The following is a 72089-nucleotide window of genomic DNA, read 5'->3' as shown; positions in this document are numbered from 1 at the left end:
CAGCTCTTTGTGACCCCATGGACTGTAGCCTCCTAGGCTCCTCTGTCTATGGGATTTCCTAAGCAAGAGTACAGGAGCAGCTTGTCATTTCCTTCTCCAGGGGATCTTCCCAACCCAGGGATCGAACCCACATCTCTTGCATCTCCTGAACTGGCAGGCAGATTCTGCCACTGAGCATTTTGTCCTTTTATTGTCTGTAGCAAACCCCCTCTTTCATTCCTAATGTTAGTCATTTGTGCTTCTCTCCTTTTCTTTGTCAGTCATGCTAGAGGTTAATCAATTTTATGATGCTTAAAAGAATCAGCTTTTGGTTTCATTGATTTTTCTCTACTGATTTTCTGTTTTCAATTTTATCAGTCTCTGCACCCTATTCTTTCCTTGGGTTTAATTTGCTCTTCTTTTTCTAGTTTCTTAAGGTAGAAGCTGAGATCACTGATTTATTTTCATTTTTCTATTTTCAGCATTTAGTGCTGAGTTACCTTTGAAGCACTGCCTTCGATGCATGCCATACAATTTAACATGTTGTATTTTAATTTTCATTCAGTTGAAAATAATTTCTAATAATCAAGGTGAAAAGACAGCCTTCAGAATGGGAGAAAATAATAGCAAATGAAGCAACTGACAAACAACTAATCTCAAAAACATACAAGCAACTCCTGCAGCTCAACTCCAGAAAAATAAATGACCCAATCAAAAATGGGCCAAAGAACTAAATAGACATTTCTCCAAAGAAGACATACAGATGGCTAACAAACACATGAAAAGATACTCAACATCACTCATTATCAGAGAAATGCAAATCAAATCCACAATGAGGTACCATTTCATGCCAGTCAAAATGGCTGAGATCCAAAAGTCTATAAGCAATAAATGCTGGAGAGGGTGTGGAGAAAAGGGAACCCTCCTACACTGTTGGTGGGAATGCAAACTAGTACAGCCACTATGGAGAACAGTGTGGAGAATCCTTAAAAAACTGGAAATAGAATTGCCTTATGACCCAGCAATCCCACTGCTGGGCATACACACCGAGGAAACCAGAATTGAAAGAGACACGTGTACCCCAATGTTCATCGCAGCACTGTTTATAATAGCCAGGACATGGAAGCAACCTAGATGTCCATCAGCAGATGAATGGATAAGAAAGCTGTGGTACATATACACAATGGAGTATTAGCCATTAAAAAGAATACATTTGAATCAGTTCTAATGAGGTGGATGAAACTGGAGCCTATTATACAGAGTGAAGTAAGCCAGAAAGAAAAACACCAATACAGTATACTAATGCATATATATGGAATTTAGAAAGATGGTAATGATAACCCTGTATGCGAGACAGCAAAGGAGACACAGATGTATAGAACGGACTTTTGGACTCTGAGGGAGAGGGAGAGGGTGGGATGATTCAGGAGAATGGCATTGAAACATGTATAATAACATATATGAAATGAATCACCAGTCCAGGTTCGATGCATGATACTGGATGCTTGGGGCTGGTGCACTGAGACGACCCAGAGGGATGCTACGGGGAGGGAGGAAGGAGGGGGGTTCAGGATGGGAAACACATGTATACCTGTGGCAGATTCATGTTGATGTATGGCAAAACCAATACAATATTGTAAAGTAATTAGCCTCCAATTAAAATAAATAAATTTATATTTTAAAAAATTTCCATGATATTTCTGCTTTGACTTACAGGTTATTTAGGAATATGTTACTTAACTTCTGAATGATTAGAGATTTCCTTGCTATATTTCTGTTATTGATCTCATTTAATTTCATTATAGTCAGATAGTATATTTCATGTAATTTAAATTAATTTGCCAAGATGTGTTTTTATGGCCCAGCATATGCCTTATCTTTGTGACTGTTGATCTCAAAGTGCTTTTCAGTTTATGGATTCCAGAGTCTTGCAGAGACTGCAAAGCAGTGGCTCTACTAAGATAGGGTCAGGAGAAGGGAAATTTGAGAATCTGGACAAAATGTAACCAAGGAGAGAACCTCTTCCTTAATACAAAAGTAAAGTCATTGGAGCCATATCTGTGAAAACTTATCAGACACACCTCAAAAATCCCTTTAGAAGACAACTGAAACACTTTGTATGAATGTTATATAACCTATGTTACCACAACTAAGCAATGTTGTACTCTTATTTCATATGAAAGTGAAAGTGAAGTCGCTCCGTTGTGTCCGACTCTTTGTGACCCCGTGGACTGTAGCCTTCCAGGCTCCTCCGTCCATGGGATTCTCCAGGCAAGAGTACTGGAGTGGGGTGCCACTGCCTTCTCCAGGGGATCTTCCCGACCCAGGGATCGAACTCGGGTCTCCCTCACTCCAGGCAGACTCTTTAACCTCTGAGCCACCAGGGAAGCCCTATATATGGTTCCAAATTGCATAGAGTTTTGTGTAATTTTGAGTCAAAAGTCCTAGTTACCAAGGTCCAAAGAAAATTGATTACAAAGAGACCCCAAAAGAAAATCTGACAATTTATGCCAACCTCATAGAAACCTTCTAGGTCACCTTTGGCTCATGGTGGTAAATAGAAAGATATGTTAAATTCTGTCTCCTGTGTGTGTGTCTCTACCTTTGGAATGAAACAGTTACACCTTGTATCCAAAGCTTTCTAGGGAGACAGAGGAGCATAGTGACCAAAAGCAAAGACTCAAGCAGAAGACCCGAGTTCAAATTCTGGCTTTATCCTTTACTGACTCAGTGAAATTGAGCAAGTTCCTCAGCCATTCCAAGTCTCCACTTCTCCTATAAAATGGGAAAATAGCTGCACCTATATCATAAAATTTTGTGAGGAGTAAATAAGATCAAACATAAAAGTCCTGTCAGCTACATGCAAAAGGATAAAACTGGATCACTTTCTTATACCATATAAAAAAGGAAACTCAAAATGGATTAAAGGCTTAAATATAAGACCCAAAACCACAAAGATTCCTAGAAGAAAAATTGGGGGGAGATCACCTCAGACAAGGGCTACAAATGCAAAATAAACAAATGGGACTATATCAAATGAAAAAGCTTTTGCACAGTGAAGGAAACCATCAACAAAATGAAAAGGCAACCTACTGAATGGAGAATATATTTGCAAATTATATATCTGATAAGGGGTTCATAGCCAAAATACATAAAGAACACATACAACTTGATAACAAAAAACAAACAATCCAATATAAAAATGAGCAGAGGATCTGAATAGACATATTTCCATGGAATACATATGGATGACCAACAGACACATGGAAATATGCTCAATATCACTCATCATCAGAGAACTGCAAATCAAAACCACAGTAAGATATCACCTCACATCTGTGAGAATGTCTATCATCCAAAAGAAACAAGAAGAGTAGGCAAAGATGTAGAGAAAAGGGAACCCTCATGCACTGTTGGTGGGAATGTAAATTGGTGCAGCCCCTATAAAAAAACAATATGGAGATTCCTCAAAAAATCAAGAATACAACTACCATGATTCAGCTATTCCACTTCTGGGTATTTCTCCAAAGAATTTGAAAAATTAATTTGAAGAAAACATATACAACCCCTATGTTCACTGCAGCATTATTTACAATAGTCAAGATATGGAAACAATCTACATGTCCATCAATAAATGAGTAAAGAAGATATGGTATGACTAACACAACATTGTTAATCAACTATGTTGTTGTTGTTCAGTTACCCAGTTGTGTTCGACTCTTTGTGACCCCATGGACTATAGCATGCCAGGCCTCCCTGTCCCTCATACTCTTTTGGAGTTTGCCCAAGTTCACATCCATTACATTGGTGATGCCATCCAGCCATCTCATTCCTGATGCACTGTTCTTCTGCCCTCGATCTTTCCCAACATCAGGGACTTTTCCAATGAGTTGGCCGTTCGCATCAGATGACCAAACTACTGGAGCTTCAGCTTCAGCGTCAGTCCTTCCAACAAGTATTCAGGATTGATTTCCCTTAAGATTGACTGGTTTGATCTCCTTGCTGTCCAAGGGACTCTCAGGAGTCTTCTCCAGCACCACAGTTTGAAGGCATCAATTCTTTGGTGCTCTGCCTTCTTTACAGTCTAGCTATTACAATCGTACATGACCACCGGGAAGACCATAGCCTTGACTATATGGATCTTTGTCAGCAGAGTAATGTCTCTGCTCTTCAACACACTGTCTAGGTTTGTCATCGCTTTCCTGCCAAGAAGCAAATGTCTTCTGATTTCATGGCTGCAGTCACCATCCACAGTGATTTTAGAGCCCAAGAAGAGGAAATTTGTCACTACTTCCACCTTTTCCCCTTCCATTTGCCATGAAGTAATGGCCCCAGATGCCATGATCTTAGTTTTTTAATATTTAGTTTTAAGCCAGCTCTTTCACTCTCCTCATCCATCCTCATCAAGAGGCTCTTTAGTTCCTCTTCACTTTCTGCCATTAGAGTGGTATCATCCACATATATGAGGTTTTTGAAGTTTCTCCCGCCTATCTTGATTCCAGTTTGTAACTCATCCAGCCTGGCCTTTCTCATGATGTGCTCAGTTAAACAAACAGGATGACAGTAAACAGCCCTGTCGTACTCCTTTCTCAGTCTTGAATCCATCCGTTGTTGGTTAAGAAGCAACTGTTAGAACCACTTCTTGACCCACATACAGTTTTCTCATGAGACAGGTAAGATGGTCTGGTATTCCCATCTCTTTAAGTGCTTTTTACAGTTTGTTATGACTCATACAAACATAAAATAAAAAATTATTTTAAAGATATGGCATGTATTTATGCATGTGTGTGCATGCTCAGTCATGTCTGATTCTCTGTGACTCCACAGACTCTAGCTCACCAGGTCCTCTATCCATGGAATTTTCTAGGCAAAAATACTGGAGTGGGTTGCCATTTCCTCTTCCAGGGGATCTTCCCAACCCAGGGATCCAATCCAGGACTCCTGTGTTTCCTGCATTGGCAGGCATATTCTTTACCACTGAGCCACCTGGGAAGCCCATGTATGTATGTATGTGTGTTGTGTGGATATACACACAGAATGGAATATTAGTCATAAAAAAGAATGAAGGAATTTCTCTGATGGTCCAGTGGCTGAGACTCCTGCACTCAATGCAGGGGGCCCAGATTCTATCCCTGGTAAGGGAACTAAATACCACATGCCGCAACTAAGAGTTCACCTGCTACAACTAAAGATCCCGTGTGCAGCAACTAAAGACCTGGCATGCGGCAACTAACACTTGTAGCAGCCAAATGAATATTTTTTCAAAAAAAAGAATGAAATCTTGCCATTTGCAACAAAATGGATGAACCTAGACAATACTATGCCAAATGAAATAAGCAGACAGCGGTCCCAAGGTAGCAGAGGAATAGGACAGGGAGACCACTTTCTCCCCCACAAATTCATCAAAAGATCATTCGAATGCTGAACAACTTCCACAAAACAACTTCTGAATGCTGAGGGAGGACACCAGGCACCCAGAAAGGCAGCCCATTCTCTTTGAAAGGAGGTAGGACAAAATATAAATGACCAAAAGAGAGACAAAAGAGTTAGGGACAGAGACCCATCCTGAGGAGGGAGTCGTGGAGGAGAAGTTTCCAAACAACAGGAAACCCTCTCACCAGCAGGTCTGTGGGGAGTTTTGGAAACTCAGAGGGCAACATAATTAGGAGGAAAAAAAAAAAAACCACACAGAATATGTGCCTAACAGCAACTCCCAGCAGAGAAGTAGCCCAGATGCTCGCATCTGCCGCCAGCAAGTGGGGGCTGGACAGGGAGGCAGGGCTGCATGCTTAGGGTAAGGATCGGGCCTGAATGCCCTGAGGACAATCTGAGGGAGCTAGTGTGAGATAGCAACCAAAATTGTGGGATAGCCAGAGAGAGAGAAAAAAAGAGAGAACTTTCCCGCTAAAAGCTCTAACCTAATGCACAACCTGGTCCCTCACAGAACAAAGGATTGAGCGAATACCAAAGGAGAGCTGGCCAGCTATGTACAGGCCCCTTCCCCCTCACCCTGCCAGAGGCAGAAAGGCACATGGGCAACAGCCAGAGCCGGCAGGCAAGGGGCAATCTCAGCCCCAGAGACTGGCATCCTCCACCAAACTGTGAGCAGGCTCCCAGTTGCTAACCAAGTCTTCCTGGGATCCTGGACAGTTGACATCCACCAGGAGGGTCAGAGCCTGAGATCAGCTCCCCAGAAGAGACACACGGCACACCTGAGATGGTACTCTCGTGGCACACCTGGGAAACCAAGCGGCCGGGACCAGGGAGGTGATTAAGATGCACAGGCCACCTGGGACAGTGCGTTCGCCAACCATGTGATCACCTGAGCTGCTTGGACCTGAGAAGGGCAAAAAACACATGCCAAACTGAGTCTGTGCATTTGTGAAGTACTCAAGAACCTGAACCTGAGCAGCTTTAGATCTGGGAAGTGCACAAAACTTAGGGTCCACTTTGGACAGTACCCCTGCAGAGCAACCTGGAGCCTGAGCACTGTAGACCCAGAAAGCACACACCGCCATGAGCTGGGGCAAAACCAGTGTGGTCCATACCCTGTGAGCACTCTCCACACACACCAGTGATATTTGATATTTCTTTGCAGTGATCCTCCCTCCCCACAATGCAACTGAACAAGTGCGTCTAAATAAATGACCACCTTTGCTCCCTTGTGTCAGGGCAGAAATTAGACAATGAAGAGACTTGCAAACAGAGGAAGCAAAAAAAAAAAAAAAAAACCCAAAGAAGAGGGAACAGCTCTGGAAGTGACTGGGGCAACAAATTAAAACCCTGTAACTAAACTTGACTAAGCATTGGAAGGGGCCTATAGACCTTGAGAAGAAGTACAAGTTGGAACAAGGAGCTAGCTGAAACTGAACTGACCCCACACTGCACACAACAGCTCCAGAGAAATTCATAGCTACATTTTTACCATTATGATTTTTCAAACTTTTTAAACTTTTAAGTTCTCTCAGTTCAGTTCAGTTCAGTCGCTCAGTCATATCTGACTCTTTGTAACCCCATGGACTGCAGCACACCAGGCCTCTCTGTCCATCACCAACTCCCAGAGTTTACTCAAACTCATGTCCATTGAGACAATGATGCCATCCATCTCATCCTCTGTCATACTTTTCTCTCCCACCTTCAATCTTTCACAGCATCAGGGTCTTTTCAAATGAGTCAGTTCTTCATATCAGGTGGCCAAAGTATTGGAGTTTCAGCTTTAGCATCAGTCCTTCCAATGAATATTCAGGACTGATCTCCTTTAGGATGGACTGGTTGGATCTCCTTGCAGTCCAAGGGACTCTCAAGAGTCTTCTCCAACACCACAGTTCAAAAGCATCAATTCTTCAGCACTCAACTTTCTTTATAGTCCAACTCTCAAATCCATACATGACAACTGGAAAAACTATAGCTTTGACTAGACAGAACTTTGTCAGCAAAGTAATGTCTCTGCTTTTTAATATGCTATCTAGGTTTGTCATAACTTTTCTTCCAAGAAGCAAGCGTATTTTAATTTCATGGCTGCACTCACCATCTGCAGTGATTTTGGAGCCCCCCAAAATAAAGTCTGACACTGTTTCTCTATCTATTTGCCATGAAGTGATGGGACCAGATGCCATGATCTTAGTTTTCTGTATGTTGAGCTTTAAGCCAACTTTTCACTCTCCTCTTTCAATACACCCTTTCTGCCATAAGGGTGGTGTCATCTGCATATCTGAGGTTATTGATATTCCTCCCAGCAATCTTGATTCCAGCTTGTGCTTCATCCACCCAGTATTTTTAATGATGTACTCTGCATATAAGTTAAATACACAGGGTGACAATGTATAACCTTGACATACTCCTTTCCCAATTTGGAACCAATCTGTTGTTCCATGTCCAGTTCTAACTGTTGCTTCCTGATCTGCATACAGATTTCTCAAGGAGCAGGACAGGTAGTCTGGTATTTTCATTTCTTTCAGAATTTTCCACAGTTTGTTGTGATCCACACAGTCAAAGGCTTTGGCATAGTCAATAAAGCAGAAATAGATGTTTTCTGGAACTCTCTTGCTTTTTCCATGATACAACGGAAGTTGGCAATTTGATCTCTGGTTCCTCTGCCTTTTCTAAATCCAGCTTGAACATCTGGAATTTCACAGTTCATGCACTGTTGAAGCCTGACTTGGAGAACTTTGAGCATTACTTTACTTAAGTTCTTTATTATTCTTTTAATGTTCATTTTTATAACCTACTATTACCTTGCAAAAAAAGACCCTATTTTTAAAGCAAATTTCATATATGTATTTTTTTTAATTTTTCTGATTGATTTTGTTTTGTATTTTTAATATTGTATTTTTGAGAGTCTAACCTCTACTCCAGATTTTTAATCTTTGCTTTTTGGTATTTGTTATCAATTTTGTACCTTGAAGAATCTAGCCTTCAGTATCCATTTTTACTAAGGGGTGTGATTACTGGCTTGATTGCTCTCTCCCCTTTCGACACTCCCTTTTCTTCCCCAGGTCACCTCTATCTCCTCCCTCCCCCTTCTCTTCTCTACTTAACTCTGTGAATCTCTCTGGGTGTTCTGGGCTGTGGAGAACACTTAAGGAACTGATTATTGGCTAGACTGCTCTTTCCCCTTTTGATTCCCTCTCTTCTCCTGGTCACCTCTATCTCCCTCCTCCCTCTTCTCTTCTCCATGTAACTCTGTGAACTTCTCTGGGTGTCCCTCACTGTGGAGAATTTTTTCAACATTACCCTAGTTGTTTTATCATCTGTGCTGTATGGATGGAGAAGTCTTGAGGCTACTGTAAAAATAACACTTAAAGCCACTGGGAGGAGGCTTAAATCCAAAATTTGAGAACACCAGAGAAATCCTGATTCCAGGGAACATTAAGACAAGAGCTCATCCAAAAGCCTCCAAACCTACACTGAAACCAAGCTCCACCCAAGAGCCAACAAGTTCCAGAGCAAGACATACCACGCTAATTCTCCAGGAGCACAGGAATGCAGCCCTGAGCATTAAAATACAGACTATTCAAAGCCATGCCAAACCCATAGACACCCCAAAAGTCACTACTGGGCACTTCATTGCAGTCCAGAGAGAAGAGATACCAGCTCCACCCATCAGAACACAGACACAAGCTTCCCTAACCAGGAAACCTTGTTAAGCCACCCGTCCAATCCCACCTACAGGGAGCAAGCTCCACAATAAAAAGGAACCACAAACTTCCAGCATACAGAAAGGACACCCCAAACACAGCAATGTAAACAAAATGAAAAGGCAGAGAAATATTCAGCAGGTAAAGGAAGATGATAAATGCCCACCAAATCAAACAAAGGAGGAGATAAGCAGTCTACCTGAAAAAGAATTCAGAATAATGACAGTAAAAAATGATCCAAAATCTTGAAACAAAATGGAGTTTCAGATAAGTAGACTAGAGACAAGGATTGAGAAGATGCAAGAAATGTTTAACAAGGACCTAGAAGAAATAAAAAAGAGTCAATCAATAATGAATAATGCAATAACTGAGAACAAAAGCACTCTGGAGGGAACCAACATTAGAATAACTGAAGCAGAAGAGAGGATAAGTGAGGTGGAAGATAGAATGGTGGAAATAAATGAAGCAGTGAGGAAAAAAGAAAAAAGAATTAAAAGAAATGAGGACAACTTCAGAGACCTCTGAGACAATGTTAAACATCCCAACATTCAAATCATAGGAGTCCCAGACGACAAAGACGAAAAGAAGGCCATGAGAAAACACTTGAGGAGATAATAGTTGAAAACTTCCCTAAAATGGGGAAGGAAATAATCACCCAAGTCCAAGAAATCCAGAGAGTCCCAAATAGGATGAACCCAAGGTGAAACACCCCAAGACACATATTAATCAAATTAACGAAGATCAAACACAAAGAGCAAATATTAAAAGCAGCAAGGGAAAAGCAACAAATAACACACAAAGGGATTCCCATAAGGATAACAGCTGATCTTTCAATAGAAACTCTTCAGGCCAGAAGGAATGGCAGGAAATGCTTAAAGTGATGAAAGAGAAAAATGTACAACCCAGATTACTATACACAGCAAGGATATCATTCAAATATGAAGGAGAAATCAAAAGCTTTACAGACAAGCAAAAGCTGAGAGAATTCAGCACCACCAAACCAGCTCTCCAACAAATGCTAAAGGATCTTCTCTAGACAGGAAACACAGAAAAGATGTATAAACTCGAACCCAAAACAACAAAGTAAATGGCAATGGGATCATACTTATCAATAATGACCTTAAATGTAAATGGGTTGAATGCCCCAACCAAAAGACAAGGACTGGCTGATGGATACAAAAACAAGACCCCTATATATGCTGTCTACAAGAGACCCACTTCAAGGGACACATACTGACTGAAGGTGAAGGGCTGGAAAAAGATATTTCATGCAAATGAAGACCAGAAGAAATCAGGAGTAGCAATATTCATATCAGATAAAATAGACTTTTAAATAAAGGCCATGAAAAGAGACAAAGAAGGACACTACATAATGATCAAAGGATCAATCTAAGAAGAAGATATAACAATTATAAATATATATGCACCCAACATAGGAGCACTGCAATATGTAAGACAAATGCTAAAAAGTATGAAAGGTGAAATTAACAGTAACACAGTAATAGTGGGAGACTTTAATACCCCACTCACACCTATGGATAGATCAACTAAACAGAAAATTAACAAGGAAACACAAACTTTAAATGATACAATGTACCAGTTAGACCTAATTGATATCTATAGGCCATTTCACCCCAAAACAATGAATTTCATCTTTTTCTCAAGTACACATGGGACATTTTCCAGGATAGATCACATCCTGGCAATAAATCTAGCTTTGGTAAATTCAAAAATATTGAAATTATTTCAAGCATCTTTTCTGATCACAATGCAATAAGATTAGATGTCAACTACAGGAAAAAAATTATTAAAAACATATGGAGGCTAAACAACATGCTTTTGAATAACCAACAAATCAGAGAAGAATTAAAAAAAGAAATCAAACTATGCATAGAAAGAAATGAAAATAAAACACAACAACCCCAAACCTATGGGATTAGTGCTAAGGAGAAAGTTCATAGCAATACAAGCTTACCTCAAGAAACAAGAGAAAAATCAAATAAATAACCTAACTTTACACTTAAAGCAGCTAGAAAAAGAAGAAATGAAGAACACCAGGGTTAGTAGAAGGAAAGAAATCTTAAAATTGGGAACTTTTGTACACCCATGACTGATTCATGTCAATGTATGGCAATACCAATACAGTATTGTAAAGCAAAATAAAGTAAAAATAAAAATCCTAAAAATTATTAAAAAAAAAAAATTAGGGCAGAAATAAATGAAAAAGAAACAAAGGAGACTAGAGCAAAAATCACCAAAACTAAAAGCTGGTTAGAAGATAAATAAAATAGATAAACCATTAGCCAGATTCATCAAGAAAAAAAGGAAGAAAAATCAAATCAACAAAATTAGAAATGAAAATGGAGAAATCACAACAGATAACACAGGAATACAAAAGATCATAAGAGATGACTATCAGCAACCATATGCCAATAAAATGGACAACTTGGAAGAAATGGACAAATTCTTAGAAAAGTATAACCTTCCAAAACTGAACCAGGAAGAAATAGACCCATCACAAGCATAGAAATGGAAACTGTACTCAAAAATCTCCCAACAAACAAAAGCCCAGGACCAGATGGATTCACAGGTGAATTCTACCAAAAATTTAGAGAAGAGCTAACACCTATCCTACTCAAACTCTTCCAGAAAATTGCAGAGGAAGGTCAACTGTCAAACTCATTCTATGAGGCCACCATCACCCTAATACCAAAACCTGACAAAGATGCCACAAAAAAAAGAAAACTACAGGCCAATATCACTGATGAACATAGATGCAAAAATTCTTAACAAAATTCTAGCAAACAGAATCCAACAGCATATTTAAAGGATCATACATGATGACCAAGTGGGCTTTATTCCAGGGATGCAAAGGTTCTTCAATATTCACAAATCAATCAATGTGATACGCCACATTAAAAAATTGAAAGATAAAAGCCATATGATTATCTCAATAGATGCAGAGAAAGCCTTTGAAAAAATTCAACATCAATTTATGATTTAAAAAACCCTCCAGAAAGCAGGCATAGAAGGAACATACCTCAACATAATAAAAGCCATATATGATAAACTCACAACAAATAGTATCCTCAATGGTGAAAAACTGAAAGCATTTCCCCTAAAGTCAGGAATAAGACAAGGGTGCCCACTCTCACCGCTACTATTCAACATAGTTTTGGAAGTTTTAGCCACAGAAATCAGAGAAGAAAAAGAAATAAAAAGAATCCAAATTGGAAAAGAAGAAATAAAACTTTCACTGTTTGCAGATGACATGATCCTTTACATAGAAAACCCTAAAGACTCCACCAGGAAGTTACTAGAGCTAATCAATGAATATAGTAGAGTTGAAGGATATAAAATTAATACCCAGAAATCCTTTGCATTCCTATACACCAACAATGAGAAAACAGGAAAAGAAATTAAAGAAACAATTCCATTCACCATTGCAAAGAAAATAATAAAACACTTAGGAATAAATCTACCTAAAGAAACAAAAGACCTATATATAGAAAGCTATGAAACACTAATGAAAGAAATCAAAGATGGCACAAATAGATGGAGAAATATACCACGTTCATGGATCAGAAGAATCAATAGAGTGAAAATGAGTATACTATCCAAAGTAATCTATAGAGTCAATGCAATCCCTATCAAGCTATCAACGGTATTTTTCAGAGAACTAGAACAAATAATTTCACAATTTGTATGGAAATGCAAAACACCCCCGAATAGCCAAAGCAATCTTGAGAAAGAAGAATGGAACTGGAGGAATCAACCTGCCTGACTTCAGACTGTACTACAAAGCTACAGTCATCAAGAGAGTATGGTTCCACCACAAAGACAGAAATATAGATCAATGAAACAAAATAGGAAGCCCAGAGATAAATCCACGCACCCACGGACACCTTATCTTTGACAGAGGAGGCAAGAATATACAATGGAGAAAAGACAATCTCTTTAACAAGTGGTGCTGGGAAAACTGGTCAACCACTTGTAAAAGAATGAAACTAGAACACTTTCTAACACCATACACAAAAATAAACTCAAAATGGATTAAAGATCTAAACATAAGACCAGAAACTATAAAACTCTTAGAGGAAACCATAGCCAAAACACTCTCTGACATAAATCACTTCAGGATCCTCTATGACCCATCTCCCAGAGTAATGGAAATAAAAGCAAAAATAAACAAATGGGACCTAATTAAACTTTAAAGCTTTTGCACAATGAAGGAAACGATAAGCAAGCTGAAAAGACAGCCTTCAGAATGGGAGAAAATAATAGCAAATGAAGCAACTGACAAAGAATTAGTCTCAAAACTATACAAGTAGCTCCTGCAGCTCAATTCCAAAAAAAAATAAATGACCCAATCAAAAGTGGGCCAAAGAACTAAACAGACATTTCTCCAAAGAAGACATACAGATGGCTAACAAACACATGAAAAGATGCTCAGCATCACTCATTATCAGAGAAATGCAAATCAAAATGACAATGAGGTACCATCTCACACCAGTCAGAATGGCTGCTATCAAAAAGTCTACAAACAATAAATGCTAGAGAGGGTGCAGAGAAAAAGAAACCCTCTTATACTGTTGGTGGGAATGCAAACTAGTACAGCCACTATAAATTAAAAGACACTTACTCCTTGGAAGAAAAGTTATGACCAACCTAGACAGCATATTAAAAACCATAGATATAACTTTGCCAACAAAGGTCCATCTAGTCAAGGCTATGGTTTTTCCAGTAGTCATGTGCAGATGTGAGAGTTGGACTATAAAAAGAGCTGAGTGCTGAAGAACTGATGCTATTGAAATGTGGTGTTGGAGAAGACTCTTGAGAGTCCCTTGGACTGCAAGGAGATCCAACCAGTCCATCCTAAAGGAAATCAGTCCTAAATATTCATTGGAAGGACTGATGCTGAAGCTGAAACTCCAATACTCTGGCCACCTGTTGTGAAGAACTGACTCATTTGAAAAGACCCTGATGCTGGGAAAGATTGAAGGTGGGAGGAGAAGGGGACAACAGAGGATGAGATAGTTGGATGGCATCACTGACTCAATGGACATGAGTTTGAGTAAACTGTGGAGTTGGTGATGGACAGGGAGGCCTGGTGTGCTGCAGTCCATGGGGTCGCAAAGTATCAGACATGACTGAGCAACTGAACTGAATAGCCACTATGAAGCAGTGTGGAGATTCCTTAAAAAACTGGAAATAGAACTGCCATATTACCCAGCAATCCCACTGCTAGGCATACATACTGAGGAAACCAGAATTGAAAGAGACACGTGTACCCCAATGTTCATCGCAGCACTGTTTACAAGAGCCAGGACATGGAAGCAACCTAGATGTCCACTGGCAGATGAATGGATAAGAAAGCTATGGTACATGTACACAATGGAATATTACTCAGCCATTAAAAAGAATACATTTGAATCAGTTCTAATGAGGTGGATGAAACTGAAGCCTATTATACACAGCAAAGTCAGTCAGAAAGAAAAACACCAATACAGTATATTAACACATATATGTAGAATTTAGAAAGATGGTAACAATGACCCTATATGCAAGGCAGCAAAAGAGACACAGATGTAAAGAACAGACTGTTGAACTCTGTGGGAGAAGGCGAGTGTGGGATGATTTGAGAGAATAGCATTGAAACATGTATATAATCATATGTGAAATAGATTGCCAGTCCAGATTCGATGCATGAGACAGGGTGCTCAGGGCTGGTGCACTGGGATGACCCTGAGGGATGGGATGAGGAGGGAGATGGTAGGGAGAGTCATGATGGGGAACACATGTACACCCATGGCTGATTCATGTGAATGTATGGCAAAAACCACCAAAATATTGTAAAGTAATTAGCCTCCAATTAAAATAAATTAATTAATTTAAAGAAAGAAATAAGCCTGACAGAGAAATACAAATGCCAAATGATTTCATTTAAATGTGGAATCTAAAAAACCCAACAAACAGAAAACAAGAACAGTATCATAGATACAGAGAGTAAACTGATAGTCACAAGAGTGGAGGAGGTAGGAGGATGTCGAGTGAAATGCATGCAGGGGATCAAGAGGTACAAAATTCCAGTTATTAAATAACTAAGTTATAAGGATGTAATATACAGCATAGGAAATATAGTACTATTACAATAAATTTGTATGGCGACAGATGGTTACTAGAGTTACTGTGGTGATCACTTCATAATGTATATAAATGTCAAATCACTATGTTGTACACCTGAAAACTAATATAATATTGTACATCAACTATATTTCAATAAAAAAATTAGAAGTAAATAAATAAACATAATGGTCCTGGAACAGTGCCTAGTACATTATAATGAAGTGAAAGTCGTTCAGTCGTGTCCAACTCTTTGCAACTCCATGGACTATAAAGTCTGTGGAATTCTCCAGGCCAGAACACTGGAGTGGGTAGCCTTTCCCTTCTCCAGGGGATCTTTCCATCCCAGGGATCAAACCCAAGTCTCCCATATCGCAGGCAGATTCTTTACCAGCTGAGCCACCAGGGAAGCCCATGATAAGTGCTCAATAAATATTGTGATAATGCTATTCATTTTCTTATCCTTGTTACACAAGACCTGAAGCTGTAACAAGTGCACCTAGGCTTTGGTATGTGGATTCATGCACATTTGAAACATGCCTCCAGGGTTCAAGGGGCAGGGACAAGACTGGAAATAGAAGTAAAAGATGAAGGTCAGGATCCAAAAGAATAGAAACCTGAGAGATTGCTGAGGTGTCTACAGCTCATAGTGCATGGGAAGCTCAGAACAATTTCAAAGTTTAATGCCAAGGCATACAAGACTCACACATACATCACTGTCTAGGAGGATGAGAGCAAAGGCCTCTTAATCCTCTTTTTATAAGAAAATTTGTGGTTGGACATGAGGGAGAACATCTTGACTGTGGCGACAGAATGTGTCTAAACTATCAAAACAATCTTGAAGAGATGAAATAACTACTTAATTGCACTCATCTCACACGCTAGTAAAGTAATGCTCAAAATTCTCCAAGCCAGGCTTCAGCAATACGTGAACTGTGAACTTCCTGATGTTCAAACTGGTTTTTGAAAAGGCAGAGGAACCAGAGATCAAATTGCCAACATCCACTAGATCATGGAAAAAGCAAGAGAGTTCCAGAAAAACATCTATTTCTGCTTTATTGACTATGCCAAAGCCTTTGACTGTGTGGATCACAACAAACTGTGGAAAATTCTGAAAGAGATGGGAATACCAGACCACCTAACCTGCCCCTTGAGAAATCTGTATGCAGGTCAGGAAGCAACAGTTAGAAATGGACATGGAACAGACTGGTTCCAAATAGGAAAAGAAGTACATCAAGGCTGTATATTGTCACCCTGCTTATTTAACTTCTATGCAGAGTACATCATGAGAAACGCTGGGCTGGAAGAAACACAAGCTGGAATCAAGATTGCCAGGAGAAATATCAATAACCTCAGATATGCAGATGATAGCACCCTTATGGCAGAAAGTAAAGAGGAACTAAAAAGCCTCTTGATGAAAGTAAAAGAGGAGAGTGAAAAAGTTGGCTTAAAGCTCAACATTCAGAAAATGAAGATCATGGCATCCGGTCCCATCACTTCATGGGAAATAGATGGGAAACAGTGGAAACAGTGTCAGACTTTATTTTGGGGGGCTCCAAAATCACTGCAGATGGTGACTGCAGCCATGAAATTAAAAGACGCTTACTCCCTGGAAGAAAAGTTATGAGCAACCTAGATAGCATATTCAAAAGCAGAGACATTACTTTGCCGACTAAGGTCCGTCTAGTCAAGGCTATGGTTTTTCCAGTGGTTATGTATGGATGTGAGAGTTGGACTGTGAAGAAGGCTGAGCGCCGAAGAATTGATGCTTTTGAACTGCGGTGTTGGAGAAGACTCTTGAGAGTCCCTTGGACTGCAAGGAGATCCAACCAGTCCATTCTGAAGGAGATCAGCCCTGGGATTTCTTTGGAAGGAATGATGCTAAAGCTGAAACTCCAATACTTTGGCCACCTCATGCGAAGAGTTGACTCATTGGAAAAGACTCTGATGCTGGGAGGGATTGGGGGCAGGAGGAGAAGGGGACGACCAAGGGTGAGATGGCTGGATGGCATCACGGACTCGATGGACATGAGTCTGAGTGAACTCTGGGAGTTGGTGATGGACAGGGAGGCCTAGCGTGCTGCAATTCATGGGGTCCCAAAGAGTCGGACATGACTAAGCGACTGAACTGAACTGAACTGAACTGAACTGAGTAGATTAAATGTTTACCTGCCTGAATGTAGGGAATGTGTCAGAGGATATCTTTTAGGTTCCATCAGCTTCACGACTCCATAATTTTTATTAAGGTGCAATTGTCATAGATCATTATATTAGTTTCAGGTGTACAACATAATGATTTAATATTTTACATACTGAAAAATGATGGCCACCTTAAATTTAGTTAACATCATCCATCACCATACATATTTGCAAAAAAATTGTTTTCCTGTGACGAAGACTCTTAATATCTACTCTCTTAGCAACTTCCAGAACACAATACTCTGGTCACCATGCTGTATGTAACATGCCCAGGATTTATTTATTTTATAACAAGAAGCTTATAATGACTCCATTTTAATGCCATACTAATTTTCTACAACCAAGAAAATCTTTAAAAGAAAGAACAAGGAAAGTAAAGAAGTTGACTCTAAAGGAGAGGATAAACAGACAGAGAAACACATAAAGTTGGATGTTTTACCTCAAGTCATATGGATGCTATACAAACAGAGCTTATGAACACATTTTGGTCTGAAAGGGACACAGAACTTACAAAAAAAAAAACGGAAGGTGTGAAGCGGTATAATCTTGGTAGCAGGAGGAAGATATTATTTTGACAAAAGAACTATTAAAAGGCTCATGGGGAAAAACACTGTTTAGTCAGAATTTTCAATGCTGGGGAAAAAAGTGAAAGAACACATTAAAAAAAAAATCATGGGTGTTACACAATATTTTACCCTTAACCCACATTCTAGATCAAAGTATTTGAGCCAACCTTTTCCTTTCCTCAAAACTGTACTATATTAACATAATCTTGAATGTGACCCTAAAAGGGCAAAGGGGTTGAATGATACTATTGTAAAACAGGCCATTCTCCACCAACTTCTCAAATTGCTATTACTTCAAAATAAAGAGGGAAGGATACAGGAACATTATGAGAATCACAGGCTGCTGTGATTCAACAGGATTTTAATTTCCAATTTCCAAAGGCTCCATTAACCATCCATCTAAGTCTAAGGGATAAGGAAATGGAGAGCTTTGAATATGAATTCTCTGCCCTCACCTATTGTTCTGGTCACAGAGGAGACAGAAATAAACACTCTCTCAGAAGACCCAAAAGAAACTCTTAATGCCCAGAGAATAGAAATGGGTAAAGAGGAGAATTTATACCAGGGCGGTAATATGAATGTGAGATCTCTCTGAATCAAGGCTGTAGTGCTCAAGTGTCTGCTTTTTGTGTTGTAAGAATAGTAATATTAGACTGTGTCCTCTGCATTCCATTTGTAAAATCTCTTGCCCACAGATCCCCTTGGTCTCCAAGTAATCATTTGTATGCCTGATATATTTGCTTATAAAATTCAAAATTGATGACTTAGCTACAATTTATCCCTCTTATTTATGGTCTGGCTGAGCTTAGTGACCACATGCTGACCTCTCAGAAGTGTTTATACTAAGCAAACACCAAGTGCCTAGGGCTGAACAGTTAGAGCCACCTGACTAGAGCTTTGCCCCAGGTGGCTATGCTTAAAATGGACATGAATGGTCCAACATTCTCAAGGAAGAAAGGCAATAGTGCGGGGATTGTTCAAAGCGTAATCCCAGACAATCTGTAGAATCAGATTCTATAGGTTGGAGCCCAGGAGCCTCTGTGTTATTAAGCTCCCTGGGGTCATTTTGAAGCTCAACATTTGGGAATCACTAGCTTTTTTGCAAACTCAACCCCACAACTAGATCTCAAGTAATCAATCAAAAAAGTATTTCACTGCCCAGACCAGATCCTTTCAGTAAGCCTCTGTTTTCTTTCTCTAAAATAGAGGTACTAATAGTACCTACCTCTTACAGGCTATGAAGGAAATTAAAAGGTATATATGTACAAAGCTTCACACAATGCCTAGCACATGGCAAACTGTTCAGTAAATGTTAGTAATTATAATAAGAAAAAGTCCAAGCTTGTTATGGAAGCCCTTCCAATCCTTGTATCTCTGTATTTCCTCATCTCCAACCATTCCCCCTGCCCCACCTGAGAATGTATACTCAAGACAAACAAAACCAACTGGAGTTCCTCATACACTATTCAGGCTTCCCAGGTAGCACTAGTGGTAAAGAACCCACCTGCCAATGCAGGAGACTTAAGAGGCACAGTTTCGATCCTTGGGTTGGGAAGATTCCCTGGAGGAAGGCACAGGAAACCATTCCAGTATTCTTGCCTGAAGAATACCAAGGACAGAGGAGCCTGTTGGGCTACAGTCCATGGGGTCGCAAAGAGCTGGACACGACTGAAGCGACTCAGCAGGCATGCATGCATGCATACATTATGCTGCTTTGTATCTCCATTCCATTGCTTATACTCTTTCTTTGGCCTGGAAAGCCACAGAACACAGCTCCTTGACTTACAAAGCTGATGACTGATTCTTCAAGGCCTAAACCATTGGCTTCTTGGGGAATCTTTCGTTGAACTCCTAGGTCTCAGTTAGGAGTCTCTCCTCTGTTCTCTTAGTACCCTGAACTCTACCTGTTTATATGTTTGTTTACCTGTCTGTCTTCCCCACTGGAGAGCAACTTCTTTGAAGTGATGGACAGTGGAATTTTGTGGTTGTTTCTCTAGTTGTTGGTGATCATTTTAAAACATCAAAAAAAAGGACAAAAAATAATACAATGATCATCTATCTTTTATAACATCCACAAGTAACCATTATTGACATTTGGGCTCTTTAGCTTCTAATATTTTTCTGTTTATTTCCTTTAAAAATATTGGGTTGGCCAAAATGATCATTCAAGTTTTTCCATAACATGTTACAGAAAATCCCAAAGAAAATTTTTACCAATACAATAATTTATGAAAATATAGTCTACTTTTCAGAAAAAAAAGTATTATAGGTCAAGCCAAATGTTCTCTTGACCTCCACTCCCACTGCTGTTCACCCCCTGCCTTTCCAAAGGTAACCAAATATTAACATGAGTTTGATATGCATTCTCCCAGTCTTTTTATACATTTACAGATGTATCTGTATCCATATAAAATACATAGTATTGGTTTACACATCATATTTCAAATGTCATGTGACTGTATGCATCATTCTATCATTTCCTTCTTTCATTCCAAAATGGTTTTGAAATATATTCATGTTGATGCATACATCTGGTTAATTCCTTTTAATTTATGTATAATAACCTGCTATATAGGTGTACCTCATTTTATTTAACCATTCCCCTATTGACAAATATTTAGTTTGTTTCCAAGATTTTACTAGTAGAAAAAGTCACAACAAATATGCTTTATTACATATCCCTTGGTGTGTATGTTTGTTACTTTAAAAAGAGAGCTAGGAGATTTCCTTGGTGGTCCAGTGGGTAAGACTCCATGCTCCCAGTGCAAGGGACCTGGATTCGATCCCTCATCTGGGACTAGATCCCATATGAATGCCACAACAAAGATCCTGTGAGCCACAAGTAAGACCCAACATAGCCAAAATGAATAAACATTTAAAATACAGAGAGAAAGACCTAGGAATATCCCTGTTGTCTAGTAGTTAAGACTTTGCCTTCCAATGCAGGGGGTGCAGGTTTGATTCCTGGCCTGGAAGCTAAGATCCCATGTGACTCATGGCAAAAATAAATAAATAAATAAATAAATAAAAAGCCAGAAACAACATTGTAACAAATTCAATAAAGACTTTAAAATCAGTCTACACAAAAAAATTCTAAAAAGAGAGAGAGACCTAATAGAACTGCTGGATTGTAGGGTATGGGAATTTTTAGCTGTACCAATGTTTATGCCCAAAAGTTCTGTTCAAGAGTTGTCACTTCCCTACATCCTTACCAACACTTGCTGTGGTCAACCTTTTACATTTTGCCAATATTATCAAAGAAAAAGGATGTCTCATTGCTGTTTTTGACCATCTTATTTATCTCTATATCCCTGGCTACTGGCAAGTCCTTGGCACATGTTAATGGCTTGGTAAATATTTCTGATAATGTCACTTATAGGTCCTGGCTGTGGTTGCTAATACTTCAGAACACAACTAGGTGACTCCTTTCAGCAAGAACCTGAGAGAGATCCCAGTTTCCTCACCTCTAGGCAAACCAGTGATGAAAAGGTAAAGGGAAAACTGGAGGTGGCATAATTTCCTTTAGAGATTTATCATTCCCTAAGATGGCATGTGGTGAACGATTCTTGACTTCTGGGTCAATAATCTTTTATAATCAGTCAGGTTGGGGTCTAGCTCCTTCTACCTGAGAGCTAAGGGCACATCTCAGAAGATGACAGAAGTGAGAAACAACATATCTGCTCCTCAGTGACTCTGTTCCACCAGTGAGGAAGTCATGTATGGAAGGAATGGTTTAGCTTTCCAGTGGCCTGGCTGGAGGTATGTGTTGTAAATATTATGCGCTCATGAAAATACACTTCCTTTTATTCCTGGGCATACATCTAGACTATGTTTGCCATAAAGACTTATACAGCCCATGGAATTCTCCAGGCCAGAATTCTGGAGTGGGTAGCCTTTGATCTTCCCAACCCAGGGATTAAACCCAGGTCTCCCTCATTGCAGGCCGATTCTTTACCAGCTGAGCCAGAAAGGAAGCCCGTATCTTCTATAGGTAGTTGTATTCTTATGATTGCCTTTTGCCCAGTGGAATGTGAATCAAAGTGATATATAATATATCCATTCCTGACCCATTAAGAAACCTCTTATCCATGAAAAACCTCATGGATAAGAAACCTCATGTCCCCCATGTTGTTTTCTCTTTACAGCTCTCTGGAATGAAGATAAGCCCTAGAGTACCCTTGGTGGGAGTGCCACATAAGATGGCAGTTTCATCTTATGAAAGGAATCTGGGTCCCTGGATTCATTACTCAGAAAAGTGATAAGATGAGTAAGAATGAAAATTTATGTTTTTAAGTCACTGGGATTTCAGGGTTTATCTGTTACAGCAGCTAACATTCATTCCAACCAATATAATACTATCCCCAAAATATTTGGCAAACCTTTTCAAAGACAACAATAATCCAGCATTTACCATGTCTAAGTGGGGATAGTTCAATTCTTTGGAACAAGAAGTAGAACTGGCAATATTATCTGTTAGGATAATTGTCAGCTAGTCTTCCCTGATAGCTAGCTGGTAAAGAATCCACCTGCAATGCAGGAGACCATGGTTTTATTCCTGGGTTGGGAAGATCTAATGAAGAAGGGATAGGCTACCCGATCCAATATCCTTAGGCTTCCCTTGTGGCTCATCTGGTAAAGAATCCACCTGCAATGTGGGAGACCTGGATTCAATCCCTGTGTTGGGAAGATCCCCTGGAAAATGGAAAGGCTACCCACTCCAGTATTCTGGCCTGGAGAATTTCATAGACTGTATAGTTCATGGAGTCACAAAGAGTCAGACACAACTGAGCAATTTTCATTTCACTTCACAGTCTCACAAGATGGAAAAAACAACAGCAAAGCATAAACGACATATCTACCAAAGCAAATGCTATGTAGTGACCATTGAAAGCAATTTCTCAAAAGATCCCAGGGCTGAAGTAAACATTGTTGTTGTAAGAAAAAAAACTTACTAATCAGCTCTAGTGCCTAATCAAGTTATAAAATGAAAAAGGAAGACATTACTAGTAAGTCTCCATGACAACTGTTAGGCAAGAATTTAGTTTGATGATGTCTGAAATGAACAGTGCTCAAAGAGCGCTGACACTGCAGTTCTCAACAGAAGGGCTGCAGGCTGCTAAAGTACCTAGAGGCTGCAACACTGCAGCTTCCAGTCCAAAGGTTGAAAACACACAGGACATGGGCAGATGCAGAAAAAAACAGCCAGGAATGGGAGGCAGGGAGGAAAGAATGAAGACGTGGAAAATCTTGTGCGTTCAGTTCTCAACTGTCTGATTTAGGATTAAAACTCCCATATTTGCATTAAGATTTTGCTCAGTTTCTAGTGACATGGTTTTAATTTGGTGGTTCCTTACCTATAAAAGCTTTCTTGACAAGGCAGGATCTGTCTGATTCATCTCTGCATAGGGATGCTCTGAGTGCTGTATAGACACAGAATGGGCTTTCAAATAATGGGGCTTAAATGAATGACAAGGACAAAATATCACACAAAATTCTGAAAAAGGTACTTTTCTAGGAGCCCCACAAGGTAGAAGGTAGGGGTTTCTCTTTTTCAAGACTATGTTCTGTCTGCAATAACTCAATAGAACATACATTTTCTTTTCTTCCTTCCTTTCTTCCTTTCTTTATTTGTGCCATGCAGCATGTGGAATCTTAGTTCCCTGACCAAGGATCAAAACCTCCACTCCTGGCATTGGAAGTGCAAATCCTAAACCTCTGGACTGCCAGGGAAGGCCCAAGGGAGGAGTCTCTATATATCACTTAAGTCTTTGTAACAATAAAGTCTTTGATACAATAAGTAAACATTCATTTTGTAGCCCCTCTGTGCCAGTCACTGCTATAGCAAAGGAATACACAGTCCTAGCCTCAAGGCAGTGAAGCAGCGATGCAAGTCAGTTGGCTCCTAGAATACCGTGTGATCAGTACTTCCACAGCTGCAAGACAGGGCAGGGAGCTGTGGGTACTGTGGAATGCCAGCTTGCCAAATCAGAGAGGGTGTTTTAGAAGAGACTCACTGAACACCCACCCTAGTCTTATGCTGGATGCTGGAGATGGTGAAAGACAGAGAAGGCTGTTGTGCTGCAGTCCATGGGGTCGCAAAGAGTCAGACATGACTAAGTGACTAAACAACAACAAATTATATCTTACAGGGCTTCCCAGGTGGCACTAGTGGTAAAGGAGTCACTTGCCAATGCAGGAGACATAAGAAACATGGGTTCGATCCCTGGTTCAGGAAGATCCCCTGGAGGAGGGCATGGCAACCCACCCTAGTATTCTTGCCTGGAGAAATCCCATGGTCAGAGGAGCCTGGTAGGCTACGGTCCATAGGGTCGCACACAGTCAGACACAACCGAAGTGACTTAGCACGCATGCACATTATCTCTTACAGACCCCAAACAGAGAAAACAAATTCAAAAGGCCTTACTGTTTGAGTGAATGATATAGAATACCTGTTGGACCGATCTCTGGGGACTCAATGATGCCCTCCATGGGACATAATCAGAAGACTCAGGAATTTAGAACCGGAAAGTTAGAGACCCAGAATGCTTGGAGGAAACTTAGAAATCTTTAATCTATGTCAACCCCTTAATTTTACAGATTGCTCATCTAAGGCAAAGGAGACTACCCAAAGCCTAATGGGTAGTTAATGAGAGTGCTGAAACAATCCAGGCTCCTCAACCACTTCTGAGAACCCAAGATGCAGGTTAATGTAAGAGCAAGAGAGATCCTAAGAGTAAGAAAACTCCTAAGAGAAAGAAAATTGAGGACACTAAGACCCAGCTGGCCCACCCCACATGTAAATCCTCCCTCCAAAACTAACCCTGGAAAATAAGTCCGTGAGATTTCATTAAAGGAACTTCCAGATTTCCTTACATTCTCCCCTCATCCCACACCCCCCAACACAAACAAATATCAATACTTACCTCCAGCTGGGAAAAAAAAACAAGACAACTGTATTGGATTGCTCTCTTTGGGAGCAACCTTATTTACTTTTACAAAAGCATCTGTGTAAGCAATGAGAGAGGCCCTGATGGTGAAATAAACATCCCTTCTTTTATGGGTACTCCTCCACCACCAACAACAGCTTATACATCAGCTAATGTACACTGGCCTGGGGTAGCTCGTCTTGGCCACTGCCCCGTTTTACCAAGAGAATACACTGGTCATAGCAAACACCCACTTCCAACAACACAAGAGAAGACTCTACACATGGACATCACCAGATGGTCAACACCAAAATCAGATTGATTATATTCTTGCAGCCAAAGATGGAGAAACTCTATACAGTCAGCAAAAACAAGACCGGGAGCTCACTGCGGCTCAGATCATGAACTCCTTATTGCCAAATTTAGACTTAAATTGAAGAAAATAGGGAAAACCACTAGACCATTCAGGTATGACCTAAATCGAATACATAATGATTATACAGAGGAAGTGAGAAATAGATTTAAGGGACTAGATCTGATAGATAGAGTGCCTGATGAACTATGGATGGAGGTTCGTGACACTGTACAGGAGACAGGGATCGAGACCATCCCCAAGAAAAAGAAATGCAAAACAGCAAAATGGCTGTCTGAGGAGGACTTACAAATAGCTGTGAAAAGAAGAGAAGTGAAAAGCAAAGGCAAAAAGGAAAGATATAAGCATCTGAATGCAGACCTCCAAAGAATAGCAAGGAGAGATAAGAAAGCCTTCTTCAGCGATCAATGCAAAGAAACAGAGAAAAACAACAGAATGGGAAAGACTAGAGATCTCTTTAAGAAAATTAGAGATACCAAGGGAACATTTCATGCAAAGATGGGCACAATAAAGGACAGAAATGGTATAGACCTAACAGAAGCAGAAGATATTAAGAAGAGGTGGCAACAATACACAGAAGACCTGTACAAAAAAGAGCTTCACAACCCAGATATTCACGATGGTGTGATCACTCACCTAGAGCCAGACATCCTGGAATCTGAAGTCAAGTGGGCCTTCACTACGAACAAAGCTAGTGGAGGTGATGGAATTCCAGTTGAGCTATTTCAAATCTTGAAAGATGATACTGTGAAAGTGCTGCACTCCATATGCCAGCAAATTTGGAAAACTCAGCAGTGGCCACAGGACTGGAAAAGGTCAGTTTTCATTCCAATCCCAATGAGAGGAAATGCCAAAGAATGCTCAAACTACAGCACAATCGCACTCATCTCACATGCTAGTAAAGTAATGCTCAAAATTCTCGAAGCCAGGCTTCAGCAATATGTGAACTGTGAAGTTCCAGATGTTCAAGCTGGTTTTATAAAAGGCAGCGGAACCAGAGATCAAATTGCCAACATCCGCTGGATCATGGAAAAAGCAAGAGACTTCCAGAAAAACATCTATTTCTGCTTTCCTGACTATGCCAAAGCCTTTGACTGTGTGGATCACAATAAACTGTGGAAAATTCTTCAAGAGATGGGAATACCAGACCAACTAACCTGCCCCTTGAGAAATCTGTATGCAGGTCAGGAAGCAACAGTTAGAAATGGACATGGAACAACAGACTTGTTCCAAATAGGAAAAGGAGTAGGTCAAGGCTGTATATTGTCACCCTGCTTATTTAACTTACATGCAGAGTACATCATGAGAAACGCTGGACTGGAAGAAACACAAGCTGGAATCAAGATTGCCAGGAGAAATATCAATAACCTCAGATATGCAGATGACACCACCCTTATGGCAGAAAGTGAAGAGGAGCTAAAAAGCTAAAAAGAAAGTGAAAGACAAGAGCGAAAAAGTTGGCTTAAAGCTCAACATTCAGAAAATGAAGATCATGGCATCCGGTCCCATCACTTCATGGCAAATAGATGGGGAAACAGTGGAAACAGTGTCAGACTTTATTTTGGGGGGCTCCAAAATCACTGCAGATGGTGACTGCAGCCATGAAATTAAAAGATGCTTACTCCTTGGAAGAAAAGTTATGACCAACCTAGACAGTATATTCAAAAGCAGAGACATTACTTTGCCGACTAAGGTCCGTCTAGTCAAGGCTATGGTTTTTTCCTATGGTCATGTATGGATGTGAGAGTTGGACTGTGAAGAAGGCTGAGTGCCGAAGAATTGATGCTTTTGAACTGTGGTGTTGGAGAAGATTCTTGAGAGTCCCTTGCACTGCAAGGAGATCCAACCAGTCCATTCTGAAGGAGATCAACCCTGGGATTTCTTTGGAAGGAATGATGCTAAAGCTGAAACTCCAATACTTTGGCCACTTCATGCGAAGAGTTGACTCATTGGAAAAGACTCTGATGCTGGGAGAGACTGGGGGCAGGAGGAGAAGGGGACGACCGAGGATGAGATGGCTGGATGGCATCACGGACTCGACGGATGTGAGTCTGAGTGAACTCCGGGAGATGGTGATGGACAGGGAGGCCTGGCGTGCTGCGATTCATGGGGTCGCAGAGTCGGACATGACTGAGCGACTGAACTGAACTGAACATGTATGGATGTGAGAGTTGGACTGTGAAGAAAGCTGAGCGCCGAAAAATTGATGCTTTTGAACTCTGGTGTTGGAGAAGACTCTTGTGAGTCCCTTGAACTGCAAGGAGGTCCAAGCAGTCCATCGTAAAGGACATCAGTCCTGGGTGTTCATTGGAAGGACTGATGCTGAAGCTGAAACTCCAATACTTTGGCTACCTCATGTGAAGAGTTGACTCATTGGAAAAGACCCTGATGCTGGGAGGGATTGGGGGCAGGAGGAGAAGGGGACGACAGAGGATGAGATGGCTGGATGGCATCATCGTCTCGATGGACGTGAGTTTGAATAAACTCTGGGAGTTGGTGATGGACAGGGAGGTCTGGCATGCTATGATTCATGGGGTCTCAAAGAGTCAGATATGACTGAGCGACTGAACTGAATGTACACTGATGCATCGAGGCCCCTCTAGAACATGAATTTACAAGTGCAACTCCCAAAAGTCTCTCTCACTTCAGAGGGGCTGTATCACATAGTGGGATGGATGGGGAAATGCTGATTCATCCTGTACAGCACTAGGGGAGAAGTAGAAGGCACCTTGTGGTCCACAGGCAGCACTTGACTTGGGCAAAAAGTAGAGGAATGAGGCTTGACCCGATCTTCCTCTCGTGGGTCCCAGCCACCCTTTGGAGATTGTCAGAAATGGAGAGAAAGAACTAGAAGAGAATCTCAGACCTGAAAAATAAAAGCACAGGACCATCACATTCCCAATATGTTTTTCCTCTCCCTTTCAGCCCCTGAAATAAGAATTGACTGGGCCTGGGTACCTAAAAATATCTTTTGAAGATGGGGAACAATTGCCACATTAAAATGAGAGAACCCATTAAGAAACCTGAACGTACAGCAGTTCCACATCAAGATGATATCTATGCAAGGATTTCAGTCCATACCAACTCAAACAAGGAGCTTTCCTGCACTTGAAGTCCTCAGATCAGGCATCCAGAGATTCTTATTCACTGACAGGCAGGGTTGACGCCCCTACTCAGCCTTGAAGCTTTTGCAGAAGACAGACCACTGCCACTCTGTTTCCCCTAAGAATATGGGAGTAAAATCTTTAAGGGGGGAATGAAACAGGAGGGAAGGGGGCAGGGCACACCTTTTAAAGAATGACATGGCCATAGGACATGACAGAGACTGATTAGAACAACTGGGTCCAAGGATGGCAGAAGATTCAACTTCCAGTGGACTTCGAGCCTCATTATACACTCATTGTACTATATCAGCATGCTAAATGATATACTCACCAGTGTCTGAGGCCAACCGTAAAAGGTCAAAGAGTGGGCTGTAGCCCAATCCCTAGAAAGCCCCACCCCTTCCCTGAAATAATTGGAATAATCCTCCCACTCATTAGCCTATGAAATTACCCAACCTATAAAAACTAACCAGGCCACATTTCGGGGCCTCTTGCCTTCTGAGATGGCCCACACTCTGACAGTAGAATGTGTTTCTTTCTAAATAAATCTGCTGCTGCTGCTTAGTTGCTTCAATCATGTCTGACTCTGTGCAACCCCATGGACTGTAGCCTGCCAGGCTCCTCTGTCCATGGGATTCTCCAAGCAAGAATACTGGAGTGAGTCTCCTCCAGGGAATCTTCTTGATCCAGAGACTGAACCCAGGTCTCCCACATTGCAGGCAGATTCTTTACCATCTGAGTCACCAGGGAAGCCCAAGCAAATCTACTTCTTACCAATCAAAAAAGAAATCCGAACAGAGAGATGCTATAAAACATTACTTTGAGTCCAACAGTCTTTATTAGTCAAACTTGTTCAAAAAAAGAAAGAAACCTGCAAGCATTCCGGTTGAGCGTAGCTCTTATCTCAAGACTTACACATTCAAACAGAAAGGAATAATATGCCTCTTATTGATACCCTTGTCCTATTTCCACATTCAGCCAGTATAAAACAAGGGAAAAGATGAGAGGGTAGGGAGCAATAAGAAAATAATTTGTCCCCACAAAATAATGGTCATAGAGGACTCTCCAAGATGCAATTTGCACAGATGCTTTTTTTTTTCCTTGAAGCTCACATCACACCTAGGATTCTTTTTCACCTGCATGAGAAAAAATGGTTTTGAAAGTGTTGAGCTTAATTGATTTGCAGCCACACTAATTCAGACCCCAGAGATACCAATTATATATCCCATCATAGCCAGGGCCTGTGGGAAGAAGACTTTTCCCCCGAGATTTTGTAGATGGGTTTCACAGTCAAGTGATTAACCCAAAGTTCCTCCTTCCAGAAGGATGGAGGGACACCACAGTTCTCTCATCCTTTATGCAGGCAACTGATACTATTACACATGAGATACAGCAGCCTGGGCTAGTCAGGGAGAGAGGAGCTCTGGATTAATCAAATGAATTGATCAAATACTTTGTTTGCCTAGTTTATTTCTGCTCCTCAGCTAATGAAGCAAAAGATGGGAGGTGACATTTTTTCTTCTGCAGGCAAAGAGTTAATAGCTCTGAAGCACCCAGAGATAGGCCTCAGACAGACCAAGCACTTATATCAGGTTGTGTATACATTTTTAGCAGCTTGCCAAGCTTCAAGCACTTTCAAGTGCTTTCAAGCATATTAGCCTTGCTTCACACAAAGCATAATAAGCCTGGTTGATGGCAGAGAAATAATAATGTTGTTAATCTATGCAGCTTGGAAGTGAATCATCCACTCCAACAACCCAGACTGATTTTATGCCCTTTGGACAGTCTGACTCAGTCCTTTCCTGGAGGCTAATGGACAATCACTATCTCATTTAGGCCCCATTCACACTCCTGTTTGTTTATTCATGGACAAACAAGCCAACGGCCTCCTGTGATCCAGCCTGAAATGCTGGCCTTAAGTGATTTTGTGCCTCCACAAGAAGAGCTCAGCTATTATACAAACTCAGGGCTGCAAATACTTTCTTCCTTAAATCAGCCCTCTTTGGTAATGGCTATTATCTAGGGAAGATGGTAAGAATAAGGTCAGTGTGAACCAAGGAAAAATCCAAATGCAAAAAAAGAAACAGTTTTATTATTCTCAAAAAAAAAACCAAAAAACAAAAAACTCAACCTGGGCTCAAAATGCTTTAAGGAAGCATACCAGAATGACTCTGACAGACCTATCTGAAGAACAATTAGGAATTACTTGTAATTGATAGATCAGTTACTGCTGTGTAAAGGAGGACCTTCTGAACTAAAGTATTTACTGTTTCTTAAGATAATTTCAGGGCTTCCCAGGTGGCTCAGTGGTAAAGAATCTGCCTGCCAGTGCAGAAGATATGAGTTCAATTCCTGGGTGGGGAGGATAGTGCGGAGGAGGAAATGGCAACTCACTCCAATATTCTTGCCTGGAAAATCCCCATGGACAGAGAAGCCTTGTGGGCTACAGTCCGTGGGGTCGCAAAGAGTCAGACACGACTTACCAACTGAGCACGAGCACAAAGACAGTTTAAAGTCATAAGAGCATTAAACAGTCCTCTATGAAATCAAGATGAAACTCTGCATGAAGAACTGTTTTGTTAATATTGGGAAAATGGTAATAAATGTTGAAGTTGGGTGATGGTACATGGAGGTTCATTATACTATTCTCACGATTTTTGCCCATCTTTAACAGCTTCTGTAACAAAGCTCTTTTTGAATACATTGCTGAACAAAGGTAACTTTCAGGCCAGCCCTCTGAGTTATTACAAATTTGAAATTACTGGCATTAATATTAGAGCTTTGACTCTGCTTTAAAAAAATTTTATCAAAGCTCCCAGACCCTTGAACTTCACTTTCCCAAACTCAGCCAGCCTATATTCAAGTTCAAGGGAAGGGTAATTGGGATCTGACAGAGCCATACTTGTTCTGCTTCTAGTGGAAATATCAAGGGAAGCTCAGGAGAAGGCAAAGAGAGGTATTGGGCCAGGAGATGAAGCACTGGCTTTGAAAGCCAAAGCCTGTTTTGATGGCATCACCTGCTGTCAGCTTCCCACTTTCAGAGGGATTTGTCATAGAGAGAAATTGTCCTACATTCTCTCTCTTGCTTTGCTTGTGCCAAGCACCGTCATAAGTAGGCCACTTTCTCGTGGCCAGAATAAGCTCAGCTTGATGGAGAACCAATGGGGGATTGTGGCTTCAGTCCATTGCTTTACTCTAATGAGGGAAAGGTTTTCCAGGCTCAACAGTAGCTTGCATGCTGGGGCAGTTCTTAGTCAAGCACATTTCTCATTTGCCTTTGTTCTACTGAACATCTTCATGCAGGAGCTTGGAGGGGCAGTTAGGCTTGGAAATACTCCTATATGCAAACAGCTTCATTTGACCAAAAGAGTATTTCCAGGCAAGAAGCAATAATTCCTATAAACAAATCACATTCTCCCTAAGGCAAAATAAACTAAATTCAGGAAGGAAGATATTTTACAAAGTGAATTCCATACAATTCATGCAGTACAGCAGGCTTTTTCAAGACTTCTGAACTACAAAAAAGACAGAGAAAATGTTGGCTAAACTTTCTGCTGTGGTTAGCCACTTGGAATAACTAGCACACTCACAAATCTACCCTTGTCTCCATGGAGACAGAAGGACCTAACAACTACCTAAATATTATACTGCAAGGTATTACAGAGAAGCATCAGGGGCCACAGGGAAATACTATAAAGCAAAAAGAAAAACATGTCCTGCCTTCTAAAACTATAGTCCCAGCATAACACCATGGGATTCTACGATCTGGTCTTACTGTGTTTTTATTATTATTCCCACTGAATAAATCTCCTTTCCTTTAAGCAAGGAGGAATCTAAAACTGAAAGATCCAAAGTGATTGAATTGACCTTAATGTTCTTGAAGAAATTGCCTTAATGACAGCCTTAGGTATACACTGAGTTGAATTACTTTTAATAAGGTTGGCAAACTTTTGTGAGACTTATCATATGCTACTCATTCAAAAACCTACAAGGTGGCAGGTACTGTGCTAGGTACTGGGAAAATGACACTTGCAACTTTTCAAAGGTGCTTTCACAACTTTAACTACATTTGACCCCTTCAATAACACATGAATTGTCATTAACAGTATTTTACAGATAAGGAAATTAAGACTCTGAGAAAAGACTTGCCCAAGGTCACAAAGCAACACTGCAGTGGATCCAGAATCTGCACCCTGGTTTTCAGGCACCAAATTCCACTTCAATTTCAACTGTATAACACCCCAACACTCAAAGGCCAGCCATAGCACTCCACAATGAGGAGTGTGTGTGTGTGTGTGTGTGTGTGTGCGCGCGCACACGCACACACATGCTCGGTCTTATCCAATTCTTTGCAACTCTGTGGACTGTAACTCCCCAGGCTCCTCTGTTCATGGGATTCTCCAGGCAACAATACTGGAGTGGGTTGCCATGTCGCTCTCGAGGGGATCTTCCCAACCCAGGGATTGAACCCATGCCTCCTATATTACAGGCAGATTACCACCATACCACCTGGGAAGCCCCCACAATGAGGAATACTAGGATGAATTTAGTCATTTGACTCAGTATGGCCCCCAAAGAGCATTCTATGAATACAAAACAGTAACTCTTACTGCTTGTTTTCAGTTCATGAAATTTTACCAGGCTGTGTACCTATGACAAGTACACTCCTCTGCTCCTCTGTATGTATATTATACTTCATTAAAAGTTTTTTTAAAAAAAAAACACCCTTCTCTCCTCACTGTCCTGAAAGTGTGCTTTCCTGTGTAGACTGGTCCTCAGGCTTCATAGGCCTCATGCATTCAGCCTTTATGCCCTAGATGAAACAGGTATGGCTTTTCACTTGCAAACTCTTTTGGAGTTCTCCTTCCTAAACCACCGTCTACCACATTAAATTTGTCTCTCTCTCTCATGGGGATACCATGCTGCTGCTGCTGCTGCTGCTGCTGCTGCTGCAAAGTCACTTCAGTCGTGTCCGACTCTGTGCAACCCCATAGATGGCAGCCCACCAGGCTCCCCTGTCCCTGGGATTCTCCAGGCAAGAACTGGAGTGGGTTGCCATTTCCTTCTCCAATGCATGGAAGTGAAAACAGAAAGTGAACTCACTCAGTCATGTCCGACCCTCAGCGACCTCATGGACTAGAGCCTTCCAGGCTCCTCCATCCATGGGATTTTCCAGGCAAGAGTACTGGAGTGGGGTGCCACTGCCTTATCCAGGGGAGACCATAGGGGCAGCAAATCCCTAACACCATTGCTGCCCTTACTCTGAGCCAAAGGGGAAGAGGTGCTCTGACTGGTTCCCTGTAGACTGCCCAACACTCCCCAAAAAAACTATAGTTCCTTTTTCTAACAACCCTGTTGAGAGTCTTTCCAATTGACCAGAGGAAGCTACGCAGTCAAAACTAGCTTCTTCACACAGTGCCCAACTCTGAGGGCAAAATGCTATGTGGTGATTGAACTGAACTGCAATTTATGAGGGAGAGGATAAAGGGGACCAGGCTAAGCACCCTTTGTCTTTGGGCTCCCAGACCCCCTGAAGCTTGCTCACTTCCAATAACTTACCTACACTACTACTGGCACCAGAGCTGTGCTCAGTCACTTCCCATCCTATCCCCTCTGTGATTACTCTTTCCAACTGAGCCCAGACAACCAGGGCACACAGGGTTGAAATCCATTTACCATTCTGTTTTCAGCTCTCATTTCTTCATATGATCTCATTCAACATCATAACCTTGTCAGTGTAACAAAGAGCAGACGTATCACTGTCTTTCTTATATGGATAGAGAAACCAAGACCCAAAAAAGGAAGCAACAATCTCAAAAGCGCCTGGGTGATTAGGGTTTGGCATCATTTTTGTCCCTGATACAACAGGAAAAAAGTTGTCTAAAACTGGGGAAATGGCACCAAGTCTTTGTCTACAAGTAGCCAGTGGGTAGCTCATACTATTTTAGCTTTCTTTACCCTTCTGCTGACTGGAGCAGCTGACTGGAGGGAGCACAGGCATCTAGGCCAATCCACACATTTCTTCTTAATAACCTTCCAGTGTTCAATCATTAGTCAATAACAAAAAGGTAGCAGGTTGAATCTGGAGATAGAAATTGGGATTAAAAATTGAAAACTGGGGGACTTCCCTGGTGGTCCACTTAAGAATCCATCTTCCAATGTAGGGAAGGTGGGTTCAATCCCTGACGGAGAACTAAGATCTCACATGTCACAGGGCAACTAAGACCATGTGCCACAACTACTGAGCCCACACACCTCAACTAAAGAAGCCTGCATGCCACAATGAAAGATCCAGAGTGCTGAAACCAAGACCTGATGCAGCCAAATAAATAAATACTTTTTTAAAAAGAATTGAAAACTGGGAAAGGGCTTCTATATCACAGTAATATAATACTTCAACTCTGAATTGCCATCAACCAAATCACTGGATGTTTGGGTCATTTCAGTAAAACAACAGGGCTGTTTTCTTGGATGGATGATTTGGTGGGTGAATATTTTTCTAGCAAGTTATTTAGCATTACATCACACAGATCACAGAATGAATCATAGAGACAAAAATAAACCAAATATTAAGGCTTGCTTATTACATTAGAGATGAGACTACTGAGGCCGAGATGGGTTAAGTGATCTCCTAAATTGAAGCACCTACTTAGTGAAAGAACTAGGATTAGACTGTACAGTCCCTGACTCCCAACCACTGCACTTTCCACTTCACTGGCTGAATCCATCTCGATCAAATTGTATGTGTGGTCATCATGCAGATGTGGCTAAAATAGAAAACGTGAAAAAATGGCCTTATTCTGAAAGAAGAGAATAACAGAAAAGACCAAATAACAGAAGCATTTCCCATTTCAAACATATAAATTCAGATTTAGGTCTATAACCTTAAGAAAAAGAAGCTTCCCTCATACGCCTAGAAAGGCAGCTTAAGGAAAGAAGTCGGCCTATTAAAGGAGCTAATGTCCTGACAGTTATTAATCCTGACTTGACTTTGACAAATTATGCAATCCCTATGCATCAGTTTCTCCATTTGCACATTCATAACTACATACCATAGTACCACAGCTCCCAAGCATCTCTGAAAGTAAGGGAACCACCATAAGGACATCTTGACTCTTAATTCCCACTACCCTCACCCCCACGTTTACTTAGTCACTAGTTCTGTTAACTGATGTCAAATATCCCTTAAATTCAAACCACTTTTCCATCTTTAATGTTTCTGTTTTAGTTCAGGCCCTCCTTATCACTTGCTCGGGTTACTCCGTCAAGCTTCTGACCACTCTCTTTGCCCTCAGTCTCTCCCTACTCCAGTCCATCCTCCACATGGCCACCAAGGTCATGTCTAAAACACCCAATCTGGCTATGTCATGCTTCCATTAACCATTTCCTGAAAAAGTCCAAAACCTCTTAGTATGACAAATAAGACTCCAGTTTGTCTTGCCCTCATCTACTTCTTTAACTTTTTATTTAATTTTTATTTTGTATTACAGTATAGACGATTTACACTGTTGTGCTAGTTTCAGGTATACAGCAAAGTGGTTCAGTTACACGCACACACACACACACATATTCTTTTTCTGATTCTTTTCCCATATAGGTTATTAGAGTGTTGGGTAGAGTTCCCTGTGCTATACAGTAGGTCCTTGCTGATTACTTTATGTTTGTGTGTGTATGTTCTCAGTTGCTTCAGTTGTGTCTGACTTTTTGTGACCCTATGAACTATAGCCCACCAGGCTCCTCTGTCCATGGGATTTCCCAGGCAAGAATACTGGAGTGAGTTACCATTTCCTTCTTCAGGGAGGGGATCCCTCCAGATCCCTCCAGCTCAGGGATTAAACCCACATCTCCTGAACTGGCAGATGGATTCTTTACCACCAAAGCCACCAGGGAAGCCCTGACTTATGATAAGAATTGTTATTTATGGTCAACATGCAGCCTATAATGGCCAATAAATGAGGCATAATTAGGCTTCCTTGATGCCCCCACTCTTTATTTGAAGCTTTTATCTAAGGATTTAGGGAATTTAGAATTGCCAGCTGGAAGAAAGAGAAGTTTGTTCTAACTATATCTTCCTTTCAGAACTGTCAATCATTTTGTGGCTGTGAGGGAACGGGACTGACAATCAGTCTGTATTTCAGTCTTTCAGCAGCAACAAACCTCTCATTGTCCCACTCCACCTCTAACTTTGATTTCAACTCCCTGCCATCATATCACATCTCCTAAAAGTTAGAATTTACTTTCCTTTTTCCTCTTTAATACCCTCCAACTTTATCCTCCACCTCTACACACACACCAAGAGCTGATTTTCATTGCATGTATTTAAGTAAACTGTCAACCCATTATGCAATTTACATGAGAAAGCTGGTAATAAAGTAGGACCTTCTCCAAGGTCATTTGTATACTCTCTGATATCTGGGAAAGGGCCGAGAGAAAAACAGGTAGATAACTCAATCTGTCATGTGAATCTAAGGAGACTGTACAAATACCTCATTTCCATAACAACATTGTACTTGGTGTCCCGACATAATGAATGAATATGCTGTGACTGAAGACTAAACAGAGGCTAACAGTAAATGCATTAATTAGCGACCTGTTTACACTTCTCCTGGGAAGGATGGCCATTTGTTACAGGTGCTGTCATGCAAGAATACTGACTGGGTTTGGGTCTCCACTCGGGGAATGCAGATAAATTTGTGAGATTCTCCCACAAATTATCATTTGCTGACAGGCATTAATGACACTAATGAAGGCAGAAGACCTTGATTCAAACACACAAATGATTAGAGTTGATAATAGATTTGTGAACAGGGCCCTCATTAATGAATTTATTAATGATGCAGAGATGGAAGTTAAAAAGGGGTGTCTAGACATGTATTTATAGCACCTCCACCTCCTTCAATCAAAAGTAATTCTTCTATCTCTTTGATTTATCTCTTTTTCAGCTATATACCTAAGAAAGCGGAATAATCATGTTCTGGTAAGAGAAATCAGAGAAAAGAGGATAGATCCAGCTCTATTCAGTTAATGACAATTATGAATGAGAAAATTTCATGAAATCAAAAGATCACCGGCTCTCATCTTAAGAAATATGTGGTGATGGGTGCAAATTGGAAGGTTTATTCAGAGCAAAAGGAGCATTTACTAATCATGCCCAAACCTAGTTGAAGTCTTGTTGTTTGATAAAAGATGAGTATATTATTACCAATTTGTCTCCCACATCATAGATTTCTTAGGTAACTACACCCTTGACCAATAGTTACATTTCAGTGCAGGAAATGGTATGTGTTGACATTTCTGTTAACAATTTACACTTTCATTATCTTTTATCATGATTGAATGGCCAAATCCTTCTATTCCTGAGCAAGAAAGAACAACAGAATGTCAATGTTTGCATAGGGTCATGCCTGTTGTCATTCAGCAGTTTGCACTGGTTTGCACTGGTTTGTAGACAGATTTTATTTATAGCCATTATTCAATACAGAATGCTAAAACAACTGGTTGAGGCAAACAATTCGGAAAAAAAAAAAAAAAAGCTGGTTTGTCCAGTGTGGGAAGAAATTAACAAAGCCAACTGCATTATTGAATTAGCCTTTTACTAATTACTTCACTGAAGAGACCTATCACTTCAAGTGAAGTGTTCAGACCAGGGGTCCTGAGTAGGTATCATCATATTAAACACTGACTAGCACTTCAGTTCTAGCAAGTTGCATTATCAGCCTAAGAATTCCAATGATTAGATTGTAGATGTGGCTCAGTATTCTGAGGCATGAGACAGACAAGGCAGTCTCTGCTATCTTTTAAGTGAAAACTCATTCTCTTAAAACTTTAAAAATTGTTTAATGCCACATAAGGGCCCCAGAGTGAAGGCAGAGAGATTGCATTTTTCAGAGAGTGATTACCCACTTAGGCTGTTAGGCTTTTTCAGGAGTCTGTTTTAATAGAAATCTGTTTGGAATTAAGAGTAAAATGGAGCTGTAACACACAAGAGGCCTAATACTAGCCCTGAGTTTGGTCTCATAACTGAGAGACAGATGGCTTCTTACTGCTTCTCAGACGCTTTTATGTTATAAGCATGTTGATTATTTCATTCTGCTAAGAATCCATATGTTCTGTGATCACATGATCAGGCAGCTCCCCAGAGAACATGCAGGCTATGGAGAGTTTCCAGCTGCTTCTTGTTGTCTTTGTGTTACAGATCCATATCTGGATGGATAATCACACGGATTTTTAAAATCATAATTGGGATTCTCTCCACCCAGGCTCCTGCTGACTCTGGGCTCCAAACAGTCACAAAGGTTAGCAGGTGGCATCTAGGGTTCAGCTGCAATTTGGAGCTGGGACTCAGAACCATTTTAACAGATCACCAAAGTCACAGGGCAAAGCTAGTATTGTGGGTGAGGATATTAATGCATGACTCTAATTGCCAAGATACCTGGCATCACTTCAAACAAACTGGCCCTACGTATAACGAATTTCACCATTACTAGGTAGCCAGTTGGTAATGGGACAATTTGGTCCATGCAGCCACACTGGATAGTCACTGCAAATCAATGTTTATTCACTTATTTATTCCTTTATTAATGCAATGAATATTTATTGAGTGTATATTATGTGCCAGTCATTATACTGGGTGCTAGGGATTCAGCAGTGAACAAGTGAAAGATAGTTCCTGACTTATATTTAGTTTATTTTGTTGAGCTACACTATGTATAGCTTTAGGACTCTGCAGCCAGACAGTATAGCGTGTAAGTCCTGGCTCATCTACTTACTAGTTTTGTGACCTTGGCAAATCACTTCCTCTGTGAGTCTTAAGTTTCTTCATCCCCAAAACTGTGATAAAATTAGGACCTGATTTATTGAGCTGGCATGAGAAATCTAAGGGTTGCTGCTACTGCTAAGTCACTTCAGTCATGTCAGACTCCACCAGGCTCCCCCGTCCCTGGGATTCTCCAGGCAAGAACACTGGAGTGGGTTGCCATTTCCTTCTCCAATGCATGAAATTGAAAAGTGAAAGGGAAGTTGCTCAGTCATGTCCGACTCTTCGTGACCCCATGGACTGCAGCCCACCAGGCTCCTCCGTCCATGGGATTTTCCAGGCAAGAGTACTGGAGTGGGGTGCCATCACCTTCTCCGAATATAAGGGTTAATATATGCTGAAAACTTAAAACAGCATCTGTCACATGATAAGCACTATGTAACTGTCAGACATTCTAGATATCTAGAAAGTAGATAATTTTTTGTTCATTCTACTTAAGATTCATGCCTCCTGAATCTAAAGACTCATGTCATTTAACAAATCTGGAAAATTCTCAATCATTCTCTCTCAAAATTGCCGCTCCTTTCATTCTGTCTAGTTTTTCCTTTGGGGATTGATTTTAGATATCATTTGGACCTTTAAGTTTTATTTAAATTAGTTAATTAACAAATTTATTGAAGTATAGTTGATTTACAATATTGTATTAGTTTCAGATGTACAGCAAAGTAATTCGGCATACATATATATATGTATACATGTATATATATATGTATATATATGTATATATATGTGTATATATATATATATATTCAGATTCTTCTCCCTTATAGGTTATTACAAAATACTGAGTATAGTTTCCTATACTATATAGTAGGTACCTGTAGGTTATCTGTTTTATATATAGCAGTGCGTAAATGTTAATCCACTGGAGAAGGAAATGGCAACCCAGTTAAGTATTCTTGCCTGGGAAATGCCATGGACAGAAGAGCCTGGCAGGCTATAGTCCGTGGGATCACAAAGAGTCGGACACAACTGAGCAAGTAACACACAACATATGTTAATCCCACCCTCCTAATTTATCCCTCCTGCCCATTTCCTAACTGAAGCAGAAGAGATTAAGAAGAGATGACAAGAATACACAGAAGAACTATACAAGAAAGGTCTTAATGACCTGGATAACCATGATGGTGTGATCACTCACCCAGAACCAGACATCTTAGAGTGTGAAGTTAAGTGAGCCTTGGGAAGCATTGCATGCGTGTGCGCTCAGTCACCTAGTCGTGTCCAACTCTCTGTGACTCCACGGACTGTAGCCTACCAGGCTCCTCTGTCCATGGGGTTTTCCCAGCAAGAATACTGGAGTGGATTACCACTTCCTCCTCCAAGGGATCTTCCCAACCCAGGGATTGAACCCACATCTCTTGCATTGGCAGGCAGATTCTTTGCCATTGAGCCACCATGGAAGCCCAGAAAGCATTACTATGAACAAAGGTAGTGGAAGTGATGGAATTCCAGCCGAGCTATTTAAAAATCCTAAAAGATGATGCTGTTAAAGTGCTGCACTCAATATATCAGCAACTTTGAAAAACTCAGCAGTGGCCACAGGACTGGAAAATGTCAGTTTTCATTCCAATCCCAAAGAAGGGCAATTCAAAAGAATGTTCACACTACCATACAGTTGCACTCATTTCACATGCTATCAAGGTTACACTCAAAACCATTCAAGCTAGGCTTCAGCAATATGTGAACCAAGAATTTCCAGATGTACAAGCTGGGTTTGAAAGAGGCAGAGGAACCAGAGATCAAATTGACAACATTTGTTGGATCATGGACAAAGCAAGGCAGTTTCAGAAAAAACATCTACTCCTGCTCCACTGACTATGCTAAAGCCTTTGTGTGGATCACAAAAAACTTTGGAAAATTCTAAAAGATGAGAATACCAGACCACCTTACCTGTCTCTTGAGAAACCTGCATATGGGTCAAGAAGCAACAGTTAGAACCAAACATGGAACAAAAGACTGGTTGGGAAAGGAATATGTCAAGGCTGTATATTGTCACCCTGCTTATTTAACATCTATGCAGAGTATAGCATGCAAAATGCTGGGCTGGATGAATCACAAGCTAGAATCAAGACTGTTGGAAGAAATATCAACAGCCTCAGATATACAGATGATACCACTTCAATGGCAGAAAATGGAGAGGAACTAAAGGGCCTCTTGATGAAGGTGAAAGAGGAGAGTGAAAAGGCTGCCTTGGAACTCAACATTACAAAAACTAAGATCATGGCATTTGGTCCCATCACTTCATAGCAAATAAAAGAGGAAAAAGTGGAAGAAGTGACAGATTTTATTTTCTTGGGCTCCAAAGTCACTTTGGACTGTGACTGCAGCCACGAAATTTAAGATTCTTGCTCGTGGAAGGAAAGCTATGACAAACTTAGACAGCAAATTAAAAATCAGAGATATCACTTTGCCGACAAAGGTCTGGGTAGTCAAAGCTATGGTTTTTCCAGTAGTCGTGTGCAGATGAGAGAGTTGGACCATAAAGAAGGCTGAGCACCAAAGAACTGCTGCTTCAAATTGCAGTGCTAGAAAAGACTCTTGAGAGTCCCCTGGTGAGCAAGGAGATCAAACCAGTCATTCCTAAAGGTAATCAACCCTGAATTGGAAGGACTGGGGCTGAAGCTGAAGCTCCAATAGTTTGGCTATCTGATGCAAAGAATGGACTCATTGGAAAAGACTCTGATGCTGGGAAAGACTGAAGGCAAAAGGAGAAGGGAGCAGCAGAGGATGAGATGGTTAAATAGCATCAATGAATCAATGATAATGAGTTTGAGCAAACTCCGGAAGGTAGGAAAGGACAGGGGAGCCTGGCATGCTATAGTCCATGGAGTCACAAAGAGTCAGACAAAACTTAGCAACTGAACAATGAACTCCCCTTTCCCCTTTGGTAACCATAAGTTTGTTCTCTAAGTCTGTGAGTCTGTTTCTGTTTTATAAATATATTCATTTGTATCATTTTCTTAGATTTCACATATTAATGATATCATATATTCATCTTTCTCTGACTCATTTAGTATGATCATCTCTAGGGCCATCCATGTTGCTGCAAATGGCATTATTTCATTTATTATGGCTGAGTAATAATCCATTGCATATATGTACACATCTTCTTTGTCCATTCATCTGTCAGTGGACATTTAGCTTGCTTCCATGTCTTAGATAATATAAGTTGTGTTGCAGTGAACACTGGGGTTCATGTATCATTACAAATTAAGTTTTTATCCTGGTATATGCCAGGAGTGGGATTGCAGGATGATATGAGAGCTCTATTTTTAGTTTTTTGAGGAACCTCCATACTATTCTCCATAGTATCTGTATGAATTTACATTCCCATCAGTATAGAAGGGTTCCCTTTTCTCCACACCCTTTCCAGAATTGGTTATTTGTAGACATTCTGATGATGGCCATTCTGACCAGTGTGAGGTGGTACCTCAGTGTGGTTTTGATTTGCATTTCTCTAACAAATACCAGACCATGCTACCTGCCTCCTGAGAAACCTGTATGCAGGTCAAGAAGCAACAATTAGAACCAGACATGGAACAACAGACTGGTTCAAAATTGGGAAAGGAGTATGTCAAGGCTATATATTGTCACCCTGCTTATTTAACATCTATGCAGAGTACATCATGTGAAATGCCAGGCTGGATGAAGCACAAGCTAGAATCAAGATTGCTATGAGAAATACCAATAACCTCAGATATGCAGATGACATCACCCTATGGCAGAAAGCGAAGAGGAACTAAAGAGCCTCTTAATGAAGATGAAAGAGAAGAGTGAAAAAGCTGTCTTAAAACTTCACATTCAAAAAACTAAGATCATGGCATCCAGTCCCATCACTTCATGACAAATGGGGAAATAAGGGAAACAGTGATAGATTTTATTTTCCTGGGCTCCAAATCACTGCAGATGGTGACTGCAGGCATAAAATGAAAAGACACTTGCTCCTTGAAAGAAAAGCTATAACCAATCTAGACAGCATATTAAAAAGCAGAGACATTACTTTTCTAACAAAGGTCCATATAGTCAAAGCTATGGTTTTTCCAGTAGTCATGTATGGATGTGAAAGTTGGACCATGTAGAAGGCTGAGCGCCTTTTGAACTGTGCTCTTGAATTGTGGTGTGGGATAAGACTCTTGAGAGTCCTCTGGACTGCAAGGAGATCAAACCAGTCAATCCTAAAGGAAATCAATCTTGAATATTCATTGGAAGAACTGATGCTGAAGCTGAAGCTCCAGTACTTTGGCCACCTGATACAAAGAGCTGACGCATTAGAAAAGGCCCTGATGCTGGGAAAGATTGAAGGCAGGAAGAGAAATGAATGACATCGTTGGATGGCATCACTGACTCAATGGACATGAGTTTGAGCAAGCTCCAGGAGTTGGTGATGGACAGGGAAGCCTGGCATGTTACGGTCACTGGGGTCACAAAGAGTCAGACATGAGTAAGCAAATGAACAACAATGAACAATAATTAGCAATGTTGAGCATCTTTTTATGTGCCTTTTAGCCATTTGTATGTCTTTTTTGGAGAAATGTCTATTTAGGTCTTCTGCTCATTTTTTTAAAATTTTATTTATTTATATATTTATTTTACTTTGAGCTGTATGAGCTATTTGTATATTTTAGTGATTAATCCCTTGGTCACATCATTTTCAAATGTTTTCTCCCATTTTGTAGACTGTCTCTTCATATTGTTTCTGGTTTCCTTAAATCTATCCTCCATGTCTCTAATTCTCTCCTTAAAGGTCTCATATTACTGTTTTAACCACAAGATGCTAAAATACCAAGATGTAGGGACTTTCCTGGTGGCCCAGTGGCTAAGACTCCACACTCCTAATGCAGGGGGCCCAGATTTGATCCCTAGTCAGGGAACTGGATCCCACATGCCACAACTAAGACCTGGTATAGCCAAATAAATGAATAAAAATAAATATTTAAAAATAAATAATGGCATTGAAACATGTATAATATCATATAAGAAACAAATCGCCATCCAGGTTCAATGCAGGATACAGGATGCTTGAGGCTGGTGCACTGGGATGACCCAGAGGGATGGTACGGGGAGGGAGGTGGGAGGGGGGTTCAGGATGGGAAACACATGTACACCTGTGACAGATTCATGTTGATGTATGGCAAAACCAATACAATATTGTAAAGTAATTAGCCTCCAATTAAAATAAATAAATTTAAATTAAAAAAAATAAAGACATATCCCCTCAGTAATTTTGATTAAAAACTGTCAAATAAGTGAAAAAGACAATTCACTCAAATAGATTGGCTAATTATTTTTTAAGTTGATGAATCATCTGAGTGAACTAATTTTTTAATGCCCTAAAGATCTCCATAAAGAAAATGGACATCCAAGGATTTCCAAAGTTATTCTCAAATAAAAAACTAATTCTCACTTTGGGAGAGGACATGAAAATTGTAAGCTAAACTGAGATGCTTTTGACAATGATTACTCATCTCCCATGTTATACGTTAGAAAAAATATTGCTAAAGCATTTATAAACACGCTTATACTATTTTCATACACTACAAAGGGGACCAAAACAGCAATTTCCAGTTAATTATTTGCTTCTAAAATGGAGAAAAACCTCTTAAAACATTTTATAGGTGTCAAATTTTAATACAAGAGACTTCCTTTTAAAACATATTATAAGACAAGGATGCCCACTCTCACCAACTTTATTCAATATATTATTAGAAGTCCTAGTCACAGCAATTAGTCAAGAAAAACAAATATAAGGCATCCAAATGGGAAACAAAGAAGTAATATGTCACTATTTGCAGATGACATGATAAAGTATATAGAAAACCCTAAAGAACTCCACCTAAAAAATTGGAACTAATAAATGAATTCAGTAAAGTGGCAGGATACAAGGTTAATATACAGAAATTGGTTGCATTTCTATATAGTAATAACTATCAGAAAGACAAAAGAAAAAAAAATGAAATCTTGCCATTTGTGGTAATATGGATGGACCTGAATGGTATTATATGAAGTGAAATAAGTCAGACAGAGGGAAAACAAATACTATGTGATTTCATTTATATATAAAATCTAAAAAAACAAAAATGAATGAACACAACAAAATAGAAATAGACTCAAATATAGAGAACAAACTGGTATTTGCCAGAGGGGAGGAGAGAACAAAATAGGTGAAGAGGATTAAGAGGGCAAACTTCCAGCTATAAAATAAATAAGTCACAGGGATATAATGTACACATAGGGAATGTAGTCAATAATACTATAACAGCTTTGTATGCTGACAGATGGTAACTGGTCTTATTGTGCTGATCATTTCACAATATGTAAAAATAGAGAATCACTATGTTGTATACATGAAACTAACACAATATTGTATGTAAATTATAACTCAATTTTAAAGGTAGTATATAAATATAAAAAGTGGTAATACAAAAAGTATTAATTGACTTCCTATTGTGAACTTCCAGATGATCAAGCTGGTTTTAGAACAGGCAGAGGAACCAGAGATCAAATTGCCAACATCCGCTGGATCATCAAAAAAGCAAAAGAGTTCCAGAAAAACATCTATTTCTGCTTTCCTGACTATGCCAAACCTTTGACTGTGTGGATCACAATAAACTGTGGAAAATTCTGAAAGAGATGGGAATACCAGACCCCCTGACCTGCCTCTTGAGAAACCTGTATGCAAGCCAGGAAGCAACAGTTAGAAATGGACCTGGAACAACAGACTGGTTCCAAATAGGAAAAGGAGTATGTCAAGGCTGTATATTGTCACCCTGCTTATTTAACTTCTATGCAGAGTACATCATGAGACAAGCTGGGCTGGAGGAAGCACAGCTGGAATCAAGATTGCTGGGAGAAATATCAATAACCTCAGATATGCAGATGACACCACACTTATGGCAGAAATTGAAGAGGAACTAAAAAGCCTCTTGATGAAAGTGAAAGAGGAGAGTGAAAAAGTTGGCTTAAAGCTCAACATTCAGAAAACGAAGATCATGGCATCCGGTCCCATCACTTTATGGCAAAAAGATGAGGAAACAGTGGACACAGTGGCTGCCTTTATATTTCTGGGCTCCAAAATCACTGCAGATGGTGATTGCAGCCATGAAATTAAAAGACGCTTGCTCCTTGGAAGGAAAGTTATGACCAACCTAGACAGCATATTAAAAAGCAGAGACATTACTTTGCCAACAAAGCTCCATCTAGTCAAGGCTATGGTTTTTCCAGTGGTCATGTATGGATGTGAGAGTTGGACTATAAAGAAGGCTGAGCACCAAAGAATTGAAGCTTTTGAACTGTAGTGTTGGAGAAGACTCTTGAGAGTCCCTTGGACTACAAGGAGGTCCAACCAGTCCATCCTAAAGGAGATCAGTCCTGGGTGTTCATTGGAGGGACTGAAGTTGAAGCTGAAACTCCAATACTTTGGCCACCTGATGCAAAGAGCTAACTCATTTGAAAAGACCCTAATGCTGGGAAAGATTGAGGGCAGGAGGAGAAGGGAATGACAGAGGATGAGATGTTGGATGGCATCACCGACTTGATGGACATGGGTTTGGGTGGAATCCGGGAGTTGGTGATGGACAGGGAGGCCTGGTGTGCTGCGATTCATGGGGTCACAAAGAGTCAGACACAACTGAGTGACTCAACTGACACAAAAGACATGGCCCCTGTCATGAAGGTATATATAGGATCATTGGCAAAACACAAGGTAACCATGTGAAAGAGGAAAGGACAGATGGAGAAAAGTTTCATCTAGTATCTGCTATGTGCTGGGCATATTTACATCTTATCCTCACCACACTGCTGCAAGACATGTGGTTTATTCATTCACTCATTCACCCATTCACTTGAATGATACAGGTATGCACAAGGTCAAAGCACTAGCAGGAGAACAAGTTCAGATTCAAACTCAGGTCTGATACCAGAGCCATTATTTCCATTATATCATACTTCCAAACAATATGTTAAATCATACAGATTAAGTAAGGAGTACTGACAAAAGGAGTACTTCCCAGGGGGCTCAGTGGTAAAGAATCTGCCTACCACTGCAGGAGATGGGGGTTCAATCCCTGGCTAAGAAGATCCCCTGGAGAAGGAAATAGGTACCCACTCCAGTATTCTTGTCTGGAGAATCCCATGGACAGAGGAGGCTGTTGGGCTACAGTCCATAGGGTCACAAAGAGTCAGACATAGCTGAGCCACTGAACACACACACACGCTGACTGACAAGAGAAGCAGTACAGCATATGGTTGAAACCACGGAATTTGGAGTCAGACCACCCTGAATTCAAATACTAACTGTGTGACTCTGGATAAGCTACTTAACCTTCCTGAGCTTCTTTCCTCATCAGCAAAGTAGGTACATTAATAATATTTACCCATGGTGTTGAGATGATGAAACAAATTAATATACATAAAGGATTTCACACATTGTTTTCCATAGTAACCAATGAATAGCAAGTGTTCTTAGTATAACACTGATTTTAGTTATCTTTTTAAATCTAAAATTAATCTTTCTCTTTCTGCATTCTAAAGGAGGAGGCATATTTCATACTAGTAACAGTATGTTCCCTTCTACTCACAGAGACTGGTGGGAACGAAGAAGAAAAATACATTTTATAGCCTCTGCCAGTTCTTCTGAGCTGCTAAAGTAAGGGACTCCAGGAAAGATGAACTACTAAACACAAAAGATATTTTGGATCTGTGAAAGGACACTCTAGGCAGTAAGATGTCGAAAGCCAAATTGTTCTCAGTTAACATGGCAATAGAACACTTCATTAACCCAAATCTAGAGTTGACATCTGGATAATATACATATGAAGTGTAGGGATTCAAATAAAATGGGATAAAAGGGGTAGGTAAAATGGAAGGAGGTCTGTGCTACATTGCTCCACTTATCAGCATATTTCATTCAGTTCATTTGACTGCATTGAGAGACCCCCTTCTTTCTTCATTGCTTCATGGACATTGCTTCCAAACCTTCCCAGGTAACAGAAGACTCATGTTTCCTTCCAACAGGGAGCAGCAAGAATGGGGGTCTTCCTGCTAGAACCACAGAATAAGCTATTTAATCAGCTAGAATAATCAGAGGGGGTTGTCTGAAGGACACGGATTTGGGGGTTGGACCTGACAGGGCCAATTGGAGTCACTGTGTAGTAGGAAATTAGAAAGAAAGATTCCAGGAAGAAAGAGGGAAAGAGAAATGATGCCTTGATACATCTAGAAAATAACTAAAATAAAGGGTGCTAACCACCTCTTAAATACAGTTATCAATGTGGTTCCAGTCTTCTTGTGACTTCCACACAGAAGGAAAAGGCAGCTAATGACCCAGAAGCTCTGCTTGGGACAGAGGGAAACGGTGAGGACAGGGCTGGGATAAAAAGGGATATCTCTCCCCAAAGACAAGCCTAGCAAATTTCCCTCAAACCAGGTCACAAGCTGGACTATATAAGGGTTATTTAACCACTGCTTCCCCCTCAGTCCAACATTCTGACTCTTACTGGTGAACTTTACTGGGTTACAGCTGAGATATAATCTCTCAACAGTAAAAAGTGTGACCTCCTGTCACACTTACAGAATTAGTATTAAGTTTTGCTGCTTACAACAAAAAATAAAAATAACATTATCCTAAACAAGTAGAAGCTTGGCTGTCATGAAGAGAAGTATGGAGCAAGACAGCGCAGGACTACTGCAGTACCTCCACAGCCATCAGGGCCCCAGGCTTGATCTAGCTAGTCCATGATCCTTAGCTTCATGCTCCCTGTTCCATGATGGCTGTTCAAGCTCCAACCACAGTCCAACTCCAAGGAAGCAGGAAGGAGCACTGCTGCCTGGATATCTCACACAACACTTCCACTTACATCTTGTTGGCCAAAATAACAAAATAAATAATAGCTAGCATTTCTAGAGTGTTTACTATTGTGCTAGGCACTGTTCTAAAGGCTTTACAAATATAAAATCATTTATTCATCATAGAAACCCAATACAGTAGGTATTATGATCATATCATTTTACAGATGCAGAAACTGAAGCATAGAGGAGTAAATTAGCAGTTAGTAAGAGATGAGGCGTGTAGTCATGTATGGATATGAGAGTTGGACCATAAAGAAAGCTGAGCGCTGAAAAATTGATGCTTTTGAACTGTGGTGTTGGAGAAGACTCTTGAGAGTCCCTTGGAATGCAAGGAGATCCAACCAGTCAATCCTAAAGAAAATCAGTCATGACTATTCATTGGAAGGACTGATGCTGAAGCTGAAACTCCAATACTTTGGCCACCTGAAGTGAAGAACTGACTCACTGGAAAAGACCCTCATGCAGGGAAAGATTGAAGGCAGGAGGAGAAGGGGATGACAGAGGATGAGATGATTGGATGGCATCAACAACTCCATGGACATGAGTTTGAGCAAGCTGCGGGAGTTGGTGATGGACAGGGAAGCCTTGTGTGCTGCAGTCCTTGGGGTCACAAAGAGTCAGACACAACTGAGTGACTGAACTGACTGGCTGAAGAGATGATGTGGAGATCTAAAACCTACATAGCCTGATACCAGAATCTGTGCCTAACCACAGTGCTCCATACACTTCTAAAACAAGCTAGGCCTCACCTACCTTGGAGGAGGACTACTAGTCTTTTAACACGTAGCCTCCTTTTGAAGAGGGTCACCATTATCTGCATTACCTCTACCATAGTTTGGCCTCAGGTCAAACAACAGGGAGGGAACACAGCTTTGCCCATCAACAGAAAATTGGATTAAAGATTTACTGAGCATGGCCCCACCCATCAGAAGAAGACCCAGTTTCCCCCTCAGTCAGTCTCTCCCATCAGGAAGCTTCCATAAGCCTCTTATCCTTCTCCATCAGAGATCAGACAGACTGAAAACCACAATCACAGAAAACTAACCAATCTGATCACATGGACCACAGCCTTGTCTACCTCAATGAAACTATGAGCCATGCCATGTAGGGCCACCCAAGACAGATGGGTCATGGTGGAGAGTTCTGACAAACTGTGGCCCACTGGAAAAGGGAATAGCAAACCACTTCAGTATTCCTGCCTTGAGAACCCCACAAACAGTATGAAAAGGTAAAAAGATAGGACACTGAAAGATGAACTCCCCAGGTCGGTAGGTGCCCAACATGCTACTGGAGATCAGTGGAGAAATAACTCCAGGAAAAATGAAGAGATGGAACCAAAGCAAAAATAACACCCAGTTGTGGATGTGACTGGTAATGGAAGTAAAGTCCAATGCTCTAAGGAGCAATATTGCATAGGAACCTGGAATGTTAGGTCCATGAATCAAGGCAAATTGAAAGTGGTCAAACAGGAGATGGCAAGAGTGAACATTGACATTTTAGAATTCAGCAAACTAAAATGGACTGGAATGGGTGAATTCAACTCAAATAACCATTACATCTACTACTGTGGGCAAGCATCCCTTAGAAGAAATGGAGTAATCCCCATAGTCAATGAGAGAGTCCTAAATGCAGTACTTGGATGCAATCTCAAAAGCAACAGAATGATGATCTGTGTTCATTTCCAAGGCAAACCATTCAATATCACAGTAATCCAAGCCTATACCCCGACTAGCAATGCTGAAGAAGCTGAAGTTGAACGGTTCTATGAAAACCTACAAGACCTTTTAGAACTCACACCCAAAAAAGATGTCCTTTTCATTATAGGGGACTGGAATGCAAAAGTAGGATGTCAAGAAACACCTGGAGTAACAGGCAAATTTGGCCTTGGAGTACAAAACGAAGCAGGTCAAAGTCTAACAGAGTTTTCCAAGAGAACACACTGGTCATGGCAAACACCTTCTTCCAACAACACAAGAGAAGACTCTACACATGAACATCACCAGATGGTCAACACCAAAATCAGATTGATTATATTCTTTGCAGCCAAAGATGGAGAAACTCTATATAGTCAGCAAAACCAAGACCAGCAGCTAACTGTGGCTCAGATCATGAACTCCTTGTTGCCAAATTCAGACTTACATTGAAGAAAGCAGGGAAAAAGCACTAGACCATTCAGTTATGACCTAAATCAAATCTCTTACGATTATACAGTGGAAGTGAAAAATAGATTCAAGGGATTAGATCTGATAGACAGAGTGCCTGAAGAACTATGAATGGAGTTTCGTGACATTGTACAGGAGGCAGGAATCAAGACCATCCCCAAGAAAAATAAATGCAAAAAGGTAAAATGGTTGTCTGAGGAGGCCTTACAAACAGCTGAGAAAAGAAGAGAACTGAAAAACAAAGGCAAAAAGGAAAGATATATCCATTTCAATGCAGAGTTCCAAAGAATAGCAAGGAGAGATAAGAAAGCCTTCTTCAGTGATCAATGCAAAGAAAGACAGGAAAACAACAGAATGGGAAACTAGAGATCTCTTCAAGAAAATTAGAGATACCAAGGGAACTTTTCATGCAAAGACGGGCACAATAAAGGACAGAAATGGTATGGACCTAACAGAATCAGAAGATATAAAGAAGAGGTAGCAACAGTACACATAAGAACTAATCAAAAAAGATCTTCATGACCCAGATAATCATGATGGTGTGACCAGTCACCTAGAACCTGACATCCTGGAATGCAACATCAAGTGGGCCTTAGGAAGCATTCCTACGAACAAAGCTAGTGGAAGTGATGGAATTCCAGTTGAGTTATTTAAAATCCTAAAAGATGATGTTGTGAAAGTGCTGCACTCAATATGCCAGCAAATTTGGAAAACTCAGCAGTGGCCACAGGACTCGAAAAGGTCAGTTTTCATTCCAATCGCAAAGAAAGGCAATGCCAAAGAATGCTCAAACTACCACACAATTGCACTCATCTCACACGCTAGCAAAGTAATGCTCAAAATTCTCCAAGCCAGGCTTCAACAGTACGTGAACCATGAAATTCATATGTTCAAGCTGGTTTTAGAAAAGGCAGAGGATTTAGAGATCAAATTGCCAACATCTGCTGGATCATCGAAAAAGCAAGAGAGTTCCAGAAAAACATCTGCTCCTGGCTTATTGACTATGCCAAAGCCTTTGACTGTGTGGATCACAACAAACTGTGGAAAATTCTTAAAGAAATGGGAGTACCAGGCCACCTAACCTGCCTCCTGAGAAATCTGTATGCAGGTCAAGAAGCAACAGTAACTGGACATGGAACACCAGACTGGTTCCAAATTGGGATAGGAGTACATCAAGGCTGTATATTGTCACCCTGCCAACATTCAGAAAACTAAGATCATGGCATTTGGTGCCATCACTTCATGGCAAATAGATGGGGAAACAATGGAATCAGTGAGGCACTTTATTTTGGGGGGCTCCAAAATCACTGCAGATGGTGGCTGCAGCCATGAAATTAAAAGACCCTTGCTCCTTGGAAGAAAAGCTATGACCAACCTAGACAGCATATTAAAAAGCAGAGACATTATTCTGCCAACAAAGGTCCATCTAGTCAAAGCTGTGGTTTTTCTAGTAGTCATGTGTGTATGTAATAGATGGACTATAAAGAAAGCTGAGCACTGAAGAATTGATGCTTTTGAACTCTGGTGTTGGAGAAGACTCTTGAGAGTCCCTTGGACTGCAAAGAGATCCAACCAGTCCATCCTAAAGGAAACCAGTCCTGAATATTCATTGGAAGGACTGATGCTGAAGCTGAAAATCCAGTACTTTGGCCACCTTATGCAAAGAACTGACTCATTTGAAAAGACCTAGATGCCGGGAAAGATTGAAGGCAGGAGGAGAAGTGGACGACAGAGGATGAGACGCTTGGATGGCATCACTGACTCTATGGATATGAGTTTGAGTAAGTTCCAGGAGTTGGTGATGAATAGGGAAGCCTGGTGTGCTGCAGTCCATGAGGTCACTAAGAGTCGGACATGACTAAGCACCTGAACTGAACTGAACAGGGTAGCAACTGACTCAACAAAATATTGAGGGGCTTTATTAGGGAAGAAAGGGCAAAGTGGTATATGAATACAAATAGCAGCCTCTGCCACATCTATGACAAAGACTCAAGATAATGTCTGTGAAAGCAGTTTGCAATACAGTAAAAAGCAGTGTACATATAATGCAGGTAAAGCAAGTTGCCTTGTCAGTCTCCACAGAAATATTAGATAACCCTCTGGGAACTCTGGGACATTGTCTCCTGATTTGGGGTCAGTAAACTCTATCTGATAAGCCATTGTTTTTTCTTTCCCAAATAAGAATGTGTAAGTGAAGTGTTCTTTGGTATGGATCCCTGGGAAAATCCCATTTAAGGGGAATGTAGGCCTTTCCAAACAAAACTCATGTCATAAGGAAACTTTCATCACCAGACTCTTCCTTAAAGTAGTGAAAGCCTACAGGCCTCAGACTTAAAGCTGCTGATACAAACTGACTTCATGACAGCAGCTCAAATTTAGATACTGTATCAATGAGGGTTCTCCAAAGAAACAGAACTGACAGGAGATATATATTTATATACATATATATGTATATATGTATATTAAAAGATTTATTTTAAGGAACTGGCTCATGTGTGGAGGCTGGAAAGTCCAAAATTGATAGGGTGAAAAACCTCAGGCAGTATTTCTATCTTATAGAGTCAAGACAGAATTTCCTCCTCTCTAAGAAACCTCAGGTTTTGCTGTTAAAGCTTTCAACTGGTTGTTTGAGGCTCACCCACATTATGGAGGGAAATATCATCCCTTATATCATCATCCTTGTGCAGATACTTAAGCTCTTTAGGGCCCTAAAATGGAATGATAATATCTTCCTCAAATAAATGTTGATAGGAGTTTTAAAATATTTATTTATTTGGCTACACCAGGTCTTAGTTGCAGCATGCAGGATTTTTAGTTGTGGCATGTGAACTCCCAGTTGTGGCATGCAGGATCTAGTTCCCCAACCAGGGATCGAACTTGGGCCACCTAGGCTGGGAGCACAGAGTCTTAGTCAATGGACCACCAGGGAGTCCCATTATTACATAATAGGATAATATGTAATAATGATTTTTTTAGGTTCTACCAAAGTTAGGTATTATTTAGTACATGGTTGTTTTACAATCAAGGCTGTAGCTGAGTGTAATGTGATATTATTCAAGCTGGACCCAGTGGCTAAGGAAGCTTTTGTAGTTATAGTGTCCGGGCTCATAAACCCTGTACAAGGGGGAGCTGCCCAGGTCAGCCACCACCTCCTGATCTGTATGGCTGGTGTGAAACATTGAGCTCAGTAAGCCTGTCTGGGTTGGTTGATCCTCTGACACATTTTGTTTCCATTTGAAGAACTGGTCAACTGAAGCAGACTGAATAAATTTCAGGAAAAAGACTACACAAAGTTAAACAGATGACTTTATGACAGGACTTAATCAGACTCTTAACATGAATCATGAATCTCTAAAAGAGCTTTCTAGTATGCAGCATCAGGAACTTCTCTAACACTTCTTGGTAGCAGAACCTCTGTTTCCATTTTGTTGAACACCTTACATCAGGGGTCCACAACCTTAAATCAGGGGTCCCCAGCTTAGAAACCGGGCCGCACAGCAGGAGGTGAGCAGCAGGCAAGTTAGCGAAGCTTCATGGGTATTTACAGTCGCTCCCCATCACCTGAATTACCACTTGAACTCCACGTCCTGTCAGATCAGCGGAGGCATTAGATTCTCATAGCAATGAGAACCCTAACCCTAAAGTCAAGGCAGAATATCCTGAGATTGCCACAAAATAGAAATAAAGTACACAGTAAATGCAATGCAGATGAATCATCCCCAAACCATGTCCATCTCATCCCATGCACCCCCCACCCAGCACTGCCCTAGTCTGGAGAAAAACTTGTCTTCCATGAAACTGGTCCCTGGTGCCAAAAAGGGTGTGGACCGCTGGCTTACATATCATTGTTTGAGAAACTGTGCTTCACAGAGATCCACACTACCAGGCTACTTTTTAAATCACTATTAGAATGTCCAACCATTTCTACCGAATGCTTGTCCTTAAACCTGAGAGATGGTAGGAGATACCCAGAATGCCTCATTAGAGAGCTTCACAAAGTGCTACATGATCTTTCTCTAACTCAATTTAAAATGCCAGCTACAACTGTACTAGACTCGACATTAAAGCTGAAATGTTTCAGTTAAAAATTTAACACACAAATGGAAATTCAAGAATCAGGAAGGAACTAAAAGGCTTCTTGGCATAAGGCACCTTCTAGAACGAATGACCTGATGTTTCCCCTCAGCGTGGAATGGGCTGAGTCATGGAGCTTTTCTGGAAACAAGCCCTGAATCTATACACATTGTGTAACTTTCTACAGTCTGCTTAATGGCAGCCAAATAATCAGAGGAGGAGGGTGTTCCCCTGGCCATTTAGAGGAGATGCAGAATTAACCTTTTCTTTTCAAATTCTTTCGCACATTTACACACTACCGTTGATTCCTGGGTTGGGAAGATTCCCTGGAGGAAGGCGTGGCAACTCACTCCTGTATTCTTTCTTGCCTGGAGAATCTGCAAGGACAAAGGAGCCTGGTGGGCTACAGTCTATGGGGTTACAAAGAGTCAGACACGACTGAGAGACTAAGCACACTTGAACAGGTAATCTCACTTCTACCCAGCACTCTAGTGCCACAGCTTTCTCATGCACTGGGTTGGCAAAAAAGCTCATTCAGGTTTTTCTATAACATCTTACAGAAAAGCCTGAATGTACTTTTTGGCCAACCCAATAGACCTGAGCAAACCCCAAGAGGGGGTGACGGAGACCACCGAGACAGCCAAGCCTGCAGGCACAGTGGCACTGGCAGCACCCTGCAAGCAAACATTTTGTCAGTCCACCAACATTCATAGTAGGCGCTGATCATCCCAACAGATCCACGGCAACTGCAACAATCAGAGTTCTCTTATCGGATCATTCTGCTCTTCATTTGGTCAAAGGGCATAATGGTTGCCCTCACTCCTTCTAGTCCAGTGGCTCAAATTTGAGCCTGCCTCAGACTCCTCTGAAGGACATGATGCATGCATATCTCTGGGCCCCATCTCAAAAGCCTCAGAGTCAGTGTCCCCACAGCATTCATATCAGCACAGCAGTTGGCTTCTTCCCACTCCAATGTAGACGGTCTGTGGCCCCCACCTCAAGACACTGCCGTCTTGGACACCTCAGTCAACCACCATCAAATAAAAACTGGTGCCTATCCAACTTACACCCAACATGTGAGCTTTCTTCAGGTGTGGAAAGCTAAAAGAAGGTTTGTAACACAATTCACCCACAGGTTCACTTTCTAATAGAGATACAATTGTTCTATTGGGAAAATGTATTAACTCATTAATTTAGCAAGAAAATAAAAATATTTAGTTTAAACCTTACTTTTAATTATAAGCAAATCATTACTTAGCAAAAGCAAGAACCAAAAGAATTAGAAGGACTTCCCTGGTGGCTCAGACAGTAAACAATCTGCCTGAAATGCAGGAGGCCTGCGTTCAATCCATGGGTCATAAAGCTCCTCTGGAGGAGAGAATGGCTACCTACTCCAGGATTCTTGCCTGGAGAATTTCATGGACAGAGGTGGGCAACAGTGCAGTGGGTTGCACAGAGTCGGACACAGTACTGTTTAGCTGCTAAGTCATTCAGACTCTGTGACTCCATGGTGATGACTGGGTTCACAAAGATGCCCCAGGGGCCCTGTCTGTGCTGCCTCTCTCCTCCCTTCCTTTGGTGAACTCCTCCTTCCATCTGGCTCTAGGCACATGACCCAAATTGTAGCTGCCATTCTTTTCACATGGTTCAGTATCCTCAGCCATAGTAATTGGCTGAGAACTGAACTTGGCTTGCTCCAAAACTGGCCATGGATAGGTCACATACTCCTGGCCATGGGAATTAGTCTGAGATTAGGTGCGAACTCAAGACAAATCCATCAGAGCTCCTCCTCAAGACTTGCTAGACTGGAGCTAGCAAGACAGCATCTTTTCCCCTCTGGTCCATGAGCTGTGAGCATGTGAGCTGAAAGCTAACACTGCCATGCCCTCTGCCACAGAGGGAATCCTGCTTTCAGGATGGAGACAACTTAAGAATGGAGCTAACACAGAGAGGAGAAATAAGAAGGCACAAGAATCCTGACAGCTTTTCAGCTTCTAGTTTCCTTCCCTAAAGGCCAACACCGAGGCTGCCCTAGTTCCTGTCCTTCCCAAGACCTGAGTATTCAGCATTTTCTCTCAACCTCTGAGCCACCAGGTACCCCTCGTAACTAACTTCAGCCCATTCCACCTGGGTCTCCATCACATGCTTGGATGCACTCTACTTGCCATGTTTCTCTGAACTGCTTTTCTCGAAGTGGGTATGGAACAGCCATGAATATGTAGATGATTTCCAACTTGCTCAAGGCTTTCTCCACTTCTTCACCTCATTTCTTTACATCTTTACTCACTTTCTCTCTTCGGAAGGCTTAGAAACCAGCAACCAAAAGAGAATCAGGTATCACACAGGATTGAAAAGGCCTCCTCACGTCTGCCCTCCTGGGAAAAACCATTGTTCCATGGGGCCATTGGCTACTTAAGGGTGAAGGAGAAAATGAGTCAAGTAGACCTTTTCAGAGAAGCTCTCCACATACTCTCTAGCCCCTGGCTTCTCACCTGAGTCACTCAGGACTCTGCCGTAACTGGGTATCCAAGTTAGGGAGGAAAGGAGGTCACCAAGCACAGGACAGAGTTGGCCAACAGAGCCCACTGTTGACTCATACTCAACATGGCAAAAATAGAACTCTCTGTCCTCCCATAAACTAACTCCTTGACACAGCTCCCTTATTGCCTTATCATTCTCCTAGTCACCCTGATCTGATCACCAATTTCTATCTCTCTATCTACCCTGTAGTCAGTGAGATACTGATTCCTACCATTTGTTTCCTTTGAAATATCATTTATAGTCATTCTTTCCTCACCATTCTCACTGTCTGAACCAGGATCCATCACCTCCTGCTTGTGCCATGTGCTCGGTTGTGTCTGACTCTCTGTGACCCCATGGACCATAGCCCACCAGGCTCCTCTGTCCATGGAATTTTCCAGGCAAGAATACCGGAGTGGGTTACCATGTCCTCTGCTCAACCAATCTCTTATATGGTTTCTCTGACATCACCTCCTCTCCCCAAGCCTGAGCCGAAAGGGCCAAGGACAGATCCCTGGTCCAAGGGTTGCCAATCCATATTCGGCCAGTGACCTGAGACAGAGCCTGGTACAAACATATGAACTAGACTGATCAGATTCTCTAAGAAATTTGGCCTAACAGGAGTTTTTACAGTAGCATGTGGTCCTAACAATGCTGACCTCTAACTTTTCTCCCTCGGCCACGCTGTCTCTTTAGTCTCTTCAGTTGTGTCAGACTCTTTGCGACCCTATGAACTGTAGGAATCAGTCCATGGGATTCTCCAGGCAAGAATACTGGAGTGGGTTGCCATACCCTCTTCCAGGATATCTTCCCAGCCCAGGGATCAAACCTGCATCTCAAGTCTCCTGCATTGGCAGGCAGGTTGTTTACCACTAGTGCCACCTGGGAAGACCCAACTTTTCTCCACATTCCTTTTGAAAGGAGTATGCAATTTTATGGGGAGAAGGCAATGGCAACCCACTCCAGTACTCTTGCCTGGAGAATCCCATGGGCGGAGGAGCCTGGTGGGCTGCAGTCCATAGGGTCGCTAAGAGTCTGACACAACTGAGCGACTTCACTTTCACTTTTCACTTTAATGCATTGGAGAAGGCAATGGCACCCCACTCCAGTGTTCTTGCCTGGAGAATCTCAGGGACAGGGGAGCCTGGTGGGCTGCAGTCCATGGGGTCGCTAAGAGTCTGACACAACTGAAGTGACTTAGTAGCAGCAGCAGCAGCAGCAGCAGCAGCATGCAATTTTATGAGAACAAAATCTTTGGATATTTTTTAAAAAATATAAATTATTTGGCCTAAAAATACTAGAGGGAGAAGGAGAGAGGGAGGGGTGGGGAAGAGAAAGAAAACGGAGAGAGAGAAAGGAGGGAGGGGGCAGGGAAGGAGAAGAGAAAAGGGGGAGGGAGACGGGAGAGAAACAGAAGCTGAGGCTGAAAGGATGTGTGGAAAGAAGGCATGAGAACAGACTTTTGGACTCAGTGGGAAAAGGAGAGGGTGGGGTGATTTGAGAGAATAGCATTGAAACATGTATATTACCATATGCAAAATAGATGACGAGTGTGAGTTCAATGCAAGAAGCAGGGTACCCAAAGCCAGTGCTCAGTGACAACCTAGAAGGACGGAGGAGGGGGAGCAAGGTGGGAGGGTGTGTTCAGGATTGAGGGGGGGGCACATGTACACCTACGGCCAATCCATGTTGATGTATGGCAAAAACCATTACAATATTATAAATTAATTATTCTCCAATTAAAATAAATAGATAAATACAGAAGGCATGAAGACAAGTCAGAACTTTAAGGGGAGAAGTAGAAAGCTGGAGCCTTGGTGGGCTAGCTACACAAATGAAAACTGTAAGGAAGCCGAGGTGAGGAGTATGATAGAATTGGGAGCTTTAGAAAGGATGAACTGAGCAGATGGGGGAAAGAAGACAGGCAGGAATGAGGGGAGATTAGGGCTGAGTGATGTTCCTAGTACAACACTCGAGTGAAAAGTCCCGATCCTGCTGCTGAGGTCACTGAAGCTGCTGTGGATCCAAGTACAGTTCCTACAAGGTCCCACTGCGCTCTGCTTCCTGGTCTTTTAGTCCCCTAAAGGTCTTTCTCTCCTTTGTAATTCTTTAACAATGTCCCCACCTCTTAATTCAGGTCATTTGAAAGAGTCTCTATCCCTTGCAAACAAAAGAAGCTAATGAGCAGAGTTCAGATGAAATCCTGTCTGGCTTCTGAGAAGCTCATTATCTGGCCCCATACATGCATATCCAGCTGTCCAGTCCCACAACTCCTCAAGCAGGACCCTCCGCTTCAGAAATGTTTAGTCTGCTGGTCCCTGTGCCTTTATTGGCCCTTCTGCCTCACATGCACTCACTTCTCTTCACCTGACCAGTTTCTATTCCTGCTTTCAGGCTCACCTAGCCCCTCCAGCCCACATTACTTCTCGTTCCTCTTCCCTACTAAGCCCTATAGTCTGTTTCATGCGATCTAGCCCCCCATTGTACACTGACCTGTATTTTTCTCTATTTATTCCCTACAGGTTTTTTTGTTTTGTTTTGTTTTCAGTTGGTTCTGCGTGGCATACATGATCTTCGTTCCCTGATCAGGGATCAACCCATGTGCCCTGCAGTAGAGGCCCAGAGTCTTAACCTCTGGACCACCAGGGAAGTCCTTATTTCATGTTTTTTAATCTCCCCAACATGTTCTTGAACTCATGAGCAGGAAGAAGAGATTTTGTATTGCCCACTGGATTGCAAACATGGCAGATATTCACAAGTATCTCTTGTTGGAAAGGCATCTACACAGAGCACTAATATCTTAAGAGGCACATCGCAGAACCTCATTACTACACTAAGGGGCCCTGTGCTGAGAGTGTGGCCATTGAGATTAAATCCAAAGACAGGGGCTCAGCTCAAGGTGAGGCTGCCCTCAGACCCATGGGCCTAGTGAGAGGACCACACTTTTCATTTCCTCCAACAAGAGAGAGAGAACAGCAAAGGCCTGAGCCCTGGAAATGTCAACTAACAGCTTGATGTCATCTCTCCATCTATTCTAGGCAAAGCATAAAATCCTAACCCTATATTCCTTTGGGAACAAGCACCTCAAAACACAGGCCAGGGAAATGCCAATCTTTTCCTCCTTTCATCCTCGAGCTTTCCCCACCCCCCACACCAGAGAAATGCTCTGCTCCCTTCCCCAAGGGACAGTGGCTTTTCCAGGCTAAGCCCAAGTCACCTTTGAAAAAGGTCACCATTCCACGTGGGACTTGGAAATACCAAGAAACGCTGGATAGTCTTCTTAGAACTTGTCTCCATCACAGCATTTCAATACCAGAGGAGTGTGTGGTTCCACCCAGTGCCATTTCCAAAACTGACAAAGGACCCGTACATCAGCAGTGGCTATTTTGACACTCCATCATGAGTCATAAAATCTCTATTCAACACCCACTCCTGGAGCCGAAGGTATTATTTATTCCAAGGGTTCCATGAGAGGTCTCCACTAAGCACAGGATAATCTGCTTCTGAAAACCATAGTTAAGAAAAGGGCAGGTTTCTTGTCATCCTCAGAAACTGAAATACAAAAAATAAATCTGACTAAGAACATGTGGGTGGGAAGGTACATGAGAAGAGGATTTAAGAAAAACTTTTCCCATGTTACCCACTCAGGAGCTATTGCTGAGCCATGCCTCTATTTCTTGGTTTCCTGTTTTTGCTTATAGCAGATAAAAACTTGATGGCAGTGATCTTAATTTTCTCTGTCAGCTTGCCAAGCTCATGAGGGTGAGGAGAGGGTAGAAATTGTTCCTCTCCTCAGGCAGGAAGGGCTTCCCAGGTGGCTCAGCTAGTAAAGAATCTGCCTGCAATGTGGGAGACCTGGGTTCGATCCCTGGGTTGGGAAGATCCCCTGGAGAAGGGAACGGCTACCCACTCCAGTATTCTGGCCTGGAGAATTCCATGGACTCTATAGTCCATGAGGTCGCAAACAGTCAGACATGACTGAGTGACTTTCACTTTCAGGCAGGAAACTAAAGTTCAAGAAAAGGGGCTCCAGCAGAAAATGGAAAATGTGGGTGACCCCCAAGGCTGCTATGGACATATGTGGAACCACCTCCTGATCTGGGACAGGGACAGCATGTTAGCACGGATTCCAGATAGACGTAGAGATGTGGACATCATCAGTCTGGAAAATGCACATGAGAGATGTTAACAGATCTAAAGGGGACTTCTCCTTTACCTAGCCAGACCAGGGTTTGAAATTCCAACATCAGAAGCTCAGTTGGTTCATTCCTGTATTTGTTGCCTTTTCCCCAGGAGTCATCTTTAAAAAGGTAAATATTCACAGGAGGGATCATATACAACCATTAACATTGTAGTATGAATTAATCTGTCAAATTCTTTCACTAGATGTATATATAGAGAAGAGGGAATAGGGAAGGGAGGGGAAAGAGAGAGAGATGGAGGGAAGGGAAAAAAAAAAGTCATCCTTTCTTGTCTTCTAAAAGTATATTCACGATCATCACTGCCAACTGCTGAACATCAGAATGGATGTCAGAGACTGAAAGCCTCATTTCAGTTTCCTCTGTGTCTGGGCAAGGGGGCTGCCAGTTATGTGAGTCTTTATTTGTTTGGAGGGATGTTGATGAAAGGAAGTCCATTTGAGACATCCTCACAGTGTTACCTCCTCCCCTTTCAAAACCCACCACCACAGCCCTTTGTGAAGAGTGAAACACTATGGTTTTATTTATATTCTGTCTAGAATACTGAGTCCCAGCTCACTGTCTCAATACTAGCTCTTCCCTCTGCCTAAAATGCTATTCTTCCTGAAATTTACATAAATCCTATATCCCCTTCTCAGACAGGCCTTTTCTATCATGTATCTACTCTAGCACATTGCCAATTTATTTTCTTCGTAACACTTCTCAGTACCTGATTTCATCTGATTTATTTTTGTTTACTTGTTTAATGTTTTCTTCCCTCCATACCACCAATTAGAATTTCTTGAGAATTTCCAATAGCATCTGTTTCATTCACATATGGGCCTAGAACAGTACCTGGTCCGTAGAAAATATTCAGTAAATATTTGTTGAATAGATAAACTGATGGATAGATGAATAATGAGTCACTACTCTCAATCCCCACCATAAATGGATATCCCCAAGATTGGTCTGAAATAATTTTCTCAGTGTATGAAAAGGTGTTCCACATCATATGTCATTGGAGAGATGCAAATGAAAATAACAAGATACCACTCCACACCTATTAGAATGGCCTAAATCTGAAACACTGTTTATAGTAGCTTTATTCTTAATAGCCTAAACTTGAAGTCCTTCAGTAGGTGAAGGGATAAATAAACTGTGGTACATCCAGACAAAAGGAACACTATTCAGGGCCAAAAATAAATGAGCTACCAAGCCACGAAAAGACATGGAGGAAACTTAAATGCATATTACTAAGTGAAAGAAGCCAGTCTGAAAAGATTGCATACTATATTACTCCAACTATGTGACATTCTGGAAAAGACAAAACTATGGAGACAGTAAAATGATCAGTGGTTTCCAGGGGTGAGGGATAGACAAAGAGAGGGATGAATAGGCAGAGCACAGAGGAGTTTTAGGGTAGTGCTCAGCTAGTAAAGAATCCACCTGCAATGCGGGAGACCTGGGTTTGATCCCTGGGTTGGGAAGATCCCCTGGGGAAAGGAATGGCTACCCCCTCCAGTATTCTTGATTGGAGAATTTCGTGGACAGAGGAGCCTGTTGGGCTACAGTTCACGATGTTGCAAAGCTGAGGATCTGAGGCTGGGCAAAATAGTCTGGAACCACAAGAACATGTCTGACAAAGGGTAGGGAAAGGCCTCTGGTCCAAAGCCATATATGGGGTTTTCCTGGTGGTCTAGTGGTTAAGAGTCCACCTGGCAATGCAGGGGACGCCAGTTCGATCCCTGGTTTGAGAAGATCCACGTGCTGTGGAGCAAGTAAGCCCCTGTGCCACAACTACTGAGTCTGTGCTCTAGAGCCTGGAAGTTGCAACTGCTGCTGCTGCTGCTGCTAAGTCACTTCAGTCGTATCCGACTCTGTGCGACCCCATAGACGGCAGCCCACCAGGCTCCGCCATCCCTGGGATTCTCCAGGCAAGAATACTGGAGTGGGCTGCCATGCCCTTCTCCACAATAAGAGAAACCACCACAAGGAGAAGCCCCCACACTACAACAGAGAGTAGCCCCTACTTGCTGCAACTAGAGAAAGCCTGTGTGTAGCAACAAAGGTCCAGCACAGTCAAAAACAATGAATTAAATTAATAAATTAAAAAATTTTAAGCCATATATATGCTCAGAATCCCGAAGACCTACAGAAAGCAACTGTTCAGGACAAAGCAAGCAAGAGAGCAAACTGGAGGGGCCAAGTTTGAGGAGACTTGGATTCAGTGGCCAATTCCTGTCCTGTTTAGGAAGTTTCTTAGATGTTTCTTATGATAAAAGAACCTTGGCTGAGGAAGCAACGAAGTGAATCAGCCTAACTTGAGTAGGGAGCATAATGATCAGGATGAAATATAAGAACAAAAGCAAATTGTATAGATAGTTTCGTTGGCAATTACCTAAACTCTGAATTAAGAGGAAAGAGGTGTGTGTGTGTGTGTGTCTCAGCTGTGGTGGGGCTAGAACTTCAGAAGTTTTCTATAAGCAGAAACCAAAGCTACTATCAACAAACACGTGACTGGGCTCCAGAGGAGGCACCCCTGAGCCGTGCTGGGGAGTGGCTCTGCCACGGCCCCCTGGTGGCCGTACGTATATATCCACCCACACAGGTCATGCAGGCAAAGTGTGGAAGTGCAGCCTGAGTCCTGTCCGATGCTTTGTGATCCTCCTGGTACAGAAGACAATGGGAGGAGGCCGTGTAAGGAGTTGCTACGAGTCCATCTCCTAGTGATCTACCTTCCCCTTCACCCTCCCTACCCCCACCCCTCCTGCCCTGGAGGTTCTCATGAGACAGTTTCTCCTTGCTTCTCAAGTCCTAATGAGGTATGCCGTTTTCTGCCTTGTCTTCTCAGAATATCTAACTGCTTTAATATATAAACACACATTTATAAAATATAAATGTTATAAAAATATAAAATACAATTTCTAATATAAATTTATATATTTATTATGCAGAATATAGAACTACTTTGTGGTGGCCTACATAGGGCTTCTCAGCAATGAAGTGCCCCACCCCTCGTGTTGCGGTCATCTGGCCCATGTCATTCCTTTCAGTGTAGGGGACAACAACTACAAAAAGGTGGCTCTTTCAGCTTCTTCTTGTTTTTACTGTCTATGTGAGTACTCAACTTTCTAAATCTAAAAGTGCCTCACTGTATCCTTACCAGTCAAACCAGTCAGGTCGTGGCCGTGGCCTTGCCTTGTATTGTATGTGTGAGATTGACAGACCTCAGACAGGGAAAAAAAGAGGCAAGCTTCTTATTTATACTATGATGTTTGTGGGGAAAGATTTCCCTGCTGGATAGTTTGAGTGAAAACATTCAAATACATCTCAATCCCCTCTGAAGAAACCCTGATATGGTCCAAACCCACTGCTGAGACCTTACTCAGTCAGGTCCCTGCTGACATACATGTACTTTGAAGTTACTGGCCATTTGCTACAGGGGGACAGGGCATCCCTGCAATGCAGACTCATGGCGTCCACAATTAGAGTATCACAACAGTTCATTTTGCAGCAAACCTCCACTCATCTCAGTCTAATGAGGACACAGCCATTTGTAAAGACTTCAGCTGCTGCTGCTGCTGCTAAGTCGCTTCAGTCATGTCCAACTCTGTGCAACCCCATAGATGGCAGCCCACCAGGCTCCCCCATCCCTGGGATTCTCCAGGCAAGAACACTGGAGTGGGTTGCCAAGACTTCTAGGAAAGGTCTATTGCCTCCTCTATCAGCCAGTGCAATTCTTGATCTAACAGGACACTCTTACTTAAGTTTTGCATGATTCTCATCCTGTGGTGGTGACCTCTGTCCCCATAAAGGCAGAGAGGCTAGTGTGTATAGCACAGTCCTTGACCTCCAGGAACTTATACTCCAAGAAGAAAGTCAAATTGAGCCACAAAAACAAGCACTTAGGTATATAATATACAGTGCTATGTAATAAAAAGGTTCAAGCCAAGGGTTATAAAGGTGGAGTAGGGAAGGCAAACTCGCTTCAAATTTGTAGATTAAGTATGGCATTCTGGAGGATGTGGCATTTCAGCAAGGCCTAGAAAAAAACAGATAAAATTTCAATAAGCACAGAAGGGATAATAATTGGGTAAATAGGAAAAACTAAAGACCCTAGAATATAGATAATTCTGGGGAAAAAAAGATTTTTTTTTTTACTTACTTCTTTTCTTTAGAGTGATTGGAGATGACATTTGCATCTAGAAAATATGGACAGGATACTACAAGCCAGAAACCAAGAACAAGGAAAAGCGTAGGGATTTAAAATATAATTGCCAAAACAAGAAGCAATGGACAGTGAGTAGATGTAAAAGAGCAAAAGTAAGGATAACCCAGTCATTAGACATACTGAGCAGCTGAAGGGCGAAGAGAGAATGGAGAACAGGCAGACAATTAGGAGAATAGTCAGAAACAACAAAGTGAACAGCAGCGGCTATGGTTCCCATAACTCCAACAAAGTGCTAGTTGCTTTCCTTACAGACTTTACCTCATTTAATTCTCACAAAACACAGCAAGGTAAGTTCTGTTATTAAGAAACCAAAGCTCAGAGAACTAAAGGAACTGCCCTCGTGTCAGACAAGTAGCAAGTAGCTGAGCTATGTCTGACCCCAAAACTATCGCTCTCAGCTCCCTCATTGGCAGGAAGGCACCGGGGAAGCAGCAGGGAGGAGACAAGGTTGAAAGTGCCAGACCAGAAGCGGATGTGTTTGGGAAAAGATCCTTCAGAAGCTGGGGAGGGGCAAGGTCTCAGGCATAAGTGGGGAAGTGGCAAAGTGATGGAATAGGGCAGAGGGTGAGGGGGCTTTTCTTCCTGCAAGATTCTGAACACTGCTGAGGAGACCCAGGGAGGCTGAGACGCAGTGAAGTGGAAGCTGAGAGGCAGCAGATCCAAGAGGACCTTGAAACCAACGCTGGGCCTGCCTCCAAGAGCAAACTGCGTGTGCCTGATGACTCATTCCCCAGGACACGGCCAGTTCCTGGCCAGCAGCCACACAGGGTGCTGCAGCAGGGCACTGTTCCACACCACGAGGCGCTGCCACATCCAGCCCCCTCCACTGGTCTCCAGGAAGTGTGGCCACACACGAAAGCCACGTTTGACTTTGTGTCACTAAACCATTTCTTCCTGTTGGCCAACTGGAGGGCAAAAGGGATCAAGCTAAACCAATGAAGGGATGTGTCAATTCCAAATTACTCCACAAAACGTTTTCTAAATGTGTCTGAGCTGGCCTTCTATAAAGGGCAAGAGTGGCACAAGAAACTGAAACTCTACCCTTGAAAATTGTTCAAGAGGGGTAGCCCTGAAAATCTGAATTCCAAAACCCCAGAGCAGGTGGCCTTTTCAAAGAGCTGAGTTGATTTTATCACTAGCTTTAGTCTGAATTCACCACAGATTTCCTCCGTAATCCAGGATGTGATAAGAAACCAACATAACAGAAATTCATCTTCCCCCAAGGAAAGGTGAGCATCTCTGAGCTCAACAGAGACAACTGGAACCTAATTACATTGCCTCTTTTCAAGCCTTCCAGTAAAAGTGTAAAATGAAAGAGGACTGAAAGAGGCTGTTTAGCACAGCTATAATGTGACCACGTTTTCTTTTAAAAATGACACACCAAGTAGCTGCCATTTTTAGAAAATGATCTGAAATCAGAGCAAGTGTCACTGTAGCAAAAAATAAATAAACAAAGACCCTCATTCAAGGGCTTTTGGAACCTGGGTCCCCAAGAGCAGTATTTCCTTGTTAGATTTGATTAATTTTACACAAAGGTAGGCCAGGAAGGCTGATCTGGAAAAAGAAAAGCAAACCTTTGTGAAGAAAAACAAGTATGTGGCCTTCGGGGAGCTAAGCACATGTTTAATTTTGTGTTTTAAACTTCTCAGCAGACTGCAGATCTATAAAGGGAATCACTGAAAGTGAAGATAACAGATAACGGGCGACTTACCCAGAGCATCAGGCTGTTTTCCGCAAGACGGGGCGAGAAGTGAGAAAGCAAAATCTTTGCTTCAGTTACACAAACTCCCTCTCCTTTGCAGAGAAACTTGATAGCTGAAATGGAGCCAGACGCTAATGCGGGAGGCGCTGCCAGTATCTCTGTGCTTGTCCAACACTGACATCTAGTGCTCAATTCTGGATTTTTTTTCCCAGAAAATGATCCACCAAGTAGGTGAATCTCCTCTATGCTTTTTATTGTGAAAGATGCTTCTTCTTTTTCTTTTTGGAAAATATCAAATTATAATTTAATTATTCTTTTGTAAAAGATACTTATTCAATTTATATTTTTAGTTTTAAAAAGTTATAAGGGTTGTTATTTTCATTAAATAAGACTTGGCAAGTGTGTGAAGAAAGCACAGGATCTCTAATCTGAATTTACTGGGTATCATAATTCTCTCTCACATCCATAAAGCACGAATCAGTTTCCAAGGCATTACCAGTTATCTTATCTTGTTAGCTATTCAACAACTCTGAGATGAGGGAGTCAGGATCATCTGATTTTGCAGAAAAGGACACAAAGGCCCAGAAAATCTAATAATCCAAGGTAATAGAGCAAGTCAGAGGGGATGCTAGTTCTAGAATCAAAGTTTTCCAACTTCTAGGCCAGGACTCATTAAGGCATCATTTCCTTTGTAGAAAGAAAGAAATTACACTCAACTGATGAGGGAAAAGGCAAATGGGGACACACAAATATACACACCCTTCCTTTTGCTCTGCACCATTAAAGCCTTGACATTAACTAATGAGCAGAGAGGAAAGCCACTGTGGATGATAGCCTCACTGCATTTTAGTCCACCGAGAAAGACTTGGCTAAAGCTAATGGACCCACTGGGCATTATTAACCTTCCCCTCCAGCCTACCAGAATCAGCCACCACAATGAAGTGCAGGGGCTGGTGTTTACAAACACCCAAAGAGCTTGGACTATCACCCAAAGAGCTTGAGAGTTGGTTACATTATGGCCAGATTTAGGCACTTTCCCCCAAGCAGCTGCATTCTGATGATGCTAGCAAGCTTCCTAATTATCATCTGAGCTAGAGGTATATTGGGAACCTCAGGACAAGCAAGGCACACTTGGGGGTAGGGTGAATGGATTAGAAATGTATACATTTCTTTCCTCTACAAGCAACTTACCAAAGGCTTCAGAATTTTAAACAGAAACTTCTGTTTTTAAACAGGATCATTAGCTGGAACTCTAAGAAAGAGAGATCAAACCATGAAGGTTTGAACACCAGTGAGCACTTCATAAATGTTGTCTGGAATAAAGATATTCCATGAGATTCCCAAAGAGATGTGGAGCATTTGCCTTTGACGCCTGCAGCCAAACTTGCACTGTTACCACTTTGCTAGAAGTGAAGCCCTTGGTGGGGATGAGACTGGAAGTAAGAGAGACCAGTAAACCAGACAAAGGGGAGGAGTTCAACCCTCAGGGTTCAGATCTCTCTGCCCCAAAGCACCTCCAATCTCTAGAAAACCAAGGTGTCAAATCCTACCATTAATATCCCTTTGAAATGGCAAATTAAAAGGCAGTGATACAGTTTGCTATATCAATGCTCCTTTCCCATTCTGTGGATTCTGTCCCAACTTGGTGGTCTAATCTCTTCATAACAATAGTCAGAGAAGGCAATGGCACCCCACTCCAGTACTCTTGCCTGGAAAACCCCATGGATGGAGGAGCCTGGTAGGCTGCAGTCCACAGGGTCGCTAAGAGTCGGACACGACTGAGCGACTTCACTTTCACTGTTCACTTTCATGCATTGGAGAAGGAAATGGCAACCCACTCCAGTGTTCTTGCCTGGAGAATCCCAGGGCCGGGGAAGCCTGGTGTCTATGGGGTCACACAGAGTTGGACACGACTGAAGCGACTTAGCAGCAGCAGCAGCAACAACAATAGTAACAACTAACACTAATACAGTAAGCACTATTCTAAGGGTTTTTTGTATATTATCTCATTAATCCTCACAACAATCCCATGAGGTAGTTGCTATGATCCCCACTCTACAGAAGGGTAAGCTGAGGCACACAAGTAACTTAATTTAGATTCCATATCTTTTAAGTGGTGGGACTAGAAATTAAACCCAGGTCTGTCCAACTGCAGTGTCCATTCCCTTAACCTCTGTATCAGTAGTTTTCAAAGTGTGGTCCTCAGCCTTATCTCTCCACACCTGCCCCCGACCAGACCTAGTGAAACAAAAACTGGGGTGGGGGCCCAGCCCCCTGGACTTTAACAAGCCACACAGGTGACTCTGATACACATGATAGCTTGAGTACTGCTCTATATGATACCACCTGTCGCTAAAAGTCGGTTGCAGGTGTAGATCATCAGCTCACAAAGAACCCTCTGCCCAGTCAGGAGGCAGCTTGATTTCCCGCCATTTGATGTTTTCTGATGAAACTGGAGTATGAGAACATGATTCAGTTTGATTGTGGGCTTGGATTAATCTTGAATGCTTTGGTATCACTCCTTACTCCTAGCAAAATTCCAAGACACTTTTTAGATCCAGAAATCAAAGGCATTCAAGTCATTGTATAATTGACAAAAGCCACTCATTGAGTCCATCCTCCTTCCTCCAAAACTGTACACACAACCATCTTGAGGCCAGCAAGTGAGTATCTCTTTATTTTTTTTTTAATTTTTAGATTTTTCAAAGGGTGAGTATCTCTTTAAAAAGAAAAAAAAGGGACTTCCCTAGTGGTCCAGTAGTTAAGACTGCCTTCCAATGCAGGGGGTGCAGGTTTGATCCATGGTCGGGGAGCTAAGATCCCATAGGTCTCATGGCCAAAAAACAACAAAAATTGAAACAGAAGCAATCCTACAACAAAATTCAATAAAGACTTTAAGAAAGAATTGTTGTTGTTCAGTTACTAAGTTATGTCTGATTCTTTGTGACCCCATGGACTGCAGCACACCAGGCTTCCCTGTCCTTCACCATCTCCCAGAGTTTGCTCAAACTCATGTCCATTGAGTCGGTGATACCATGCAACCATTTCATTCTCTGTCACCCCCTTCTCCTCCTGCCCTCAATATTTCCCAACATCAGGGTGTTTTCCAATGGGTCACCTCTTCACATCAGGTGACTAAAGTATTGGAGCTTCAGCTTCAGCGTCAGTCCTTCTAATGAATATTCAAGATTGATTTCCTTTACAATTGACTGATTTGACTCCTTGCAGTCTAAGGGACTCTCAAGAGTCTTCTCCAACACCACAGTTCAAAAGCATCAATTCTTCTGAGCTCAGCCTTCTTTATGGTCCAACTCTCACATCCATATATGACTACTGGAAAAACCACAGCTTTGACTATATGGACCTTTGTCAGCAACATGATGTCTCTACTATTTAATATGCTTTCAAGGTTTGTCATAGCTTTAATGAAATAAACTTTTCCAAGGTCCCCTAACTAGAAAGTGACAGATACTAGCTGGGTTCTAAACCCAGAAGGTCTGCTGCCAGAGCCGCCCATGCATAACACCATGCTTGCTGCCTCTCTTTGGGAAATTCCTCCTATTTCACTTTAATTTTCCCCTCCTCGTCTCTACACACATTAGCCCCCCAGGAAGTCGTACAGTAGAGTAACTGTATAACCCAACTGTATTGTCAAATCCATTGTATAATGCAATATCTCCCAAACTTACTTGATCAGGGAACCCTTTTTTGTCTACCACCTACTAAATTTGCCTGACACAACTGGTCTTAGAACTACATTTTGGGAAAACCATTTTTGGTCAGGAAGATAACTCTCTAACTCAATCTTTAAGCCATTGTGAGAAAGTAGATGGACCAATGGGGGGGAAGTGTGTGTGTGTACGTGTGTGTGTGTACTGTAGAACATATATAAGCATTTACTCTTGTTGCTGGTGGTGGCGTCATTCTTGACATGCATCTAACATCTTTACCACATCTTTGGTTAACCTTGAAGGGCAAGACAGACAGATGATCTTGAGGGAAAGAAGCTTGTTTTACTTAGAGTACAAGATACAACTTGTGTCACTGACAGCAAAGGCATGATGCCACCATCTCAGCCCTTTGCACAGCCAGCACTTTGTAAGACGGAAGCAGAGCTATGCCACCCACTCCAGGACACGTGGTTTGCCAT

At 41.6% G+C, this 72089-nt stretch overlaps 1 long non-coding RNA gene across 1 annotated transcript; it reads right to left on the bottom strand.

Moving 5' to 3' along the window:
• Positions 1 to 65902: 65902 nt before the first annotated feature.
• LOC114111393 (uncharacterized) lies at positions 65903 to 68054 on the bottom strand. Its single transcript, XR_003587455.2, has 2 exons — positions 67949 to 68054; positions 65903 to 66048 (listed from the first exon to the last, which is right to left on the bottom strand). It is a non-coding gene; the product is annotated as an uncharacterized LOC114111393 (long non-coding RNA).
• Between the last annotated feature and the right edge of the window lie 4035 nt (positions 68055 to 72089).

Source organism: Ovis aries, chromosome X (assembly GCF_016772045.2).
Source record: "Ovis aries strain OAR_USU_Benz2616 breed Rambouillet chromosome X, ARS-UI_Ramb_v3.0, whole genome shotgun sequence".
Lineage (NCBI taxonomy): Eukaryota > Metazoa > Chordata > Mammalia > Artiodactyla > Bovidae > Ovis > Ovis aries.
The sequence above is the reverse complement of the archived record's forward strand: the minus strand, read 5'-3'. Positions and strand labels throughout refer to the sequence as shown.